Source organism: Apium graveolens, chromosome 6, assembly GCF_009905375.1.
Source record: "Apium graveolens cultivar Ventura chromosome 6, ASM990537v1, whole genome shotgun sequence".
Taxonomy (NCBI): Eukaryota; Viridiplantae; Streptophyta; class Magnoliopsida; order Apiales; family Apiaceae; genus Apium; species Apium graveolens.
In genome coordinates, this window is record NC_133652.1 from 216,844,172 (window position 1) to 216,916,260 (window position 72,089).

Consider the following 72,089-nt stretch of genomic DNA (forward strand, 5'->3'; position numbering starts at 1 on the left):
GGTTCGTTCCAGAACAAGTTGATACTGAAGAAAAACGAGTCCAAAGGTTTCAAGAAGGGTTACGACCATGGATCCGTGGGCAGGTCGCAGTTTTTGAGTTAACAACGTATACCGCAGTAGTCCAGAAAGCCTTGATCATTGAAGGGGAAAGCGAAAGATCTCAAAAGGATAGAGGACAGGGAAGTTTCCAAAACCGCTCCAGCAGGAAGCCGGGATTTCAAGCCCGGACAAATTTGAATTTCAAAAGGGTAGGACAAGGTATCCAGAAGATAGGTAATCGTTTCCAAGCCCCCAGCCAGCAGGGAATTGTCAGAGTCCCAGTGCTGTACTGCAGAATTTGTGGACAAAAACACACTGGAGTATGTATCAAAGCGGATGTGGCATGTTTCAAATCCAAGCAGAAGAGACACTATTCTAACGAATGTCCAAGAGAAAAAATAGCAGAAATTACTTGTTTCCAGTGTGGAAAGAAAGGGCATATCTCTAGGAATTGTAAAGGACCAACAATGGCAGCTAGTATTCCGAAAGTGTTGGCATTACCTCCTCCACCGCCGCCTAATCAACCCAGAGCAACAACTTTCAATATGACAATGAAAGAAACAGTGTAGAGTCCTAGTATAATTGCAGGTACGCTTTTGGTGAATTCCGTTAATTCAAAAGTATTAATTGATTCTGAAGCTACTCGTTCATTTATCTCTGAAGAATTCCTTGATAAGTTACATTGTGAAATTGAATGGTTGGGCGAGACGCTAATTATAAAATTAGCCAATGACGGCCAAGTTTCGGTAGATCGAGTGTGTCATGCATGCGATATCGAAATAGCCGGATATCATTTCTTCGTGGACTTGATTCCTTTTAAGTTAGGAGAGTTTGACGTCATTTTGGGAATTGATTGGTTAGCTTGCCATAATGCTCAATCGATTGTGCAAACAAGAAAGTAAAATTGCGAACTGTGGAAAATGCAACGATAATGTTCAAAGGGAAAAACAGCAAAAGAAATTTCTGACTGCAATGTAGACCAAATGATTGCTTCGACAGGGATGTGAGATGTACATAGCTTACGTGTTAGATACTGAGAAAGGAAGTCCTAAAATAGAAGATATTCCAGTTGTATGTGAATTTCTGGACGTCTTTCCAGACGAGCTTCTAGGGTTACCTCCAGATCGAGAAATTGAATTTATGATTGATTTAGCGTCAGGTACAGAACCAGTTTCGAAAGCTCCATATCGAATGGCTCCAGTCGAGATGAAGGAATTGTCAACGCAACTGCAAGATCTTCTAGAACGAGGCATTATAAGACCCAGTATACCTCCGTGGAGTGCACCGGTATTGTTTGTAAAGAAAAAAGATGGCAGCATGCGACTATGCATTTACTATTGGGAATTGAATAAGCTCACTATCAAGAATAAGTATCCTTTACCGAGAATGATTTGTTCGATCAGCTAAAAGGAGCCGCATGGTTTTCGAAGATAGAATTACGATCGGGCTATCATCAATTAAAGATTAAAGCTGAAGATATTCCCGAGACTGTGTTCCATACTAGATATGGACATTACGAATTTCTTGTAATGGCATTCGGTTTGACCAACGCGCCAGCAGCATTCATGGATCTGATGAATAGGGTATTCAAGAAATACTTGGATAAATTCGTGATTGTATCTATTGATGACATCTTAATTTACTCAAAGACGGAAGAAGAGCATGCTGAGCACTTGAGGATTGCTTTGAAAATTCTAAGGAAAGAGCAATTGTACGCAAAATTCTCAAAATGTCAATTCTGGTTGAAGGAAGTACAATTTCTAGGGCACATCATCAGTAGACACTACGCCATAAGTGGGCTATTGTAATGCCTAAATGGTGTTACAATATGCCCTAAAAGCGTTACAATAGGTCTATGGTAACACCAGGGGGCGTTACGTATACGAGCATTACAATAGACACCCTAATATAATACTTCACTGATCTATTGTAACAGAGAGAAAATTGTTACAATAGGCACCTAATGTAACACTAACAGACCCAAATGTAACACAAAATGAGTGATACAATAGCTTGATCAATATTGCATAAGTGGGACCACCTATGGGTCCCATATAACTTATTGTAACACTATGTTCAATTAATTGTAACACCAATCTTTTTAATTAAGCAACACTAGCATATCTAATATAACACTATATGTAAACATATATTACACTTGAATAGTCAAATGTAACAATTATTATTAAATTTTTTTTAATTATATACTCAATCCAAAGAACAATCTCATAACCAATAAAATATCAAATTTACATACATAAGCCTCAATTTTTCAAACCAAACTATTCAATAACAGTCTCAATTCTCCAAACTATACCACTACATAGGAGTCTAATTTCTAACGCTAACAACTACAACATAACATCCAAGCTATCCTTGGATAGGAAAAAACTGATCTTCGACTATCAGCAAATCCAGCACAATGAACCAAGTGTACCTGCATCAAGCAAAAAGTTTCGGTCAATCTATGTTAACTTGAAAAAATTTCACTTAGACTAGCAAGTAGCAACTAGAAAGGGTACAATAAATGTGCATTCTCTAACAAAAATGTCAAACCTGAGGTAAGTGAGGATAGGTGGTGATGTACCGAAGCAATTCAAAGCATAATTTGGGTACCTTATAACCTGTTATATGAATTAGTTACCAGATCAAGGTAATGTTGATACGTAACTGAAAAGAATTATCAGGATAAAAATGCCCCTAGTGGTATGTGGTTCCTCTAAAACAATGGGAATTGCAGTTGCACTTTCACAGAACAATAGAGATATTAACAGTGAACAAGCTTTTCGTCTTTTGAACCGAATATCAGATATATACTTGCTGAATATGCACTTTTGACAGTCTGATTTACTGATAATAACTGCCTTTACAGTGGCAAACCATGCATAACATTCTACGCATTCTATCTTGTTCAGTGTTGCATTTAGATTTTTCATATATTTCTTCATAGCATTTAGTGGAAATGAAATCTTGTTGCAGTAGTCTAGATTGGCATTAATCTTGATATGAACCAAAACAAATAGCAAAACTCTTCATCTAAAGGTACCACATAGCAAATAACGTCAACCAGATTTGCAAATTGATTATAATCAAATTAAACATAGATTTAGGTTATCAATTTTAAGATACAATCCCCTGTAGAGAGGGAGGGAGGGGGATGTTACCTCAGTGATGCACCATGCAACAAATATTATAAAAATGGATGTATTATCCTGCACCTACATACAGAAACATAGAAAGTAACACAGTAAATAACTAACAAACCAACCTAGTAAAAGCTGTTAGAAGTTCAAGCCACACTGCTATAAAACCAGATTTTAGTGAGCTACATGTTTCATCATTTTAATAATCCTCTAAAACAAATACACTTTGGTATATCATATATAGCCTATATTATCAATTAATGAAACTGTTATTATTTGAGGTGGTTACACTTACATGTATTTTATAACATATCATAGCTATATTTATCCTATACAGGACCAAGACCTATATTTCAAGTTTAAAGTATCTCTATAACAGAAGTCAGGAGGGCAAAAGCTGTTAGAAGGAAGCGGTGTCGGTGAACTATAATTCTTAAAATTCATGCAACTGGTTAAAATGTAATATAAGCTTATTGATTATCATAAATCCTACTGGGAAGTTCAATGAGGAGGGGGGGCTTCTGGAATTTTAAAGACAACAACTGCTCTTTCCTGCACCAAATTAATATTTAGAAATTAGTATCAGGCATAAAGACAATGACACTCGAATTTAATTAACCAGTATATAAACAAAAAAACACACTTTATACAGATAGAAAAGTTTGCAATGAAGTTATGGAAATTTGTACAGATATAGCAGGCTAATTATCTATTTTAGTTATTTTATTTGCATTTAGTCGACTATAGTTACAAAAATTACCCACCCTGTTTTAAGTAATTGGAAATGAAGTTAGGATTGATTATGTCTCGCGGGATCATATAAAATTCTGGTCTCGTATTCCAGGCTCCTAACAGCATTGAGATCCCCAAACCAGCAAGTGTGTTTAACATTGGCCCAACAAAGCATCCTGACATGGAAATCTGGAAGCCGTCACCACCATTCATAGCCAGTGCAACATTAGACATCAAATCGCCCATCGAGTTACCCCATGCCTGTACAGTTAGCCCAAGGAGAGATGGATTAACTCCGAATATAACACCTAAAGACTCTTATAAAACTATTTAAATTTCTCAAAAATGAGCTTGATTACAGCCTACAGGAATTGGAGAAAACATATATTAACTTACAAGTTTGTACGGAGGAGATTTCAAGCCATAATAGGAACAAATATTGGTTTCTCTGCCAAACTTGCTCAACCTTCCTTTTTGCCTTTTGGTCCTGCTATTAGAAAGAATTGTCAGGACAAATATAATACAATTATCTTATCAATATGATCCAGTTTTAAGTAAATATAAGAGCCGGAGAAAACAACTTGTTGCGCAACATGTAATCTAGTTCTAACTTTGTCAAGTTAATAATTTTATATCATTTTATGGAACTTGAATACTTGATCAGGGTGTCATAACATGCAAATTAGTCCATTGCGACAAAATCACCAACACCACAACTGGTATTCTTCAAGTCCTGAAGATGAACAATGTATTATTCGGTTAGTATTAAGCTCATTTATGGAATATTGTATAAGAAACTTGACTGCTAAAAAGCACTTAATTTTTTTCCGTGATGGAAAATATGTTGGCCTTATTAAATGTGCACATACATGGTAATCTGATGTGACATACAAGTATGGAAAAACATACCTTGAGACTATTTGAAAAGAGCAACTCCTGGTGCATGGAAAAGTCGTCAAAAGTATCAGGTTCACGAGAGTGGGAGGGGGAGCAGTAGATGAATTCATTATTTCCATTCTTGAAATATTTGTACTTGGTATCTCTTATCCTGAAACCACCACTTTCTACAATATAAGTACTAACCAGTAACATGCCTAATAATCTTAAAGGCTGACTTGTAATACTAGTTCTAATTTTCTGCAAGACCCGGTAATTTACTTGGTCTTCATATCAATATAACAACTTCAATTTAACAATTAGAGTTATGAACTCGACCTCCTATAGGAAACAAGTATTAGAATGCAACATCAGACTGAATTCCATTTGTTTGCCTAGGTCAGCTACACACTACTTACAAATCAGCCAAAAAATGAGTTTTATTACTTACTACTTGCTAGTCATAGTCTGTAATAAATAAGTCCACTGTTTATTTTGTACACACTATTTTACAAAATGATTTGTCAAAAAATTCAGTATCATAATAGCTTGAAAAGGTTTAGAAGAGGCCAACTTATAGAGAACATATTATGTAAGACAGCAAAGGAAGCAACATCCCTTAATCTTACCCTTCATGTACAACCTTGTTATAATGCAGTTGCAGAAACTTTCTAGACATAGTGCAACGCAGCAGACTATAGTTAGCTTCAACTTTTTTTGCCTCTTCATTACTGTAACAAATATCACAGCAAACCGCTGATTTCATACCTGCCTGATGTGAAGTGTCATACCAGATGTATTGACCAAAGACTGAAAAAAGTTCTTTACCAACTACATATAACAACAATGCTACATATCTGTTAGGCACAAATAGACAAGGAAATAAAATAAAAATATGCAACTTATACAGCACACTGATACTTACTAGTTATAAAACCAATGCTACTTTGTGGAAACATTTCCTAAAGTATACAGATAGAATTAATGCCTGCTGGTTCTCCATCGGGAGATTAGGCTGTTTATCAAAATTTGCTAATTCGGCACATAGATAAAGTATACAGATAGAATCATAGATATTGACATAAAAGCATACCTTAGCACATGAAAAACGAGCTGTAAGAGTGTATCTCCTCCCTGTATCAATTTTTAGCTTCTCAATGTACCAAAAACTCCTAGTATCTACAATAAAAGGTAAATTGGATTATGTGAGTAAAAACCAAAGACAGTCACCAACCCATCAGCTATTAGTAAAACAATACTTTACCAGGAATACTTTCAGTATGACAAAGAAACTTGCAAGGACCTCTCTGAGCAGAAAACTCCTTAATAATTAGTACACAACTTAAGCAACCAACTTAATTACCCAACTCGACTAAAAAGTAAACAAAACAAAGGTAAAATTTAATTACCCAACTGAATACAAATCCCTATCAAGTCAAATAAAAAAACAATTACTAATTGAAGCTTGATGGGAAGAAAGATGCTAAGAAGTTCAAAGCCCTAAATGTTACCTGCAAAATCAAATTAAAATTTAAAAATTAGAAAGTCTATTGGGAAGAAGAAGATGTTGAAAAGTTCAATTATCAGGGAGGGAAGATGTTCGTCAAAGGAGAGATATGATAAGGAGGAGAGAGGATAAGGGTGAGTGAGAGAGGCGAGGGTGAGTGAGAGAGAGGAGGGTAAGGAAGAGAGAGACTTGTGAGAAAAGGGTAAATATTGGGGCAAAATTTTTGCAGGGGAACTATTTTTATTAAAGCAGGAGAAATTCCGCCCAATATTTCACATACTAAAATATGTATAATTTTTTATATTTTTCTTATAACTTGTTTATTTTAATTAAAAAATTATTATTTATTAAATAAATAACTGAAAAAAGTCTTTTATATTTTTATATATAATACATTTTATATTTTATATAATATTTTATATTATATTCTACATTCATTAATTAACCAAAATATAATTTTAATACTAGTTTATGATAATAATTTTACTTTAATATTTTAAAAATTAAAAAAAAGTACATAATGTAACACCAGGTGCTTGTGTTACATGTTATGCAACACCGTCATTTCAATGCAACACTAGATTTATAGTTATTGTAACACTAATTAAGAGGTGTTACAATAGGACAAAAATTTCTTAGCTAATGTAACGCTGCTTATAACACTTGCATTACAGTAGCCCACTTATGGCGTAGTGAGAGAAGGCATTCAAGTCGATCCAGCGAAGATTGAAGCTGTGTTGAGTTGGGAAAGGCCAAAGACACCAACAAATGTTCGAAGTTTCTTGGGATTGGCAGGATACTATAGAAGATTTGTCAAAGATTTTGCGAAAATAGCAACGTCGTTGACCAAGTTAACTAGGAAAAGTGAAAAGTTCGTATGGGATGACAAATGTGAAGAAAGTTTCCAAGAGTTGAAGAATCGATTAGTAACCGCACCGGTACTCGTATTGCCAGACAAGCATAGAAATTTTGTCATTTACAGCGATGCTTCATACCGCGGATTAGGATGTGTAATGATGCAGCATGGTAATGTCATTGCATATGCTTCGAGACAACTAAAACTTCATGAACAGAAGTATCCTATGCATGACCTGGAATTAGCAGCGATCGTATTTGCATTGAAACTTTAGAGACACTATCTCTACGGTGAAAAATGTGAAATCTACACGGATCATAAAAGTCTGAAGTATATTTTTACGCAAAAGGAATTGAACATGAGACAACACCGATGGCTAAAATTGATTAAAGATTATGATGTTACGATCGGTTATCATCCAGGGAAAGTAACCCATTCTACTATCTCGCAATATTTCTTCTTTCAGTTCTACCACGTTAGGGATCCAGATTCTTGATACAAAGCATAAAATTCCTTCATTATCCTTCTGAGTTGTGATTTTTTCTCCCGTTAAGTCGTCATCTTGACTCATCACTACTTCTTGACAGCGGCGAATCTTCTCTAGTAATTCCGGTTGAAAAGTCATAGCGTAGATAGCTTCCGTAGATTCATTGGGAATATGAATTTCAATTTCCAACTTGTCAAATTCTTTAGCTAATTCTTCGCATGAAGTTAACAAATTTAATCTTTCTTTCCGGCTTATCGCATCTGCCACAATTCCAAAATCTTGAATTGAAACAAGGATCTCGATCAGACACGATAGATATTGGAACTCCATGTCGCATCACAATTTCCTTGAGATACAAGTGCACTAGCTTGTCGAGTAAAAATCTTTCGTTAATCGGTAGAAAATGTGCCGACTTTGTTAGTCTGTCAATGATTACCCATATCGCATCATGATTGGCTTTAGTTCTTGGTAGTACTACCATAAAATCCATCGCTAGATGTTCCCATTTCCATTCTGGAATATCTAATGGTTGCAGTAATCCACTCAGACGTTGATGTTCTGCTTTAACTCGCTGGCATGTGTGCCTTGGAACTAAATTAAACATGAGTACCTCTTATCATCCGCAAACCGATGGGCAAAGTGAAAGAACTATCCAAATATGAAGACATGCTACGAGTTTATGCGATTGATTTCGAAGGCAGTTGGGATGAGCATTTACCTTTGGTTGAATTTTCTTACAACAACAGATATCACACAAGTATTGGAATGCCACCGTACGCACCGTTATATGGAAGGAAATGCAGATCGCCAGTATATTGGGATGAAGATGGAGAACGCAAGGTTTTGGGTCCATAATTAATCCAACAGACCAAAGAAAAGATAGAACTTATTCGAAAAAGATTGGATGTAGCACAAAACAGGCAACACAAATATCAAGATCAAGCAAGGAAGGATATGGACTACCAGGAAGGAGAACATGTATTACTAAAAATATTGCCATGGAAAGGATTGACCAGATTTGGCAACAAGGGTAAATTGAAGCCACGATACGTCGGACCGTTTGAAATTTTGAAGACAGTGGGAAAAGTTGCGTACGAATTAGCTTTACCGCCTCATATGCAACATATTCACAATGTGTTTCACGTGTCGATGCTTAAGCGATATAATTCTGATTCTAGACATGTAATAGAGTATGAACCGATAGATATCCAACCTGATTTGTCTTTTGTAGAACGACCGATAAGAATTTTAGATCGGCGAGAGAAAGTGTTGAGAAATAAGTCTGTATCTTTAGTACGAGTATTGTGGAGAAACCCTATGGTTGAAAAAACAACCTGGAAACTTGAGAGTGAAATGTTAGAGAAATATCCTCATTTGTTTTCATAGCGAGATTCTAAGGACAGAATCCTATTAAGGGGGAAGGATGTAACGTCTGGGAAATTTACGTCTGTACTATGTTATATTTATAATACATTATATGTGTTAATGTGTCATTTATGTGGAATTGTCTGTCAAACCCTAATTGCTAGGTGTTACGTGCATTCTGTGTCATCCCGGTATTTTTAAGATATTTTTCAGGTATTTTATTTTTTCATTTATAGCTTTCATTTCAAACGTTTTACGACCCAAAGCATGATTTTAAAGCAGGTATTTCAAATAAAATTATGGGCCTCATTTTTCATCAAACGGCTTTTACCATTGCATTATTCTGAACATCTAGGTATTTTATAAATTTCCTTGTTTTGCGAAAAATGACTTTTCCGGGCATTGGGTGTTAAAAACCCCACAAAAATCACATTTTTATTTTTATAAAATTATAAGACTTTTATTTATACCATTTCTTTGTATTTTTGTATTATTCACAATTTTTCGGAAATTTTGACATATATATTGCATATATAAAATATTTATAAATTAAATTTTAATACTCAAAAATTATAAAATTAGGGGCTTATTAATTTTAAAAAGTGTAGAATTAGGGCCCTAATTTTATTTAGGAGTATTAATTTTACTATTATAAATAGCCTAATTTTTATTTAATTAATTATAATTATTAATTAAAAATCAGAAATTAATAAAAATTCTCTGCAAACCGGGTCGGGAAGAACCAGTTTGGGTCGAGAATTCAAGTCGTGATTTTGAGCAGATTACAACACCAAAACAAGTGATTAAGTACCCAAATCGAAGGTTTCGATCTGTTCATCTGTTTCTAGCATCAATTTCATGTTTTGATTCGTAATTTTTGATTTTCGATTTTTAGGGTTTATACTCGAATTAGGACTTTTTGATTCTAGGGTTATTATGATATTTTGATGATTGATATAGCTTCGTGATATTATTTGCAATCGATTCATGGTGTTTAATTGAACAAACAATTCCTGGATAGTGATTCACGATTATTAGGGTTTATGCCTAATTTTCAAAACATAGCTTTGTGATTTTGGTGAATATTTGGTTCCTGATATGTTAGGGCTTTGATTATACGTGTTCTTAGCTTCGATTTGCACTATAAATCATCGAGTTTCATATACAAATGAATGATTTCGTATTTTTTGCCAGAGTTGATGTCGGTTAAATCGGAGTTGGAGATTACGGGATGTTTTTGACATGTTTTTGTCGGAGATGAGTTGCTGCAGTCATGTGGAATTGAAACCCAGTAAAAACCACACCAAACGGTGTTGTTTTTGGCCTGAAATTGGCTCGCCGGAATCTGCTCCGGTGGCCGGTTTCTGGAAAAATCCGGTCATGTTCTTCCGTGGAAAGAATGCCCAAAATACACCACTTTCCAGCTTCAAGTGCCCAAAATACCAACCGGCAGGAAAAGTGCTCAAAATACCCACCGGCGGGAAAAGTGCCCAAAATACCCACCGAATACGCATGTTACAGATGCGTATTCTATTTTTTAAAAAAAAAATTCAAAGAATACGCATGTGAGACATGCGTATTCTGTAAATGAATACGCATGTCTCATATGCGTGTGTTATATGTGTGCGTGTGTGTGTTAGGCTGGTGTTGTGTGTGTGTGCGCGATGGAGGGGGAGGGCGGTGTTGCTGCCTGCGTTCCTGGTTGGTCCATTTTGGTTCGGCTGCAGCGCGTGTGCGCGTTGTGGCTGTGTTTGTGGGTTTTGTTTCAACTGTGTTGCTTTGCTGTGTATTTGCTCAATTCGAATTAATTTGAATTGAACTTTTTGTTTTGGAAAATTATATTAATTTAATTCCTTTAATTCTCTGCAGGAATTATTGACTAATATTTCGTGATATAAATAAATGGTGCGGAATTATATTACTAATCGGTGGAATTTACGTAGGATGCCCGATATAACGGGAACCCGTAAATTTTATCGCCGTCGGCAATGAGCCTCGGCGAGCCGACGGTAGGCGATGATGATTTTTATCTGAGTCCTATATTTATTAATTAAATAAAATTAGTTCGGTAAATATTAATTGCGAAACGGAAAATACATACAATCAAAAACATACGGATAATAATAATAGATAGTTGAAGTTGCTCTGGTGTTTGGGATTGTAAATTGGATTGGATGTGGTTGTTGATTGTGATTGACGTCGAATTGTTTCGACGGGTAGGCCAATAAATAAAGAAGACGCTGCCCGATTTTTGGGAAATTAATTCCGAAAATACGGGGACGTAATCTATAATTATCGAAGATGTCGAACAACAATATCTAATTATATTATACGAAACCTAATTACGTGGCATGACCAAATATTTTATGAATAATCAATTACCCTGCTTTTCAAAATGACGAGTATATGTACTTTCCGAAAATAAACATCGAACCGAGTTTTGAAAGTGCAAGCCATAATTGTTATGTGTATTTCAATAATACATATAAATATGAGTTGGGTTGTGAAACCGTGTAGGTAGAAGTGATAGGGATTTGATATTAAGCTTAAGCGATTATCTGAATTAGGGTATTTTAACCCTGTAGGTCCTAGTCGGAAGACCCGAGATTTGACGTTGGACTAGGAACGATCTAGTGATTAGACGTCGAGATTAACTAAGTTTCAATCGAAGGGCCTGAGTGCTGGGATCATATCCAAAATGGGATAGTAGTTTGAAGATAAAGCTGAACGTTCAAGTCAAACCAAAGTCAACCAGTAATAGTGATTAAAGCTTATCGAGGCAAGTATTCCTGATTTTTCTTTTAAAATACTGCAAATATTTCTTCGTTCCTATTCTAAGTTCAGAATAGTTAACTGTTTTATATTTCACTACAATTACTCTGATTATGCATGTTCCTTTCATTATTGTTCCTATAATTCGATTGCTCTCTTGAGCAAATACCCATTTTTCGGGTTATTTACGAATCCTGAATTGGGATGTTTTGAATTCAAAATGGTTTGACATCAAAATACTCCATGGGCTGGATAATGATGATGTGTGGGATTAAGTTTTACTCAATCCTAAGGACCGGGACATGACCGTTGCCTTGAGATGGGCCGTAGAGCCTGGGGATCCGACTGGATCTATACAGGTAGGTATAGATCTGCATTGTATCCTGACTGATCAGCAGGATATAGATGCGAACTAGTGTCCAATCTAATTTGTTGCTGATCGCCATTAACGGCATTCTCTCTTGAAAGGTTTTATGATTCCAAAACCGGACAAAACCCTGATTCAGGAGATGAATCGGGGAATCGTTTGTCATTTTTGGATTTATAATTAAAGGCTGGTGACATCCAACGTTTATTCGCTCCACTCACTCAAATAAATAGAATTGTTTAAAATTGTTAAAAGATTTTGTCCGGAAATGTTCCTTTGGTATTAATGCTTGAAACTCAAATTATATACTTGTTGGGCATTTTTGGCTCACTCTTGCTTTGTAATTCTTATTTCTTCCAGAAGAAGATAATAATAAAAGTGAATAGCTTTTGATAGACAGCAGAAGTTAGAAAGATCTCCGCTGCGAGAGGACGAAGATGTTAGAAAAATGAGACAAGAGCATTAGTAAAAAGGTATTTACACTTGTATTCTAGTTATTGTGAGTTGTAGAAGGTTAGATTCTTATTTCATACCATAACCTGTAAACGATCTGGGTTCAAGGGGTTAATTGAATATTCTTTTATTTTATGTAAAGATTGTTTCGTGACACCAAATCTTGACCCCGGATTTGGGTTGTTATATTAGCTATGTATAAGTTGGATGGGGATGCTCAGAGGTGGTGGAGAGGAGTGAAAGCTACAAGGGGAGCAGTATGTAGAGGCTTTGGAATGACATGGATTTAAAGAGGTATTTTATGAGCAGATGAGGCTTATTTAAGGAAGTTTTATTCTATTGGGAAGCACCATGATGAGAGCATTACTGATTATATGACGAGGTTTATAAGGTTGGTTGGATTTGCATGGACAGTTGCAGGGACTGCTGCACAGCAGGCTGATAAATTTAAATGGGGGTTGAAGTCTTATTTGAGGGGTTCCATAATTGTTTAAAAATTTGATAATGTGGCAGAGGTGGCTGATGCAGCAAAGGATTTTGAGAAGGAGCGCATAGATTTCAGGACTTTCAAGTTTAATAGTGGTAGTAAGAGGGCTAAGAATGATCATGGTTTTGTACGACAGTGGTTTGGAGGTCAGAGTGGTCAGCAGGGACAGTGGCGCGAACAAAATCAGAATATGGGTGGACAGTCATTCCACAGTCAGAATCAGTATGTTGGTCAGAATCAGAATCAGCAGTTTCAGCGACAGAAGCAGCCTAGGCAGTGGTAGGATCATCAATAGGGGCGGAGCCATTACTCAGTGTATGGGGGAAACCCCAATATGATTCCAGTGGCTTCTTGTGCTATATATGGTGAACATCATCCAGGTAGAGCTTGTTAAGACAGAATGAGGCTTGTTTCTTGGGTGGTAGCATATCCCATAGGGCAAAGAATTGTATAGTATCACGCAACACTGGTAGATGAGGAGCTGACGGTGGTAATGGCAGTGGCAGCCAGCATAATCCTACATCTAGAGTGTTTGTAGTGACTGCAAATCAAGTAGCAGCTAATTCAGGTACCGTTTCAGGAACACTTCTTATTGGTAGACGCGATGCTTATGTGTTATTTAATACTGGTTCGACCCATTCTGTTGTGTCTTTATCGTTTGTTCGTCATTTTGGTGTTGTGCCTTTTTTATTATATCCTCATTATTCTATTGCTACCCCGATGGGAAATTCTGTTATTATATCTGATGTATATCGGGAGTGTCTGATAGCTGTGGGAGATATAAATTATATGGGTTACTTGCTTCCAATGGAGATGCATGACTTTGACATTATCTTGGGCAAGGATTGGTTGATTGAACATCGTGCCACAATTGACTGTCAAGGAAAAATGGTGATCTTTGGGGATGCGGATAAACCATAATGTGTATACCAAGGGTCTCAGCCGAAAGGGGAGGTTAAAATAATTTATGCTCTAAAGGCGAGTATACTGTTATCTAAGGGTTGTGATGGCTACCTTGCTTTTGTGAAGGATATATCAAAGGATAAACCTCACATCGAGGATTATCCAGTTGTAAAAGAGTATACAGACGTGTTTCCTGATGAGCTACCAAGTTTTCCACCACATAGAGAGGTGGAGTTTACTATTGAACTTGTTCCAGGTGTTGAGCCTATTTCTAAGACGCTTTACTGCATGGCACCACTTGAGTTGCAAGAATTGAAGGAGCGGTTACAAGAGTTATTGGATAGGGGATTTATCAGGCCAAGTTTGTCTCTGTGGGGCGCTCCTCTATTGTTTGTGAAGAAGAAGGATGGTTCCATGAGATTGTGCATTGACTACAGGGAGTTGAATAAGATGACTATAAGAAACAGGTATCCTATTCCACGCATTGATGACTTGTTTGATCAGTTACATGGGGAGAAGTACTTCTCAAAGATGGATTTGAGATCTGGTTCCCATCAGTTATGAGTAAGAGAAGAGGATATTCCGAAGACTGCATTTTGCACTCGTTATGGTCATTATGAGTTTCTTGTGATGTCGTTTGGGGTGATGAATGCTCTAGCAGTATTTATGGATTTTATGAATCGGGTCTTTCATGATTATCTGGATAAATTTATGGTAGTCTTCATTGATATTATCTTGATATACTCTAGTAGCATAGAGGAGCATTTACGCATTATTTTTGACATCTTGAGGGAGAAGAAATTGTTTGCAAAATTTTCAATGTGTGACATCTGGTTAGAGGAAGTGGCATTCTTGGGGCATATTGTGTCTGGTAGGGGCATTGAGTTAGATCCTGTGAAAGTTGAGGCTATTACAAATTGGCCTAGACCTAGTAACGTGATAGAGGTTAGGATTTTCTTAGGTTTAGCAGGTTAATATAGGCGCTTTGTGGGGGGTTTCTCTTCCATAGCTTTGCCATTGACTCAACTCATGAGGAAGGGCGTTAAATTCGAGTGGAATAATGATCGTGAGAAGAGCTTTAAAGAGTTGAAAAATAGGTTGGTGTCTGCTCCAATACTTGTGTTACCATCAGGAAGTGGAGGTTTTCAGGTTTATAATGATGCTTCTAAGAGAGGATTGGGGTGTGTTCTTATGCAGCATGGGAAAGTGATTTCTTACACCTCAAGGCAACTTAAACCCTATAAGGTGAACTATCATACCCATTAGAGTTAGCAGCAGTGGTCTTTGCTTTGAAGATTTGGAGGCATTATTTGTATGAAGAGACTTGTGACATCTTTATCGATCACAAGAGTCTCAAATACATTTTTACTCAGAAAGAGCTTAATATGAGGCAACAAAGGTGGCTTGAACTTTTTAAGGATTATGATGCTAATATTCAGTACCATCCAGGAAAGGCGAATTTAGTGGCGGACGCTCTTAGTAGGAAGAACTTTGGGAGTGTTGTATCTCTCATTAGTCAGTCGAACCTTATTTCAGATTTAGAGCGATTGGGTGTTGAGTTGTATATTGGAGGGTCAGGAGGTAGCATTTTAAGTTTGAAAGTGGAGCCAAATCTTGTTTCCAGGGTTAAGGAATCCCAGAAGACAAATACAGTTTTGGATGTTATTAGATCGGAGGTGGCAAGTGGAAAGCGAAAACATTTTTGTGTTGATGATGAGGGCGTGATATGGTTGGGTGGTAAATCGTGTGTTCCTGCAGACCCGGCGATTCGTGAGGAAATTTTGAAGGAGGCTCGTAGTTCTTCATTCTCCATTCATCCAGGTTCCTCCAAGATGTATGGAGATTTGAAGAAGCACTTTTGGTGGAGTGGAATGAAGGGAGATATAGCAGAATTTGTGGGAAAATATCTTACATATCAACAAGTGAAGATAGACAATCAAAGGCCTAGTGGATTGTTGCAGCAGCTAGATATTCCAGTTTGGAAGTGGGAAAACATTACTATGGATTTTATGACTCATTTTTCGAGAACGTTCAGGAAGAATGATGTTATATGGGTGGTGGTTGATAGACTTACTAACTCCGCTCACTTCTTACCTATTAGAGAGACTACTCATGTGAAAGGAATATGTCCTAAGTCCAATCATGTATTAGGATTTAGGAATAACTTTTATGTAATCTGTTTTGATTTCATTGATATTAATAAAAGACTTATTTTTATTACGGGCTCTGTCTATTTAAGTGTTTAAATAAGATATATCATAGTTTAGAGTAAAGCTTTTATGGATTATGATGAGATCATAATAGTGAGACCTAAAAGATGATAACTCTAAACTTAAATAGTTCCTGGTCATAGGATTACTAACTGGTAATTAATAATCCGCAAAGATCGGTACATACTATGCTTGCTTCATTTTGAAGGATGTCTGTTCTCATAGATATTTGTGTGGTGACACTATAGTTAGTATGTAGGTGCTTATTATAGAATAAGTTCACTGAACATGACCCGCACAGCTAAACAACTGATGGAGTTCACTCACGTGTCAGCAGTTGTTCACATAGTGATAGTTGTACAAGTATCCTTAGACTTGAGGTCATCATAGTCATCTTGTGTACACTGAACTATGCTTTGGTTTAGTTCTTAGTCTCCAGGGACAATTATTAGGGCTCTACTGGGTATAGGAATTTGTACACGAAGATAGTGTATGATCAATAAAGGATCTACCCCTTCCAGTGAAGGAAGCGAATGTTCAAGGCTGATCCACTTATGCTAGTTCAGGAATCTCTGGCCAGAGTGAATGAAATTAGAAAGGAGTTTCTAATTTGCATAGAACTAAGCATAGTAAATGGTAAGCAAGTGATTAAATTAGATAGGCTTGACACAAGATCCATGCCTTGTATTTAATCAGGACATTATAGGGTAGAAGGAGTTTATTGTACGGTAACTATTCATTGAATAGGTTCTTGGTATTCTAAGCAGTGAATTCGTATTATCCGGATAGTCGCGATATGCTGAGAAGTATCCCTCACGATGTAGAATAAATATGATTAATTAATTAATCATATTTAATAAATTAGAGAATTTATATAAATAATGATAAAATAGTTTTATTATTATTTATTTATACTACCGGCTTAATATTGAACCTACAGGGTCACACCATAAAAAGAAAATGATTTAATGGTGGAGGAATTAATTAATAATGGCTAATAATTATTTATTTATGAAAAAAATAATTAATTGGCAAATTTAATAATTGATTAAATGAGATTTAATTGATTATAAATTAATTAGGAAAAGTTCTTAATATTATTAATAAAAATTTAATTTTTGGAAATTAAATCAAGTGAGAGAATTATTTCTAAAGTGTTTAGAAAAAGAATTAATAATTAAAAGGTGTTTTAATTATTAATGAGAATAATAAATGGGTTAATAATAATAATATTTTATGGGAAAATTTCAGCTGAAAATTTTGCCTATAAATATACTATTATAAACCCTATTTTTATTCTAACCCGAACCCAAAAAGATTTTAGAAAACCTAATTCTCTCCACCTCCTCCTCCTCCTTAACGTCGTTTTCTTGGTGGATACCGGTGGAGTGCTTCACGTTTGAGGAGCAGCTGCTAAGGATCTCCGATCGTTGCTTTTGGATCGCTATTAAAGGTTAGTAATCGATTCATATGTTTTAATCACGATTTATATGCTTTTATTTGGATTTTATATGTGTAAAAGTGTTTTACCATGCCTCCGCTGTGATAAAAATCCAACAATGGTATCAGAGCATAGGTTGTATTCATATAGATCTGTGGTAAAAATTTCAGAATTTTATGTGCTTGTATGAATTAATTATGATTTTTACAAGTTATATTATGGATTAATTATGTCTGATGAGAAATCGTTTCTCAGAATGATTTTGAATGTTGATCTGGGTTCTACAAGTGTTGTAGATCGTCTGGGTATTTTTTTCATAATTTTATGATGTATAGATTATTTATTATGAATTTTTGAAGTTGTTGTAATTAAATTCATAATTAAATAATCATATATTTATATATAAATTGTAAGTATGTATATATATATATCTGCTGTGGTTGCTGTACAGATGGCACGGAAGCAAAGAGAAGACAAAGATGTCAGGTACGGCTGCACGACGTTCGAGAATTGTCAGGCGGCAACAGTCGGCACAGGAAGAAGGACCGCGCGTCTGCCGTGCGCGCGTGTGGTACACGCGCCCGTGTACCACGCGCGGGGCATGGCGGACACGCGCTGGTCAACGTGCTGACGTCAGCGTAGGGTCGTAGGCGCGTGAAGCGTGTGGGGCGCGTGGCGCGCGTGGGCGGTGTTCTGACACGCGCCTCACAGCGCGTGTGCGCGTGACTGCGCGTGGGGGACCTTGTTTCGGCGCGTGAGGGCGCGTGCCAGCTCAGAATTGGGTGTTTTTGGTGCCGTTGCATTCGTCTTTTCGAGACGCTTCTAATGGTATATTATATGATATTTTATGAAATTGTTTCGAACTGTTTATAGCTAACAGAAGTATTTTAAAGCTGTTTTTGATTGTTTTAATAGCTTTTAAATGCTTCATGTGATACATAGAGATGTATAATGCTTAGACCAATATGTTAGATGATGTAACATGCCTACCTTGATGTTTATTCATGTTGATATATGTGATATATGCTTAGTTTATCATGCGATGATAGATTTAGGTGAACTTAAATGAACATAAGGCGCTTGTTAGACAATCTAGTATAGTGAAATTGTTTCATAACCTTAATAATAATATTATGAATACAATCATGAGATTCTTGTGTTTATGAAACACGTAATTGAATATGAATTTTCAATATGAGAGAAAGGATGATTCTGTCAACAACAGATTTCTATCTGTAAGAAAGGGTTATTAAGTGACGCCTCTTGACAATGCTCCACCCGATCTGGGAATCATCTGATTATTGATTATTGATTTGAAATATTTAATTTAAAAGGAAGAATCTCTTTATAATATGATTATGATTGTAACGTAATATAATCCCTCTAAAATTAAATAATATCAAGTGGTAATTGGCAAATGATACAACGGGCTTGTGTCGGTCAAAGCCTTCAAAATGGTAGAAAGTAGTTCTTATTTTTGAATCATTGTCGGTTCGTGCTACAGCCGAGGGCTTTGATTTCGAAATAAGAAATACTTGTCTATTACATAGAGATGTGTACATTGAATTAGAATCTAAAGGTCGGTACGTGCCACAGCCGTGGGCCGTTGGGGACTGATTCAATTGTACGGAATGTTGGGTTAGACTTGACTTAAAATATTGAGTTTATCGTGCCACAGCCGTGACTCAATTATTCAAGAGGCTAAAGTTTGATTAGGGAATAACATAAGATGTAATTGACAAGAGTTGTCTGCCTATTGAACATTACATGGCGGTTCGTGCTACAGCCGGGGTTGTGTAATGGAATGTAGGATCCCTATTCCCACTAGCATTATGAATGCTTAATTTTTCATGTAGGGGGTTGAATAAATTAGGTAAACTAGTGGGAGCCACTTATGGATAAAGACCCAATTCATATAGTGTTTTAAAATGAAATTGAATATTTGCTAAGTGTTGTTATGTGTTTATCATTTACAGATTTACAATATACATTATGTCTTCTGCACTATCACTCAGGAGCATACTGGATGCTCACAAGTTGACTGGTCCTAATTATGCTGACTGGCTTCGAAACTTGAGAATTGTTCTCAGGATTGAGAAGCTGGAATACGTGATTGACTCACCTAAGCCTAGTGAACCTGCTAGTGATGCACATAATGATGAACATATTGTGTATCGTAAGTGGGTAGATGATGCAAATGTTGCTCAATGCATCATGCTAGCTTCCATGAACATTGAGCTACAGAAGCAACATGAGCATATGGATGCTCACACTATCCTCATGCATCTACAAGAGTTGTATGATGTGGCAGGGAGGACAGCTCGATATGAGATATCGAAGAAGCTGTTCGGTTGTAGGATGTCTGAGGGATCATCTGTGAATGATCATGTACTTAAGATGATCAATTTGATTGAACATCTTGGACAACTTGGTTTTGCCATGGATGGGGAGCTGAGCCAAGACTTGGTCTTGCAATCGCTTCCGAGTTCATTTTCGCAGTTTGTTGTGAACTTTCACATGAATAAGTTGGATGTCAGCCTGCCTGAACTCCACAACATGTTGAAGACTGCGGAATCGAATTTTCCCCCTAAGAAGAGTTCTGTTCTTCTAATTGGTGAAGGTTCCAATCCTAAGAAAAGGAAGAGGAACCCTTCCAAGAAGAAGAAAGTAGGTGAGAAAACGCCGGTTCCACTAAAAGCTGAGGACCCCAAGAGCAAAGTTGTTTGCTTTCACTGTAACAAGGTGGGGCACTGGAAGAGGAACTGCAAGGTATACCTTGCAGAATTGAAGAAGAAGAAGGGTAGTGAGACTACCGCTTCTGATTCAGGTATGTTCATGATAGAAGTGAATATGTCATTAAATCAAATTTCTACTTGGGTATTAGATACCGCCTGTGGTTCTCATATCTGCAATTTGTTGCAGGGACTAAGCAGAAGTAGGACTCTTGAGGAAGAGGAGGTGATTCTACTGATGGGAAATGGAGCAAGAGTTGCTGCTGAATATGTAAAATCATTTCATTTACATATGCCTACGGGCAAGACTATTGTTTTTTAAATAATTGTTATTTTGTTCCCTCGATTGTGAGGAATATTATTCCCGTGTTAGACTTGGTTGTATTTTCATTTATTATTGAGAATAATGAATGTTCTATTCTTAGAGATAATATTCTTTATGGACGTGGTACTATAAATAATGGTCTGTATAAATGTGACATAATTTACTTCAGATTGAACAAACTAATAAAAGAAAAGGGATGATGAAAATCTCACTTCATTGTGGCACTGCAGTCTCCATTTAGTAGACATGGAGAGAGGGCTGCAAATTTGCTAGGAATGATACACACAGATGTATGTGGACCAATGTCTACGCAAGCCATGGATGGATTTTCATACTTCATTACTTTCATGGATAATAGATCTAGATTCGGATATGTGTTTGATGAAACACAAGTCTGAAGCCTTTGAAAAGTTCAAAGAGTATAAGTATGAAGTAGAGAAACAAACCAAACATAGTATTATAATTCTTCGATTAGATCGAGGTGGTGAATACTTGAATGGAGAGTTTCTGGATTATCTCAAAGTAAATGGTATAGTCTCCCAGTGGACGCCTCCAGATTGGTATCTGAAAGGAGAAATCGAACTTTGTTAGACATAGTTCGGTCCATGATGAGCTATGCAAATCTTCCAGTATTCCTATGGGGTTATGCATTGGAAACCTCAGCATATTTACTGAATAAGGTGCCTTCCAAATCTGTTCCTCAAACTCCGTATGAGATATGGAAAGAAAGGAAACCGAGTCTTAAACACGTTAAGATTTGGGGATGTCCAGCTTATGTCAAGTAAGTTGACCCAGATAAGCTGGAATATCGATCCGTAAAATGTATTTTTGTAGGATATCCTAAAGAGACTTTAGGGTATTACTTTTACACCGATCATCGGGTGTTTGTCTCCAGACATGCTACCTTCTTGGAAAAGGAGTTTATCCTTGAAGGAAACAGTGGGAGCAAAATTGAACTTGATGAAGTTCAAGAAGCACAAACTACTACGGATCAAGTGGAAACACCTATTCTGACTGAACAACCTTCTGTGGAACAGCCCATTCGTAGGTGAGGGAGAGCGTCTCGCCAACCTGAGAGGTAATATGGCCTTGTCATTGAGAATGACAATGAGTTGTCGATCATTGATGATGACGACCCTGTGACCTATAATGAGGCTATGAGTAGTGTTGACTCAGAGAAATGGCATAGTGCCATGAAATCCGGAATGAAATCTATGTATACGGGATACAAAAGAATGATTAGAGCAGATGGCCAGGTGGAGACCTTTAAGGCCAGGCTTGTGGCAAAAGAATTCAAATAAAGGCAATGGATTGACTTTGATGAAACCTTTTACCTGTAGCCCTATTATAATCAGTTCGGATTTTGCTTGCGAATGCTGCTTACTACGACTATGAGATCTGGCAAATAGCCAGATGGTTTTCTTTCCAAGAGAAATAAAAACCTAGTGTGTAAGCTGCTGCAAACCATATGTGGTTTAAAGCAAGCTTCTCGTAGATGGAACATCCATTTTGATGAGACAATCAAAGAGTTTGGTTTTATAAAAGACGTAGATGAACCATGTGTCTGCAAAAGGGTTAGTGGGAGCGCGATAACATTTCTTGTGTTGTATTGAAATAGAGTTGGCACACATAACAACATAACAGACCCACTCACAAAGCTACTTTATGAAAGTCAATTTGATCGTCATAAAGACTAGATGGGTATTAGGTACCAGAGTGATTGGCTTTAGTACAAGTGGGAGATTGAAAGGAATATGTCCTAAGTCCAATCATGTATTAGGATTTAGGAATAACTTTTATGTAATCTGTTTTGATTTCATTGATATTAATAAAAGACTTGTTTTTATTACGGGCTCTATCTATTTAAGTGTTTAAATAAGATATACCATAGTTTAGAGTAAGGCTTTTATGGATTATGATGAGTTCATAATAGTGAGACCTAAAAGATGATAACTCTAAACTTAAATAGTTCCTGGTCATAGGATGACTAACTGGTAATTAATAATCCGCAAAGATCGGTACATAATATGCTTGCTTCATTTTGAAGGATGTCTGTTCTCATAGATATTTGTGTGGTGACACTATAGCTAGTATATAGGTGCTTATTATAGAATAAGTTCACTGAACATGACTCGCACAGCTGAACAACTGATGAAGTTCACTCACGTGTCAGCAGTTGTGCACATAGTGATAGTTGCACAAGTATCCTTAGACTTGAGGTCATCATAGTCATCTTGTGTACACTGAACTATGCTTTGGTTTAGTTCTTAGTCTCCAGGGACAATTATTAGGGCTCTACGGGGTATAGGAATTTGTACACGAAGATAGTGTATGATCAATAAAGGATCTACCCCTTCCAGTGAAGGAAGCGAATGTTCAAAGCTGATCCACTTATGCTAGTTCAGGAATCTCTGGCCAGAGTGAATGAAATTAGAAAGGAGTTTCTAATTTGCATAGAACTAAGCATAGTAAATGGTAAGCAAGTGATTAAATTAGATAGGCTTGACACAAGATCCATGCCTTGTATTTAATAAGGACATTATAGGGTAGAAGGAGTTTATTGTACGGTAACTATTCACTGAATAGGTTCTTGGTATTCTAAGCAGTGAATTCATATTATCCGGATAGTCGCGATATGCTGAGAAGTATCCCTCACGATGTAGAATAAATATGATTAATTAATTAATCATATTTAATAAATTAGAGAATTTATATAAATAATGATAAAATAGTTTTATTATTATTTATTTCTACTACTGGCTTAATATTGAACCTACAGGGTCACGCCATAAAAAGAAAATGATTTAATGGTGGAGGAATTAATTAATAATGGCTAATAATTATTTATTTATGAAATAAATAAATAATTGGCAAATTTAATAATTGATTAAATGAGATTTAATTGATTATAAATTAATTAAGAAAAGTTCTTAATATTATTAATTAAGAATTTAATTTTTGGAAATTAAATCAAGAGAGAGAATTATTTCTAAAGTGTTTAGAAAAAGGATTAATAATTAAAAGGTGTTTTAATTATTAATGAGAATAATAAATGGGTTAATAATAATAATATTTTATGGGAAAATTTCAGCTGAAAATTTTGCCTATAAATATACTATTATAAACCCTATTTTTATTTTAACCCGAACCCAAAAAGTTTTTAGAAAACCTAATTCTCTCCACCTCCTCCTCCTCCTTAACTTTGTTTTCTTGGTGGATACCGGTGGAGTGCTTCACGTTTGAGGAGCAGCTGCTAAGGATCTCCGATCGTTGCTTTTGGATCGCTATTAAAGGTTAGTAATCGATTCATATGTTTTAATCACGATTTATATGCTTTTATTTGGATTTTATATGTGTAAAAGTGTTTTACCATGCCACCGCTGCGATAAAAATCCAACATCATATTCATGAGTTGGCAGATATTTTTCAGTAAGATATTTTTAGACTTCATAGTATACCTGTGTCGATATTTTCTAACAGGGATACGAGATTTACATCACGTTTTTGGAAGGGGCTCCATCAAGCTTGGAGTATGAGGCTTAATTTTAGTACAGCTTATCATCCGCGGAAGGATGGACAGTCAGAGCGGATGATTCAGACATTGGAGGATATGTTGAGGGCTTGTGCATTGGAGTGGACAGGTGATTGGGATAAATATTTATATCTGGTATAGTTTGCGTACAATAATAGTTGGCACACAATTATTGGTATGCCACCATTTGAGGCTTTATATAGTAGGAGGTGTAGAGCACCATCTTGTTGGGATGAGGTTGGAGAAAGAGTTATTAAAGGACCAGAGCTGGTTAGAATCACTAATGAGAAGGTGGATAAAGTTAAAAAAAGTTTGAAGGAAGCTCGATCTCGTCAAAAGAGCTATGCGGATCAACATAAAAAGTTTGGTGGATTTGAGCCAGGTGATCATGTGTTCTTGAAAGTGTCGCCTTGTATGGTGTGAAGTGTTTGGGTATGAAGGGGAAGCTTAGTCCGAGGTATGTTGGACCTTTTGATGTTATGGAGAAAGTGAGGGAAGTGTCTTATAGAGTTATGTTGCCTCCATAATTATCTCATGTGCATAATGTGTTTTATGTGTCAGTTTTGAGGGGCAACAAATATCATTCATTACACATAGTTTAGTATCCGTTATATAAGATTAGAGAGGATCTTTCTTGTGATGTAGAAGTCGAGGCTATCTTAGCTCGAGAGGAGCGAGTTCAGAGGAAGAATACAATTCCATTTGTGAAAGTTTTGTGAAAAAATCATTCTAGGAGAGAGGCTACTTGGGAAATAGAAAAAATTATTCGTGAGAAATATCCTCATTTATTCGATTGAGGTACGAGTATTTAGTTTCGTTAAATTCCGGGGACAATTTTTTTAAGGGGGTATATATGTAATATCAGTAATTTTAGATAATAATAATAATAATAATAAATAATAAGAATAAATAATAAGAATAAGAATAAGAATAAGAATAAGAATAAGAATAAGAATAAGAATAGTAATTAGTAATGAATTTAATTTAAATTAGAATGAGAATTAGAAAAGAATTTATTTTGATTTAGTAATTAGAATAGGAAAAAGAGTGATACATGATCTATATATAATAGGCACGCCGCTTAAACAAAAATTCCATGTTATTATTAAAAACCCTAACGACAGAGAAAATAGAGGAGAGGAGATCGGTGATCGAGAGAGACCAATAACATAACATGTAAGTTATAATTTTTCTATCTCTCTTTTACTTTGTTCAAGTCTTGATGGGAGTTTTTTTTATTTACTTTTGTACTAGGAATTTAAGTACTGACTTTGTAGTTGAGAGGCGTTAATACCTAAGAAAATCAACATATATTTTAAATTGGTATGTGTCCATGTTATGACTACTAATGATCAAAGGCCCCTATAATGTTACGATATTAAGTATTGAAAGGCATATGTCATAGCCTATTTATTTATTCGAGGATTTAACTCAACTCAAATAAGGATGTAACAAGTAAATAGTGGTTCTATCGTCAAAGATATCTCACTAAGTAACATATGTCAAAGGATTAAGTAACATTGTTCATCTACAGACTTGAGGACTTAATTCACTGGAAGAAGCTCAAGAAATTGATCAAGCCTCAGTGATATAAATCAAGATTGTGGATTTAATCAAGTGACAGAGATCTCGTCAGGGTATCAAATATTTACCGGGATTTAATCTGAAGAAAATCAAGTTATTAAAGTCAAGACATGAAGAAACGTCACGGAAGTTAGTCACTCATGAACCAGATAGTACATCGAGTGTCAACATTGAAGTGTGGAATTGATTCATAATTATCAGAAGATTTTCAGAAGAATGGTTGTTGTTCAAGAGTAGTATTAATTCTCTATTAATTAATTAAGTCGTATAATTTAATTAAGAAAATAAATTATATCTGCAAAGATTAATTTATTGATTAATTCGATTAATTGATTAATTAATTCTGAATTAATATTATGCATTTTCAGAATTGATTTTGAATTTAAATTCAATATTAATTCAGCAAGACAATCTGTTGTACTAGTATGACAATCGGTATGACAATCAATAGTCATACCGAAAGTCATGCCAGTTCATTTAATTATCTTACTGAAAGTCCTACCAGTTGTTGGATTGTCTTGAATATTCAGTGAATTTATGTTGAATGAATATAAAAGAAAAACTCAGACAGAAGCTCATAAATTATAGAACAAAAACCTGAAGAACAAACAGCAGAAGCATTTCATCTCTCTAAACTGCATTTCGAGCCTATTAATTTCTAGTCATTAATTTTAAATTCAAACCACTAGAAATCATTATCTTGTTGTTGTGTAACTATCTAGTGGATCAAAATCCCTAGAACTTAATCTCAAATTGCTTTTAGCATTTGATCTTTTTATTTCCAAAATAGAAAAAGTTCATGTCGAATTTATTCTAGATTTGGAATAATTTATTTGAGATTAATCCCTTGTAAACGATATCGTTGTTGTAACACCTTTCAAGTTTAATAATAGTTTTATTTAACTTGAATTTTGTTTCACTTTTTTATTCCGCATTTTATTTGATTAAACGGTATAGTTTGTTTTCAACCCCCCCCTTCTACAAACATATTGGGACCTAACAATTGGTATCAGAGCCTTCTGATTAACGAACAAATCAAGATCCTAGACTTTTGTGATTCTTCTACTCCTTGAATTTTATTTACTCATAAATTCATAATGACTACACAAAAAGTTGGAACCGTTAAAATTCCACTATTCGATAAAGAAAATTATATTATGTGGAAGAAGAAGATGCTCTTGTTTTTACAAGTTGCAAATCCCAAATATCTGGACGTGTTAAAGAAGGGTCCAAAAATTCCGATGGTTATTGAACCAGAGGTTATAGAAGATGATGTTGTAATTACCAAAGCTAGAACCTATGTAAAGGATCCTGAGGATTTTTCTCCTGCTGAAAAAGAAGAAGCCTCATTGGATGCCAGCCTTCAGTTAATTTTAGTTGATTCCCTTGATCCCTTGATGAACAGACATGTGATGAACTGTAAAACTTCCAAACACATCTGGGAAACTATTGAGGTGATTAATGAAGGCACAGAAGAAGTTCGGGAGAACAAGTTAGAGATCCTAACCTCTGAGTATGAACATTTTAAATCCAATCCAGGAGAAGGAATTACTGAAGTGTTTGAGAGGTACAATGCATTGATCAACAACCTGAACATAAATGGAAAATATTATTCAATCAGGGAGGTCAACAAAAAGTTCCTTTTAACACTGCCAACTCATCTTGAACATAGAATCACTGCCATAAGAGAAGCGAGAGATCTGAATTAGATTTCTTTGGAAAGGCTCTATGGTGTGCTAAAAACCTATGAGTTGGAGCAGATTCAGCAGAAGGAAGTCTACAGGAAAGGTAGAGTGGTCAGCACGTCTACTGCTCTAGTAGCTGAAGAACAATAACAACAATCTCAACAGTCAGAGAATATGGTGCAGTCTTCCAAGGCTGAAGAAAATATGATAGTAGCAGAATTTGATCCTCCTACTACAAATCAATCAGGAGATTATTTTTACTCCTTAGAAGAACTGGAGCAATTGCAAGATGAGTCAATGGCCCTGATTGTTAAGAGATTCTCCAATGTCAGATTCAAGAGGAATCCCAAGTTCAAGTACAAGTCCAACTACAACAGATTCCAGAAAGGTGGATCTTCATCCTCTAACACCAGCAGTGGTGGATACAAAACAGGGATGGTTGATCGAAGCACCATTCGATGCTTTAACTGCAATGAGTTGGGACACTTTGCCACAGAATACAGGAAGCCAAAACAAGTTACGAAGAACTCTTATGATTCTAATCAGAAGAGTAAATCTGAAAGGGCTTACCTGGAAAAGGGAAGATGCTGGGATGATACTGACAGTGAAGATGAAGAAGTTGGGAATCTTGCTCTTATGGCTAGTGATGCAAACACCTCATCGTCAAGAAAAGAGGTAAAATTTACTGATGCTGAATTAGTTTATCATCTAGGAGGCTCCTTAGATTGTGCTCGTCGTGATAATGAAATGTTAACTCAACAAATCAAAGACCTTGAGAAAGAGGTCAATGAATTAAGACTTGTGCACATTAATCAAGAAAAATTAACAGAACAAGTATCTTTTCTAGAGACTATAGTTGACTATTATAGATAACTCGAAACTATTCTCAAAGACAAGATCACCGGTCTTGAGACTAAGGTTAAAGCTTACTTTAATTCTTGCTCTAAGGCTAAAGAGTTCTACAATAAGTAAGCTATTAATCAAACATCTGGAGTAAGTTATGATTACAATGTTGCTATTGGAGAATTAGGCATAAACTCCCATCCTCATGTTTGTGCTAAAGGTAGGGATATACCACATGTACTTAAGAGTGTTGATAAACCCCTCTATAAAGAATCAATTGCTGAACCATTTGATGAGACCTCCTTTATTATTCAAGAAGAAATATGTGTTAAAGATCTTGCTAATGAGAAGGTTGTTTCCAAGTCAAGTGTGTCGAAAGTTCCAGTCAAAGTTGTGAAAGCAACTAAGACTAACTCAGACACACCTGAGTTGGATAACAAAAATGTCATGCCTACCATGCATAATTTGCATGTTGCTAATTCCTCTCATAAAGTATGTGGTGTTCCTAATTGCATGTCTTGTGCTTTTAATTTGATGGTTGCTTATTTTAATGGTAAGCACGTTTCTAGTGATAAGACTACTCCTCGTCAGCATGTGAATAATAAGAAGCATAATAAGTCTAAGACTGCTAGTCCTCCTAAATCTAGAAAGGAGACATTTGTGCCTAAGCCTAAACAGAAATTTGTCAAGGCTGTTTACAAGGTCAAATGTCCAGTCGTTGAGAACATAAAAGTTAAGAATGTTGTTTTTCCTGATACAGGCCAATTCTACAAGTATGCCGGACCCAACCAAGTTTGGGTTCCGAAGAAGGTCTAATCCATTTGTATTGCAGGGCATTAAACAGGTGGAACCGGTAGTGTGGATTCTTGACAGCGGATCGTCAAGACATATGACCGGAAATAGAGCCCTGCTATCAAATGTGGTTGAGAAAGCTGGCCCAGTGGTTACCTTTGGAGATAACAACAAAGGTTTAACTGAGGGATATGGCCATTTGCAAGCAGGTAATGTTATCATTGAAAATATGTATGTTGTGCAAGGACTTGAACACAATCTGCTTAGTATTAGTCAGTTCTGTGACAACGGCTACAATATTTTATTCGACAAGCTGAAGTGTCAGATTCTGCACAAGAAAAGTGAAAAACCCTCCTTGATGGGAATCCGGAAAGGAAATCTGTTCATAGCTGACATGAACTCTGGAAGCAATCCTGAAGTCAATTGTTTCAATGCTAAGGCATCTTCAGATGAGAGTTGGCTATGGCACAAGAGACTTTCCCATCTCAATTTCAAATCAATGAATTCTCTTGTCAAGAGAGAATTGGTCAGAGGTCTGCCTCAGCTGGAATTCTCCCTAGAAGGACTGTGTGAGGCTTGCCAGAAAGGAAAGTCAAAGAAAGCAAGTCACAAAGGCACTGACACATCCTCCATAACTGGTGTTCTTCAATTATTACACATGGATTTGTTTGGACCAGTTAATGTTCTTTCGATGTCAAAGAAGTGTTACTGTCTTGTGATAGTTGATGACTATTTCAAGTATACGTGGGTTTTATTCCTTCACTCTAAGGATGAAACACCACAAGTTGTGATTGATCATATCAAGTTGATCGAGGTAGATTCTAATGTCCCTGTTAGAGCAATAAGGTCAGATAATGGAATAGAATTCAAGAATTCACTTCTCAATGGATTCTGTACAGATAAAGGGATTACCAGACAATTTTTAGCTCCTAGAACCCCTCAGCAAAATGGAGTGGTAGAAAGGAAGAATTGTGCATTGATTGAAGCTGCAAGAACTATATTAAGTGAATCAGGTCTTCCAATGTACTTTTGGGCTGAAGCTGTCAATACTGCATGTTATACTCAGAATCGAACTCTAATCAACAAAGACTTCATGAAGACTCCTTATGAGATAATGAATGAACAGAAACCTTCTATCAAATACTTTCATGTATTTGGTGCCAGATGCTTCGTGCTCAAGGATGGAGATGATCGTCGTGGTAAATTCGAGGCAAAGGCATATGAGGGCATTTTTGTTGGATATGATAAAAGATCATACAGGGTGTATATCATTGATCAACACAAAGTAACTGAAAGTGTCAATGTTACATTTGATGACACTAAACTCCCTAGTATCCAAACTGAAGATCCTTCTGAGAAACTGAAGTTTGATGATATGTCAAATTCAGAATCAGAACATGATCAAGAACCTGAGGTTGTTGCTGGTGAAGAACCTGTTAATCATGATGATACTCAAGGTAATGGTGATGGAAACATTGACAACAATGGAGATACCACTGCTACTGACGAAGAATCATCAAGTCAACCTGGCAACAACTTAGGGGGAGATGCTGAAGGATCAACTAGTAGGACACAACATCCCAATGAAATTCAAGGCGAATCATCAAGATCAAATCTTCCAAGACAAACTGTCTGGAATAAAGCTCATCCTTTCGAGTTGATTATTGGTGATCCAGATGTTGGAGTCAGAACTAGATGTGCTACTCAAAATGAATATATATTCTCAGGATTTCTTTCTGAGATGGAACCTAAGAAGATTGAAGAAGCACTGACTGATCCAGATTGGGTGATTGTTATGCAAGATGAACTCAATCAGTTTGAACATCAACAAGTTTGGAAACTGGTACCTAGACCTACACACAAGAAAGCTGTTGGTACTCAGTGGGTATTCAGGAATAAACTAGATGAAGATGGTGTGGTTATAAAAAACAAAGCAAGACTGGTAGCTAAAGGGTATTCTCAAGCTGAAGGTATTGATTATGATGAAACATATGCTCCAGTAGCTAGACTAGAGGCCATCAGGATATTTCTAGCATTCACAGCATTCTCGAACTTTAAAGTTTATCAAATGGATGTCAAGAGTGCCTTTCTGATTGGAAAGCTGGATGAAGAGGTGTATGTAGAGCAACCTCCTGGTTTTGAAGATCCAGATCATTTGGATTTTGTCTACTTTCTTTTCAAGGCTATCTATGGTCTCAAACAGTCTCCGAGAAAATGGTATGACACTCTCTCTGAATTTCTTATTGAAAATAGGTTTATTAGAGGTGTCATAGATAAAACTTTCTTTTCTAAAAAGCATAAGAATGATACTATATTAGTCCAAGTCTATGTGGATGATATAATATTTGGGTCTACTAATGATAATCTCTGTAAGAGATTTGCTAAGTTAATGCACAGCAAATTTGAAATGAGCATGATGGGAGAGCTAAAGTTCTTTCTTGGATTACAAGTAAATCAAAGGTTAGATGGAACTTTTAGTTGTCAATCCAAGTATCTCAAGGAACTCCTCAAAAAGTACAATCTAGAGGATTCTGCATCAGCAAGGACTCCGTCAACTACAGCTGTCAAGCTTGGACCATGTGAAAACTCCATTAAGGTAGATGTCACAAGCTACAGAGGTATGATTGGATCGTTACTCTATCTTACTGCAAGTAGACCAGATATTATGTATGCTACATGCTTATGTGCAAGGTTCCAAGCGGATCCTAGAGATATTCATCTCGTTTCTGTTAAACGAATCTTGAGATATCTTAAGGGAACACCAAATCTAGGTATTTGGTACCCTAAAGAATCTGGTTTTAACCTTGTTGGATATACAGATTCAGATTACGCAGGAAGTGTTGTTGATAGGAAAAGCACCTCAGGGAGTTGTAAATTCCTAGGTAGCAGACTAGTCTCATGGTACAGCAAGAAACAGTAAACAATTTCCAATTCAACGGACGAGGCTGAATATATTACTGCTTGAAGCTGCTGTGCTCAGATCTTGTGGATTAGGAATCAGCTACGGGACTATGGCTCTGTATTGAACAAAATCCCTATTCTATATGACAATACAAGTGCAATAGCCATCACCAACAACCCTGTTCAGCACACAAGGACCAAGCACATTGACATCAGGTATCATTTTATTAGAGAGCACGTCATGAATGGTACTGTTGAACTATTTTTTGTTCCAACAGAAGAACAAATAGCAGATATTTTCACTAAACCTCTTGATGAATCCACATTTACCAGATTAGTTGGTAAATTGGGTATGTTGAATAGCTTTAGTGATTAAACTAGTAAATATCTGAAATCTGTTCTTGAATGAATTTACAAATGAATTTTTCATGAATGAAAAATTCATTTGCAAATTTATTTTATCATATTTACCATATTTCTTGCTTAATTCTATGTAATTGTTATTATCTTATCTTATTTATTTACTCAACTTGTTAATTTTAATATCTCAGAATATTTTATTTTCTCTAAAAATATTTTTCTATGAATTTTATTTGCTAAAATTCAACAGAAATCTGTTTTTGGAATAAAATATAATTATTTCTGAATATTTTAACTTTGTAAATATATTTTGTACGTGTAAATTCTGTTTATATTTGTTTTATAACTGCAATGACAATCGGCAAGACTTTTGAAATTATCTTGTTGAAAGTCATTCCAGTTTAAATGTGTTTAGTTTAAGTTTCAGTATATTTTTATACTTGCAAGACAATCGGTATGACAATCAATTGTCTTGCCAGTTATAAAACTTATATTCTATATATATTTCCAGTTTTATTTTCTACTAGAATGACAATCGGTATGACTATCGATTGTCTTTCCAGCTTTTCGGTTAAAATTCATGTTATTTTATATTGGTATGACAATCGGTATGACTATCAGATTGTGATACCAGTTATTTTTAGTTTTAGTTTCTTTTAAATTCATCTGTTTGCCTGGTATGACAATCGGTATGACAATCCCGGATTGTCATACCAGTTATTCTACTTAGTCAATTGTTTTTGTTTTTTTTCCCTTGTTAGTTTACATCTCTCTCTCTGTTATTTTAAAACCTCTGTCTGTCTCTCTTCACTGTATCTCTCTCTCTCTTCTGCTTTAACAAATCATATCAGCCGCCGTTGTTACCTTCATGCTCGAGTTTTTACTCAGCAATCCAAAGTTCACTTCTGATATATATACATACGTGTGTATACATACAGAAGTGCTGCCCGTTTTATTAAAAAAAGGGGGGGTTAATCAGTTCGGTTAATTGTTTGGGTGTCCTGTTGTTGCTTTGTTTTTTTATTCCTAAACCCAATTCAGTTCTTTTTCGGGTATTGTGTTAAGTGTTTGCTTCCTCTGTTATTTCAAGTGTGTTTGTGGGACTAAAAATCAACAAGACACAATTTTTTAAATTTTTTGGACTTAATTGAATTAATTCAAATTATTAATTAATTTTTAATTCGAATTTTCTTAATTTCATTCTTCAAATTCTGAAAGTACGTGTTTTATTGATCCTTTATAATGGCTCTCAATTTCCAAATTGTCTCGCATAATCATGTTGGTTATTTTAATCCAGAAAAGTGTGATGTGGAAAAATTTAAGCCGTGGATTAGATTTTTAAATGACCATTCGATTGTTAGCTCTACTATTAAATCAAATGTGCTATTAAATGTCGATCTGCTTAGACTGATTTGCACAACCTCTACTGTGGCCGATGATTCTAAATCTTTTTCATTCACCGTGGCAAACACACAGTATGTAGTTGATGAAACAGTCATCAATCGAGCGTTAAATTTTCCAATGGAAAATTTCTGTAATTTACCCTCTTAAAATGAGATTTCAAACTTTTTCCATGCCATTCACTATCAGGGGGTGATTAATTTAACCAAGTTGTCTAAATCCAATTTGGTTTCTGAATGGGATATTTTCTTCGATACACTTTCCAAAGTGTTTGCCAACTACACTAAATCCAACTTTCACAACATCACTTCCACTCTGCAGTATATTGGTCTTGCGGTTGTTTTCAATCAAAGGATCAATTTTGGCAAACTACTTTTACCCATTCTTCTAAGACGTCTCACTACAGCTTTGCATGATCATTCTACGAATTGTTGGGTTTCGTGCTACTATGCTCGTTTTCTTATGCTTATAGCAGAACATCTTCTCACACCTGAGCATAAGGCTCTTTTTGCTAACTCATCAGTAGCTCAACCCCCTCCGGTAAGCAAAAAGATCTACACACGCCAAGACACAACCTTCAAATTCATGCAAGTTCCAGTACTTGGATCTGCTTTCATGGCCACTTTCATTCCTTTACCAATTTTCAATCTTCCCAGTCATGAACAGCAAGCTCAACCTCCAGTGGTTCAAGCCACCCAGGCACAAACATCTGATGCTCTTCCACTGCAGGTAATAATTCTTCACTCTCAAACTATTCCTACTTCTGTTGAAAGACCCCCAGTGGTTGATAGGGCTGACCATGAAGTTGTAGAACCGTAGCTTCAATCCAAGGCCATAGAGCCAAATACAGAGTCACAACCTGTCTCAAACTCTCCCCCACTGTCAAAAATGTTATCGAGAAGGTTAGTAGGAAGTAGTGTATTGTTGGATGTGAATGAACCCTCAGCTCTGCCTCCTCCCAAGAAAAGAAGAACATTTACTGAGGCATCTGAAAGCCCATTCTTGTCCTCCCAACAGGACATGGACTTTGAAATGGCCAATGAACAGTTACTAGAGACATTCTCTCAACAGGATGAATCTATTGAAATTCGTCATAGGGCCCTGGCATCTTGTACTGAGTCAAGCACACTTCCATTACTCACAATGGAAGCATACATACCAATAGATGATGCTCAGGACACAGAGAGAGGAGTGCACATTGAGTCGGTTACAGTGCCTGCCATAGTTACGGCAGAAGAGTAGTCACATGCTTCAGAGGGAAAATCTGACTCTCAGCCACCTCTAATAGAGTCATTTTGTCCCCTCCCAGATCCAACACCTCTAGCTCCCTCACGGGATTCTCCACTCGCAGATTTATCTGGAGAAAGTGGAGGGCAACTCGGTCAATCTATCCCTGAAGTAATTCAGACATCTATTTCACATGAAAAGATAGGTTTGACTGAGGATCGGGACTCGCGAATTCCCATTGCACCACCACTGACCTCTCTTGAAGAGGCTAGGGTGATTTCAATTACAGGTACAGAAGACCAGCTACAGGATGGCTCCTCACGAGCACTTATATTGAGAGAAACACAAGCACGTGAGTTGAGTGAACCAAACAGAAGAGATATTCAGGTGAGCGCACACACAGACACAAACACTGAAAATCTGTTAGCTTAAATTGCTGCTCTGAAAGAACAACTTGCTAAAAGTCAGGCTGAGCCTCAAACATTTAAAGCACAAGTGATTGAACGGTTTTCTTCTTCCACCTCTGTCAACAATCAGCTGGCATTCTTTAGAAATGATATCTCAGATTTCAAGACCACTGTGATACCAAAGCTTAATTCCATTCAAGAATCTCCAACTTTATCAGCCGACGATATTGCAAACTTCTGCTCTCTCCATATTAGAATGAATTCTCTTGAAGACCTAGTTGAAATGAATCATTCACTGGACTCTTCCCGATTCGTGAAGATAGAAAAGGGCATGGAACATCTCAATGAAGGGATGAAGCACTTGTATTTCATGATAAAAAATTCTCACTGCCCTAATGAAGAACAAAGGACTTTCTTTGAAGGGCCTTCTGGTGGAGACTCAGGCTCTGGAGGTAATGGAGGTCAGGGAGGGTCTAAAGGAAATTCTGTAGAGGATTCCTCAACTAAGGGGGAGAAGCAAGGGAGAAGTGAAAAGGGTAAAGAAAAAGATTCTTCTGTTGGAGACACAAGGAAGGCTGATGATGTCTACTATAGTGGAGAACAAGATGACTTCGATATTTTTGATGTTCCCACTGAACCAGTATTGGAAGATAAAGCTGGTTTCTTTGAAGCTGAGGAGGAAAGTAATTTTGAAGAATGGGAGGAGGAAGCTCAAGTGGATCCTATTTTTGAGAAAGAGTTTCAGCAGCAGCATTCAGAGTTGAAGAGAAAAGAAGCTGAACTTAAAAAGATATCTCAGATCATTGACATGAGGAAAGACATCCAACGAACAGAAACTCTTGAAAAGCAACGTCTTCATGACATTAAAGCTAAAGAAAGAAGAAGAGATGTTAAACTGAATATTGGTGAAAAATGGGATGAAGCAAGAAGAGTTATTGATATACCTCAACTGAGTAAAAACAATGATAGGGAGTTTCTACATCTTCTAGACAGGCTGGAAATTTCTAATCCAAACAATGACGTGTACATGAGTGCTATCAAGACTGAAATCTCAAGGATCACAGCTGCTTTTGATAGATCTCTAAATGAAATGAGCATATTTGTATATTGTCAGAGTGTAGGATCTTTCAAGGTATCACTTCATCTGTTTGAGAATCGTTCTTTATCAGAGATTTGGGTTCTTCTCAGCAAAGTCAAAAGAAGCTCAGAATTGAATGAAGTCCTTCGTGAAAGGCTAAAAGAGTTTGCTAATAGGGCTAGTCCTCAAGTGGTCAACTTTCCCTTTCAAGTAAGATTCTTTAAGTCGGACTGTCTTCAAATCTGCCAGCTCGATTCACAATCTCTTAAAGACTACTCTGTTAAGCATCTTGTCTGGATGGAACATCACTTAAGAACTGTTGGATACTCACCTGAGTTGAAAACTAAAGTTGTTGATCTGATTCAAGCTTATTGTGAAAAGAACATTAAACGGTATAATCAGTTTAAGAATAAGCTGAAGTCAGTTGGAGTTCAACCAGTTAGACCAGCCAGCTTCACTTCAGAAAAGGATCGTGTCTTTGACAAGGAGCTGCTTCAAGATTTGGAAGAAGGTGAATTCGGAAGGGAAGATAACTGAATTTAATTAGCTCAACTTAATGTAATATGCTTAGAGCTTTATGAATCAAGATAGACAAATGTAGTCATATGTTCAGTCTAGAGGAACATCTATCTTGTATTCACTTGTAAATTTCTTTTGGAATCTGGAAAATGTTAAATATAATCCAGAACTCTTCTGCTATTTACTTTGCATTACTGTTTATATCTTTTTCTTATTTGTTAGTTGAGTTATCCTCTAGGTATTTCTTGTTATTATCTAACAAACAAATAGGGGGAGATTGAAAGTCATATGTCATAGCCTATTTATTTATTCGAGGATTTAACTCAACTCAAATAAGGATGTAACAAGTAAATAGTGGTTCTATCGTCAAAGAGATCTCACTAAGTAACATATGTCAAAGGATTAAGTAACATTGTTCATCTACAGACTTGAGGACTTAATTCACTGGAAGAAGCTCAAGAAATTGATCAAGCCTCAGTGATATAAATCAAGATTGTGGATTTAATCAAGTGACAGAGATCTCGTCAGGGTATCAAATATTTACAGGGATTTAATCTGAAGAAAATCAAGTTATTAAAGTCAAGACATGAAGAAACGTCACGGAAGTTAGTCACTCATGAACCAGACAGTACATCAAGTGTCAACATTGAAGTGTGGAATTGATTCATAATTATCAGAAGATTTTCAGAAGAATGGTTGTTGTTCAAGAGTGGTATTAATTCTCTATTAATTAATTAAGTCGTATATTTTAATTAAGAAAATAAATTATATCTGCAGAGATTAATTTATTGATTAATTGGATTAATTGATTAATTAATTCTGAATTAATATTATGCATTTTCAGAATTGATTTTGAATTTAAATTCAATATTAATTCAGCAAGACAATCTTTTGTACTAGTATGACAATCGGTATGACAATCAATAGTCATACCGAAAGTCATGCCAGTTCATTTAATTATCTTACTGAAAGTCCTACCAGCTGTTGGGATTGTCTTGCCAATTCAGTGAATTTCTGTTGAATGAATATAAAAGAAAAACTCAGACAGAAGCTCATAAATTACAGAACAACAACCTGAAGAACAAACAGCAGAAGCATTTCATCTCTCTAAACTGCATTTCGAGCCTATTAATTTCTAGTCATTAATGTTAAATTCAAACCACTAGAAATCATTATCTTGTTGTTGTGTAACTATCTAGCGGATCAAAATCCCTAGAACTTAATCTCAAATTGCTTTTAGCATTTGATCTTTTTATTTCAAAAATAGAAAAAGTTCATGTCGAATTTATTCTAGATTTGGAATAATTTATTTGAGATTAATCCCTTGTAAACGATACCGTTGTTGTAACACCTTTCAAGTTTAATAATAGTTTTATTTAACTTGAATTTTGTTTCACTTTTTTATTCCGCATTTTATTCTATTAAACAGTATAGTTTGTATTCAACCCCCCCCCCCTTCTACAAACATATTGGGACCTAACAAGTATTAGTATTTATATTGGTGAAACTTAGATTCTTTTACTACACATTCTGGGAGGATGAATTTAATTAATAACTGAATTGTGATAACATGTGCTGTGGCTAGTATTATTAAATTTTTATTAGCATAATAACTTTCCGGGCTTGCCAATATCTATCATATATGGATTTGGTCGATAGTTAGTGTGACATCCCGTATTTTTCAGAATTATTATTATTACTATGTTAATATGTTAATGTGATCATCTGATTTGGAAGGAGTAAAATGGTGGATATTTTATTCTTGTTTGATGAGTTCCTGTTATTAAATGGTAACGTGCTAATTGTTAAGTGTCGTATCGATCCTTATTAATTTCTTAAAATATTTACTTAAAAGTATTACTTTGAAAGTTATTTGAAAGCCGATCATTATATTGATATCGGTAAATTGAGTTCAGTTTGTAATATTAGGGATTGAGTGAATACTCGAACAATTATGTGTTGTATGTAATATTAATTTTGTGTAACTCAGTTGTGATTGAGGATTATTTGTATTATTAATTACTGAGTCGTATTATTTTGTTTTTTTGTCTTTAAAAGTGATTTTATTCAAAATTGAATTTCATAAATATTTAAATTATATTTAAAATTATTTTTACAGTTTTATAATTTCAATAATTATTTGTAGGAATTTATAAAATTTAGAAATCAACATTTCATTGATTATTTATCTCTAAATGATTTTTTAATTGTACTTTAGTGTAAATTCAGTATTAAATTCCAGAATGCTTCAAAAATCATGAAACGCATAATTTCTTAGGTTTGGAATATTTCGAGAATTATAAAATTATTTCGAAAATTTGTCAGATTTTATTCACCCGCGCGTTTGTCCTTTAAATTATAAAATGCGGATTTGATGTGCGTTCCAAAAATGATTTAAAAATTACGAAAACTTCATTTTATTAGTTCTAAATTATTCTGGGAATTTTAAAATTATTTTGATAAATTTTAGGGTTATTTTACCCGCAAGTTGCTAGATAAAATAGTCGGGTCGTCAGGATAATAACAAAATCAGAAACAGATCACCATTTTGTTTCTTATCTCTTCGATCTCTATTATATGTCATCTCTCTCTCACTCTTATCTCTCAATTCTCTCCTCACTCTCTCTTCATTTTCCTCTCAATCAATCTCTCGGTTTCTTTCTCTCACGCCTGTACTCTTCTCCTCATTCCTCGTCCTTGTTTCCCCTTTTTCTTTCCGGTAAGTCCGGCCTCTGTTCTTTTATTCCGGCCGCCGCCTTTCGCTGTTTTCCGTCAAGGTGGTGGCGCGTGGTAGGTTGTCCGTTAGTGTATTATGTATGCATGTATTGTGGCTGTTGTGTATTGTTGAGTTTGTGTTTGTGCCCTATGTGTGTGTTCTGTGTGTGTGCGTTTATGTGGTGTTGATTCCGGTCTAGTGGTTTTTCCAGTGGTTTCCCCGGGTATTGGAGATTGATGCTTCTGCTGTTGTATTGTTGTCTGTTGTGCTTTGATGTGTTGCCTTGCTGCGTGTTTGATTAATTCGAATAATTTGAATTGATCTTGTGATTGCCCCAAATTTGGTTATGAAAATATGACTAAATTATTCGATTATTATTATGATATTTATTCGAATTAATTAAAATCAATAAATTTTAATGATTAGTCCAATAATTATTGTTAGTATTCGAGAATTAATCGGTGAAAATCGTGATTAGCATCCGAATCGGGTACCTCCGAGATTCGCCGCCGTCAGTTCGATGAGCTGACGGTGGACGGTGATGATTTTAATTTGAGTCCTACAATTTATAATAATAATAATAATAATAATAATAATAAAATATAATAGTTAGTAATTAGTAATTAAAATTGTACCGATGATTGGATTGCAATTTGTGATTGGATGATTGTGTTGCGTCGATTATGTTTCGACGAGTAGTCCGATTAATAAAGGAGACGCTGCCCGATTTTTGAGAAATTAATTTCAAAAATACGGGAACGTATTCTGTATAATATCAGGAATACCGATCGAATATGTATAACTGTGTATTTATTTTTAATTATTTCACGAAACTAATTTGCGTTTTGTGGTAAAATCTTTTGCAAAATATTCAACTACCCTATTTTATGATAAGACGGGCATACGTATTTTCTAAAAATAGATACCAAATCGAGTTTCATGTACGTGGACCCTAGCTGTTATGTGTATTATAATAATTCATATAATTACGAGTTGGGTTATGAAATCGTAAGAGTAGAATTGATAGTAAGAATTATTTTGAGCTTTTAGAAATATAGTTGAGTATTTAAAAAATTAATTAATATTATTATTAATTGATTTATTCTTATTTTATTCTTAATAAATAGACCGTTCGTCCATTTAATATGAAACGAATGCGTCTAAACTCAGAAAAATATTTCGCTTTCAATAAAAGTACTATTGAGACCCAAATTATTTTTTTTCGAAAGGTCGCTTATTTTATGACTCATTCTGAGTCGATTATTGATCGATAAACCATATTTTTGACTCGATTTCAGTTTTAAACATACCGAGTCGAATGTTTTGACGAACTGGTCATATATGATATGAATTATGTGATACGTGAGTTATGTGTTTACATTCTATGTGAATTACATGTGTATGTAAGTCAAGAGTCTGGTGTTTGGTTATTTTCTTTATGTGTGGGCTATCGTATGGGTAGATGATTGGGTTTTGACGTACAGTTCCTCGAGTAATTATTGTTAGATGATTAAAGTTGTATCTTTTAATTATAGATACGGATCATTCGAGTTGACCAGGACAAGATGTTGGATAAAGAGTGAAATGGAATGGTTTGGTTATCAAGCTTCTAGCAATCGCAGGAGCAGCATATCAATGAGTTGTCAAAATAGAAGGACTGTGATGTCTTAAGATGTCAGACTGAGATAATTGCGTTGCTACGAGTGTGACTAACTGTTAAAAACTAAAGGCAAGTTTTCTATGCTATTCTAATTCCAGAATAGTTCAATATTTTCATATCCAATAGCTTATGATTATGCAAGTATTGCTTTCCTATTCTCAGTTCAGAAAAGATAAATGTTTTACATATCGCTGAGTTGAATGTTTATCATGCAAGTACTCTATGTTATTCTATGTTCAGAATAGTTAAGTATTTTTACGTATAAAATTACTGGATTTATAAATGTTTTAGATTTTAAGAGAGATGATTTTAATGCAAGTATTCCTACCAAGTGAAAGGGGAAATAAAATTTATAAGGGTGTCGATTATTATGCCCTTCCCATAAAAGGTTTTAAGATTGGATGAATGCGTAAGTGACCGGGGCAGACGGTCCAGCGGAGGGCCATTTATTATATAAAATATTTATAATACAAACTATGCCACAGGCAGATAAATTGCCTTGTATTTGAGTACTCGTGTTTTGGGACAAGTTTGTACGAATCATAATCCAGTGCTATCATACGGGCTGATCAGCATATGATATTACGTCCTTCGGAGAAAGATTTCAATCTAAATTATTATATTGTTTTTGATACTCATATAATAAATGATTTATCAAGTATTTTGGTTTTGGATAAAAGGTGAAATGCAGTTTTGATTCAGTTTCTGATCTATGCTGATACTTACTTTCTTGTTAAATATCAAAGGTGGTATTAATAGAGATGATTGAGGTGACTTCAGTATGGGATGTTGTGAGCATCAAAGTTTGTATTGATATCTGATTTGATATGACATCAAAATGAGTATTGATATCAAGAGTTGACTTTTGAATAAAGTTTATGATTCGGTCCATAATCACTATTTCATGTTATTGTTATTTACGATATTTCCGTAAACACTATTTTACGAGTTTTATTCTCGTCAAGATTCAAAGTATTGCTGAAGCATTTCGCTCAAAAATATCAAAAGAATTTCTAATACATTTAAGGAACCAATTCTGGATTCCTTAATTAAAATTTACTGATTCGGCAATTATGATTTTAAATGTTCTGCTCTAGTGCAGCTGTCGGTTTTATATCAAAAATACCAGATATATGTTATAATGAACTTGATGAGCATTTATTTCCCTCATATTTGCATGTTTTTAAATTTAACTTCCAGTGCAGATCAGCTTGGGCTATTTAACTGCGTAATTCGAGAAGGCAAAGAAGAAGCTTTTGGAAGGTGGTTGGTCCAGGGTTTGCGGAATAGTGTAAATTTTATTATGTGAAGTTGTTTATATTATATTATATTATAGTTGTGTACTTGGGCCTAGTATAACTTCGAAGTTATACTAGCGGGTTTAGTATTGAGTTGGAATTTGTAGAAAATAGTTTTGTAAAGAAAGAGAAAATCTATTTATGGAATTTGGGATTCTTGTTTTTAGAATTGTAACCTGAAAAGATCTTGGTGTAGTTTGGGGTCACAAATGCTATATTTCAACTACTAGCATTTATTTATTGATTTAACAATTTATTTTGGATTAAGATTTCATCGTGACGACCAAATCTTCTGACCCCAGATTCGGGGGCGTGACAGGTTGGTATCAGAGCTGAGGTTATTGTAAACTAGAAACGAGAGTGTGTTGGAGTGTGTATATCTATTTATGGAATTTGGGATTCTTGTTTCTAGAAGTGTAACCTGAAAAGATCTTGGTGTAGTTTGGGGTCACAAATGCTATATTTCAACTGCTTGCATTTATTTATTCATTTAACAATTTATTTTTGATTAATCATGACGACCAAATCCTCCGACCCCGGATTTGAGGGCGTGACAATTAACTTTAGCTTTATATATGGAAATAATGATGTATTAAACAAAAAGGAGGACATGTAATCTCTTAATATAAATATTAGTAGTACAGGCTATATGTCATGCATGATAGGTTAATATCTAATTAAATGAAACTGTGACATCTGTGTGCATTGAAGCAGGGTCCAAAAGAATATGACTTGATATATTAAATGGAATACTTCTACTTTTGTTAATTGTTAAGATGTAACTGATAATATTAGTTTAATATTAAAATGGCTATAAAATAAAAGTCAGGAACCCAATTACATTCATAAAGTTGGTTGTAGTGGTTAGCTAATTCATGTATGTGTACACTAAAGTCGCATATAATTAATATATATAGCAGCAAAAATGGATTTAAATATTTTCACGTAAAAATAATGTTATATATATTAATTATAAATTATAATTTTGTATTAGATCGGGGTCGGGGAATTTAGCGGAGCGTTTGCGGATCTCTTTAGTATTAGAGTTTACGATATTTGAGTTACAGATTGGGTCCCCTTTTTATTCGGAGCTACTCCTCTTAGAAATTAAATATATCTGATTTGTTCAATTCCATCTTTTATTCACTCCTTTAATATTGTTTGATCATTTTGACTTTTAAAAATTATTTTAAAATTTGATTTGGAAAATTTTAAATATCTATTTATACGGTTTTCAAAAATTATTTATTACAACCTCTATTTTAAAAATCTGAATTATTTGTCTCAGGTGATTTTAAAATTTTGCGAGAATATTTTTATTTGACCCTTAGAGTGATATAGGGTATACCGAGTTAACTAACTGTAGGGGTACTACAGCCGTGTCATTGCGGCACCAGTGACACGACACTTCCGTGACAGTGTGACTGGTCATGGCGTATCCTTATGTGTTAGGAGGAAAAACGCACACATATTCGAGATTCAATTCAACCAATACAGAGTACACACACAAACACACAATAATATATTTGACGTGGAGAACCCACGTCCCAACTTGTATTATTAATCAAAACAATTATCAATAATACATCAGTACATAACACCTCAATGGTGTCCCAAACTGATACTTGAGCCAATCAATGCTCAAGCATCTCCCGCACGATACCTAAGATGACTACATCTCTTAAGCATACATCAAAACAATAACATGACTATGTATATATAGCCATAACAAACTTAGCCAACATGACATAGCTAATCTCATTACAATAATAATTGTCTGCCCATACAATTATTACTCATTCCCATTATGATAATAATTGTCAACACATACAATTATTACTCAATCCCATTATGATAATAATTGTCAACAAATACAATTATTATTCAATTCAATTATGTCTTGTATCACCAAACCCATATCACATATTGGGTATAACCCCAACATTATGTTAGCTCTTGGAAGGAGATTTTGGCCATTTGATATTTGTTTGTTAGGATATGTGGGTGCCCCCAGAGTTTGATTTGTGATTTGTACGAATTAGGTACCTCATGATGTGTGTATTTGTATCTGTTTTGATCGGTATAAAATATTTTAACACCTCGTTGCTTCAGCCTTACTTATTTTTTTTAACTTGTTGTTTTATTATAAATTACATATTATTTATTTCTGATCTTTTGTTTTAGAAACTGTATTCCAAATCCGTACTGGGCGTTTGGCTCATGCCGTATTCTTTTTCTGGCAGATGCTTAGGAGGATCTGGGACTGTGTGATGGTGAGTTACCTCATTTATTGATTATGATTTCGAAGTTTATCATTATCTTGACTTAATTATTTAATTAGAGATTTCTACATTCATATTATTGGTTTAGACAGGTTGGAGATCAAATATTATTTTGGAAATTTTAGACTGTTTAATTATTGTTTAGAAATATATTAGTGCTTTGTTTACCGGTTTATGAGTTATAGGTAATATTTTTAAGAAGGGGGTGTTACATTATTGTTTTAGGAAAATGAAATTTTTAGTGAGTTTTATTGGTAGTTAATTTGTGAAAGTTTTTTTTGTGTGTGTTAAGCTTGGACTTTCTTAGCCCATTTTTTAATTGGTCTAGTTCATGTAATGATGGTTGGTTGGAATTGGTCCCTTAATATGCTTTGCTTTCCAAAAAAAAAATATAATATAGAATCATGCTCTAGGCTTGTTTCTTAGTCTTTATTATTTTATTTTTTAAGTTGAATTGTAAAATTTTATCCAGTTTTATTTTAAATTATTAAAACATTCATAACTTTAGAAATTGTACATTACTTTTTAATTTGTCAATGTCGAGATTTTATTATATTTTGATATTTTACTTAAATTTGATTTTTTATAAATAACAAGTTATTTAATTATATTTATGAAAATGGAAAAATTGAAGACGAATGGGTCATGGTAACAATATTTAATAGTTTACTTACAAAAAAACTAAGTGTCCAGTTGAGAAATATAAGAATTTCTAAAAATTATTAAATTATCAGTAAATGAAGAGAAAAATGTACTAAAAATATATATATAAGTGATTAATAATAATTATAATTTGTAATAAATTTAAAATTTTATCTTAGTTGAGTTCGAGCCGAATCCGAGCTAATTTCGAGCTAAATAAACTGAATCTGAGCCGAAGAGACAAAAAACTCGATTCAACTCGTTTATTCATTCGAGCACATTTTCATATTTAAAATCGACTTATTTAAAATACCAATCGAACTAAGTTTACCTAAACAAGGCAATCTCTAATTTTATTCGGAAACTGCTCTTTTATTTCAGCCCTGCTCCTCGAGAGAGACAATATATAATTGACATATAGTGTCCGTTTGGGAAATTTTAAAATAAGTAACTTATTACTTAAATTGAATAATTGACTGATAAGTGATAAGTTAATAAATGCTTATAAGTTATATAAGTGTTTGGATAATTTAACTTATAAGTCAGAATTTTTTTTATTTAAATGAACTAAAATAAATAATTTTTAAATATAATTATCTTAATTTATATAATTTAAGTTTGATTAACATTTTAAAAGTATATTTTTAAACTAAAATTGATAAAAAAATGAAAAATAAAAAATAAGTTGAGAAAAAGTACGTCGTTACTAACATTCAACTTATCAGCTTATAAGTTGTAAATTCAACTTATAAGTTGGGTCTGACAAACACTTGGGTCTGACAAACACTCGTCAATAAGCTGTTACGAGTTTATTTCCAATCCATGGCCCTTAACCTCCTCATTTCCAATCCATGGCCTAAAGGAAAAAAGGTGTAAAGTAAAAAATGACACAACATATATTCCGATGTTTACAATGTGGATATAAGTCTATCCATAAAATAAATATATCCTCGAAATCACATCCATATGTAAATTGTAAATAAATTGATGGTAGTTTTTCAGTTACAAACAACAAAGAAAACATAGGGAACATCGTTATGGATTGTTCGAAGGACTTCTAAGCCAGCTACCGTTTTTTGACTTGTGTGTCGAGTCCTCGATTAGATTTTTGTAAATTAAAAATTAGGATCAAGAACGACTATTTTACCTCGATTAGATTTTTGTAAATTAAAAATTAGGATCAAGAACGACTATTTTATATGCATAATCTTTTTCTAATTTTTAGTTAGAAATTACAACAAACTATTAGTTCGTAGATAAACAAATAATTTACTTATCATACCACAGATATGTATTTTTTTTCTCCATCTCTTCACCGTGACTCTTTAGGGGACAAGGGACTTAAAAATAGCTTTATACTCGTAAGATTAAAAAAGAAAATAGCTCAGTTATATTATCATATGAGTAATTAGGTGTCGAATCTTGGATTCTCCAAGATAGTATGACACGTGCGTATACTTAGAATTATTATTTATTAACAGAGGTATTGTGCATAATATTGAAATTATATTCATGACAAGCACACACTGAGTAAAATAGCCAAGGGCTGGTTTGGACTAATCATAACATCAGTAACACTCGGTACTAATTCAATCATCTATCAGATAAATACGTCCTAGTACTTTATGTAAAATAATGCAAATTGTTCTTACTTGCACATTAGAAAAGATTTTGAATCCGTTGAAAGACCCAATCAGAGATTGTTACATCTTTTTTAACATTTTTTTTAATTCGGTATTCGGATCAATTTTCACGTAACTCAATTACTTTAAAGAATTATTAGCATACTTGTACCGACCAAACATGTCAATCCACTTACTTCCATGTTTTCGAGGTGAGCGAGAACCGAACCCAGAACTGGAACAACAAGAGATAAATCTTTAACCACTTGAACTATCTCACCGCACTCCGGTAAGAATTTTTTAATTGTTTTGAAACTGGATCACATACAAATCAACTTAGTAAAGTGATATTTAAGTAAGCTTAGCTAATTGAAGTTAACTTAGCTATCTAGTAGAGTTACACATCTCCAATATCAGAGGAAAAAAAAAGTTCTAGGAGCAGTAAAATTAAGAACCCGACTAAAGGAAGCTAGTCATAATTGAAATCTACTTTTTTTTCCTTGATCTTTAATATAAATATTGTAACATTTTACAAAACCTAATCCCACACTTAGAAATTTGTCGGATTGTAATCTCTATTTATCATAACTATGAATTGAGCATAAAAGCTGAAATATACATTATATAGAAGAAGCAGGTGTTTTTGATTTGTGTTACAAGTCACCCTCATTCTGAATACCAGACCCTATATTTATACTAAAACTTTTAACTAACTCCCACTACTCTATCCAGCTGTCATTCTATTTTGTTATTTTTTGATTTATTATTTTCTGACGTCATATTGTTTACATCCCCCCTCAAGATAGGAGGCTGAAACAGATTACAGACACCTAGCTTGGATAGCAAATACTTGAGTTGATAAGAAGGTAGAGCCTTGGTGAAGAGATCTCCAGGTTGATGTTGACTTGGCAAATAATGAGGAACAATGACACCTTTTTGAATCTTCTCACTCACCAAGTGACAATCCATTTCAATGTGCTTGGTGCGTTCATGAAAAACAGGATTTGTTGCAATGTAGATAGCTGATTGATTATCACAGAACAACTCAGCATGACGAGCAATTGAAATCTCTAACTCAGCTAACAGAGAACGAAGCCAGGTAACCTCACAGCAGCAATCGGCCATTGACCTGTACTCAGCCTCTGCTGAAGAACGAGAAATGGTATGCTGCTTTTTACTCTTCCAACTCACCAAAGCAGAACCAAGCTTAATGCAATACCCAGTGATAGATTGGCGAGTCAAACGACAGGAACCCCAGTCAGCATCACAGAAGGCCTGAATATGAGAGGAGGTTTGAGCCGGAAAGAAAAGACCTTGACCACAATTACCTTTTAAATATTTAACCAGCTTCATAGCAGCCTGCATATGATTAATGCGAGGAGCTTGAAGGAACTGAGATAAAAAATGAACAGAGTACGAGATATCAGGCCTCGTAATTGTGAGGTAAATAAGTCTGCCAATCAGACGTCGATATACAGTGGGATCAGCCATGAACATGGAGTCATCAAGAGCCAGGGTAGAATTTTGTTCAAGAGGAATGACAGCAGGTTTCGAATTGTCACAGTGAACATCTTTGAGAATATCCAATGTGTACTTTCGTTGATTGATATAGATCCCAGAGGTAGAACGAGCAACTTCTAAGCCAAGGAAATACTTCAGGGCACCCAAGTCCTTTATTCTGAATTTTGTGGCCAGAAAATCTTTAACCAGCTGCACCAAATTTACATCATTGCCAGAGAGGATCATGTCATCTACATACACGAGTAGAGTCACAATAGACTTGCCAGAAATTAAAAAGAAGAGACTGTGATCACATCGAGCCTGTTGAAACCCAAATTTAAGTAAGGCATCTGAAAGCTTCACAAACCAACATCGAGGGGCCTGTTTGAGTCCATAGAGACTCTTAAGTAACTTGCACACTAATTGCTGAGTAGTATATTTTTCACGAATATGCACAGGAGGGACATATCATAGAGGAAGATCCATGTAAACATCTTCCTGTAAGTCACCATGCAAAAATGCATTGGTGACATCAAGTTGAGTCAATGACCAATTATACTGAGCAGCTAGAGCAAGGAGAACTCGAAGAGTTGTCATTTTGGCAACCGGAGCAAATGTATCAAAGTAGTCCAAACCCTCGGTTTGAGTAAACCCTTAGCCACCAAGCGGGCTTTGTAACGATCAACCTCGCCATTGGGTAAATACTTAACCTTATACAGCCATTTACACCCCACTACACGTTTATCAGGAGTGTACGGAACTACATCCCAAGTGTGATTTGCCTCAAGAGCAGCTAGCTCAATGCTCATAGCTGTACACCACTCAGCTTGAGTAACAGCATGTTTAAAACTAGCAGGTTCAGGGATTTTGGTAATGTTGGCAATAAAGGTTTGATATGAGGGAGTAAATCGATCATATGTGAGATATTGAGTAAGAGGATAAAGGTCAGTACGAACTGTGTTTATCAGATGAGATGGTAACCCTGTATAATCTGCAAACTTGTGTGGCAATTGTTTAGTGCGAACTGGACGAGGTGCAGGAGGGAGAGTAACAGGCAAAGGAGAAGATTCCACAGTCTGAAGCTCAGGACTATCAGATGAAGTAACAGTAGGAGTAGTGTCAGCAACCTCATCTAGGAGAGGTTCATACAAAATAGAATCTGACTCGGAGAATAATGATGTGGACACATCAGTGACGATATTCCGAAATGGGAACTCATGTTCCATAAATTTCACATGACGTGTGACAAATATTTTTCGTGTATGTAAGTCAAGAACACGATAGCCTTTTTGAGCATAGGGATACCCAATAAAAACACATTTAGCAGCCCTGGCCTCAAACTTGTCATAAGTAGTGGGAAGAGTAGATGCATAACATAGAGACCCAAATACTCGTAAACTATCATAGTCAGGAGGCTTCTTAAACAAGATCTCATATGGAGTTTTTCCATTCAAGACAGGAGTTGGAGTTCTATTGAGAAGATAGACAGCTGTTAGGATGCAATCACCCCAAAATTTAATGGGTAAACCAGCATGGAACCGAAGAGCTCTAGCTATATTCAGAATATGTCTGTGTTTGCGTTCCACTAGACCATTCTACTGTGGTGTATAAACACAGCTGGTTTGATGTATAATACCAAGAGCATTAAAGATACTTGCAAGAGATTTATTTAAGAATTCAGTTCCGTTGTCTGTGCGAACAACCTTAACCGAAGTATTAAATTGATTTTGCACAACATGAATAAAATTTGAAAACAAAGATGGAACAAGGGATTTATCATTTAATAAGTATACCCAAGTAGCACGAGACATGTCATCAACAATTGTTAAGAAATATTGACAATTATCATGAGTTTTAACATGATAGGGACCCCATAAATCAGCATGAACTAACTGAAATAAAGAAGAAGATACACTTGTGCTAATAGGAAACTGCAATTTTGTTTGTTTAGCCAAATGGCAACTGTCACAAGTACTCAACAAAGGTTTATTACAAGTAACAGGAAGTAAGGACAAGACAGTAGCTGGGACATGCCCCAGTCTAGCATGCCAAAGATCAGAAGAAACACTACAACTAATAGTAGCAGAAATTGCAGATGAACAAGGAAAAGAAGATGCATGTGTAGGAGTGCTAAACTTGAAAGTATCCAGAATATAAAGACCAGCAGACAGACTACCAATCTCGAGATCCTTCTTCAAGATAAGGTCCTGAAGAAAGCAAGTGTTAGTAGAGAAGGAAACAAGTTTATGAGTAGTATGAGTAAGTTGTGGGATAGAAAGGAGATTATAAAAGAAAGTAGGAACACATAACACATTATGGAGTGTAATAGACTCAGTCAACACAACATTACCAACATGTTTAATGTTAGCAGTTTGCCCATTGGGTAAAGACAAAGTAGCAGAACAAGGTTGAGGACAGGATAACAAATTAAGATAAGGAGTAATATGATCAGTAGCCCCAGAATCCAATATCCACTTGGAGTGATGAAGGGAGAAAGAAGTATGAACCTGACTAACAAAAGGATTAGAAGTACCTGAGAACTTAGTAGCATTTGCAGAGCTCATATAAGGCCAGGTAGGGGCTGAAGGACTAGAGGTGGATGTAGGTGTATCTCTAAGAGTTGCTTGAAGTATTTGCAAGAGATTAGTATATTGAGTAGGGGACAACCCACAATCAGAGGAATCAGCAACATTAGAAGTATCAGGCACATGCTCAGTACTAGTGACAGCAACATTGTTGGCATTTTTCTGCTGCATAAACTTAGGTTTAGGTTTAGGTTTCCCAAAAGATTTGTGCCACTGAGGGAAGCCATGAAGGCAGAAGCACTTGTCTCTAGAGTGACCAGACTGATGACAATAGTCACATTGCGTATCCTTAGACTCCAACTCAGTCTTCTTGTTTACAGAAATATTGCCCTTAGGATTCTGAAATCTGTTGTATGGAGAAGTCTTGACATTCATAGCAAGCTTATCCACAGAGATCTGAGAAGAACTATTGCGTTGATTTTCTTCCTGTAACAGCATACTATAACACTGGCTCAAAGTAGGTAACAGAGTCATAATCAGAATTTGACCCCTGACAGCAGTATAATGCTCATTTAACCCCATGAGAAACTGAGTAAGTTGCAGAGATTCTTCATATTTCACAAGATTGGCATTAACATTACAGGTGCATTTAGCACAACTGCAGGTAGGTTTAGTAGACAAACACTCCAATTCATCACTAAGAGTTCGATACTTGGTGAAATAGGTAGCAATTGACATAGTGCCTTGAGTAAGTTGAGCCAGTTCCTTTCTGAGATTAAACAGCTGAGGTACATTGCTCTGGGCATAGCGAGCAGCTAGATCTTGCCAAATTAGGCGAGCAGTTTTCATATACACCACACTGTTTCTAATGTCCACAGACACAGAATTTAAGATCCAGGAGGTAACCATATTGTTACATCTGTTCCAGTGAGCTAGTAAAGCAGAATTGGCAGCAGGCATAGTATATGAGCCATCAACAAAACCAAGTTTCAACTTAGACGACAAGGCAATTTCCATGAAACGGCTCCACTGATTAAAATTTTGTTCAGTTAATACAATCGTGGTCAAATTCATGCCTGGATTATCAGACGGATGAAGATAATATGGATGATTGGAATTAATGGAGATAAGAGAGCTCGAAACAGTGGAAGAATAAGATGATGGAGATGCCATAAAGGAAATTGTGCGGAAGTTTGAATCTATGAGTTTTATGAATTTAACAACGATACCAGCACATCAAACACAGACAATTACTAGTTCCAAATAGTTCAATTAGTGATGAACAAATTGAGATGAGAGCAGAAATTGACAAGTGATAAACAACAAAAGTCGTAAATCACAGCAAATAGATTGAGAATAGACAGCTATCGACTACGAAATGAAGTCACAAAGAGGAGTTGATACCATAGAGATGTACTGAGACCAAGTATACACCAGAGTAAACATCATTTCATCCAGATTTTTGCTCTGATACCATGTCAGATTGTAATCTCTATTTATCATAACTATGAATTGAGCATAAAAGCTGAAATATACATTATATAGAAGAAGCAGGTGTTTTTGAATTGTGTTACAAGCCACCCTCATTCTGAATACCAGACCCTATATTTATACTAGAACTTTTAACTAACTCTCACTACTCTATCCAGCTGTCATTCTATTTTGTTATTTTTTGATTTATTATTTTCTGACGTCATATTGTTTACAAAATTGTTATTAATTAACTTTAATCTCGACACGGTCACAATTCCCCGATGGTATGTCTTTTGTACTCTACCTCATGAATAGAGTTCAGTAGCGCCATATCTCCTCAACTTCTCATGCTAAGGAAGTTGTTTGGATCATATGATTTTAACCTATTTAATAAAATAAAAATATATTAGAGCATCTTTAATAATTGATATTCTTAAAAGGGCTGATAATTTTGACACATATTCACTAATACTAATTTTAATGTTATCTTTCTTTTACATCAATTTTGACACCATTTTTTAATAAAGTAATCTGATGATTAACATCCATAAATATCAATTTCACACGCTTAACAAAAAAAATATAAAGATAAATATATTAGAAATATAATTATTTATTAATCATTTGAATCACAACTGAAGTCCGCATCCTAAACATTATACTTTATGATAATTCCTGGTGGCGGGGCTGCTCCTTCGACGCCGTGCCTGTATCCTTCGCCGCTGTGGAGAAGTAGTTATCGTGAGGTCCCTACAAAATAACACTGGAAGGGGGATTTGGGTCCCGCGGCGCCTCCGGTGTGAGAGTAAGAACTCGCTTTTGGGGAATATAAAAATAGATAGGAATGCAATGTGGTTGTGTGTGTATATGAGTGTAAGAGAGTGATTAACCCCAAAACCTTTTCTCCTTGGTCTATGGTACCTTTGAATCGAAGTCGTTGGTTCTAGGAGCAGAGGACACCTGGATGGGGTGGATGCCTTACACGTGCCAGGATGAAAGTGGTTGAGGAATGTTCTAAGGATCTCCTGGCACGTTCATTGATTGTGCTCATGATTGATGAATGGAAATTGTCCCTATCACGCGCTTGGGCATGTGCCTCACGTGCTGGGACTTTCAGAGGTTATGTGTCTCACGTGCTGGGACTTCCCAAGGTTTTTAGAACAATCAAAATTTTTGGGGAAGATGAAGATAGATAGAAATGCGAAGTGGATGAGTGTGTATATGAGTGTAAGAGAGTGATTAACCCCAAAATATTTATCATTCATCACGTGAGACACATAACCTCGGGAAGTCCCAGCACGTGAGGCACATGCCCAAGTGCGTGATAGGGACAACTGTCATTCATCAATCATGAGTACAATCAAGGCACGTGCTAGGAGATCCTTAAAACATTCATCAACCACTCCCATCCTGGCACGTGTAAGCATCCACCCCATCCAGATGTCCTCCGCTCCTAGAACCAATGACTACGATTCAAAGATACCAACCCCAAAACCCTATCCTTGGGCTATAAATAGCCCAAGGAGGAAAGGTTTTGGGTTAAATCACTCTCTTACACTCATATACAAACATAGCCACCTTGCATTCCTATCTATCTTCATCTTCCCCAAAAGCGAGTTCTTACTCTCATACCGGAGGAGCTGCGGGCGCCAAAACCCCCTTCTGGTGTTGTTTTGTAAGGACCACACGACAGCTACACCTCCACCGCAGCGAAAGATCCAGGCACGGCGTCGAAGTAGCAGCCCCCGCCACCAGGAATTATCACTTTATAGTATGACAACTTTTGAAATTTCAAGTTAGAATTCTATGTCAACTTACTTAATATCTTAGATGTCGTTTGGTTGACAATAAAACACCCAGGAACTTAAAATACTCAGGAAGTGTCATTTGATAGATTTGTTTGGTTAACAAAAATAAGTAAAGTTAAACTTACTTGGAATATTGAATGCCCATCAAAGATGGGAAGTTGCTCACCCACCTCCCACTTGATAACTTACACTTTCTATGATACTCCCTCTGTTTTTTTTATATGTTGTTTGACTTTTGTGCACACATTTCTAAGTGCTTTGACCATATAGTTAAAATAATAATTTTTAAAGTTTTCTTTTTGTGAATAAAAAATTTAACTAATACTTTAATTCAGAAAAATAAATTTTTAAAAATTATTATTTTAACTATGTGGTCAATGGACTTAGAAATGTGTGTACAAAAGTCAAATGACATATAAAAAAATAGATGGAGTAATTCAGTACCCATATATCAAACAAATCATACTTTCTAATTCCTAAATATTCTAATTTCCTTAGAAAATTTAACTTTTATGATAAATAACTTCCTATTACAAACCAAACAAGCACTCACTAAAATCCCACTACTGCAGTGCAGTGCTAACAAATCATATCACTCCTGATAAATGACGTTGACACATTTTTAACGCTCAATATTGAAGTTGATCTTAAAATCTTCTTCCCGTGATTTTTGATAGTGTAATTTGAACAGTTTAACATATATTAACATATGTTTTACGACATGGGTTGATTTGAATGGATGTTTAAAGGTAAGTTTTAAAATAAATTAACATATGTTGTAAAGTAATTAGCTCAACAATAAAAGTGTATCTCTGTGTGATAAATCCTGGTGGCGGGGCTGCTCCTTCGACGCCGTGCCTGGATCCTTCGTCGTTGTGGTGGTGTAGCTGTGGTGGGACCGGAAGGGGGATGGGTCCCGCGGCACCTCCGGTGTGAGAGTAAGAACTCGCTTTTGGGGAAGATGAAGATAAATATGAATGCGAGGTGGTTGTGTGTGTATACGAGTGTAAGAGAGTGATTAACCCCAAAACTTACCTTTTTGGGCTATTTATAGCCCAAGGGTAGGATTTTGGGGTTGGTACCTTTGAATCGTAGCCATTGGCTCCATGAGCGGAGGACACCTGGCTGGAGTGGATGCTTTACACATGTCAGCGCGAGACTGGTTGAGGAATGTTCTGAGGATCCTCTGACACGTGCCCTGATTATTCCCATGATTGATGGGTGATAGTTGTCTCTATCATGTGCTTAGGCAAGTGCCTCACATGATGGGATTTCCCAATATCGGGCTTGCAGAATTGGGCCAGTTAGGACTAGTAGTGTGCGGGACTGGATTGAGTTAAGAGCCCGGATGTGGTCCTTCTAGGAGCCATATTGGTCTGGACTAGCTGTGTGCGAGACTGTGTTGAGCAAGGAGCCCAGATATGATCCTTCTGGGAGCAATATGTACTATCATGTGCCCCCACTGCCTTATGCAGATTTTCTGGATGGGGGAGTAAGGTTGGATGCCTTCAGAAGAATTTAATCTTTGTTTGTTCCCAATCCGGATTATGTTGAGTTCAGCCAATCAGGACTAAGGTTTGATATCTTAGGAGAATTTGAGCTTTGATTGCCCCATATTCGGGATTGTGTTGAGTTCAGCCAATCAGGACTAAGGTTTGTTGTCTTAGAAGAATTTTTGCTTTGCTTGCCCCTCAGTCCGGATTGTGCTGAGTTAAGCCAATCAGGACTAAGGTTTGTTGTCTTTAGAGAATTTGAGCTTTTCTTCCCCCTAGTCCGGATTGTGTTGAGTTCAGCCAATCAGGACTAGAGTTTGATATTTTTAGAAGAATTTGAGCTTTGCTTGCCCCCCAAGTCCGGATTGTGATGAGTTCAGCCAATCAGGACTAAGGTTTGATATCTATAGAAGAATTTGAGCTTTGTTTGCCCCCCAGTCCGGATTGTGTTGAGTTCATCCAATCAGGACTAAGGTTTGATATCTTTAGAAGAATTTGAGCTTTGCTTGCCCCCCAGTCCGGATTGGGTCGAGTTCACCCAATCAGGACTAAGGTTTGTTATCTTTGGAGAATTTGAGCTTTGCTTGCCCCTAGTCTGGATTGTGTTGAGTTCAGTCAATCAGGACTAAGGTTTGATGTCTTTAGAAGAATTTGAGCTTTGCTTGCCCCACAGTCCGGATTGTGTTGAGTTCAGGCATTCGGGACTAAGGTGCCAATCAGGACTAAGGTTTGTTGTCTTTGGAGAATTTGAGCTTTGCTTGCCCCTAATCTGGATTGTGTTGAGTTCAGCCAATCAGGACTAAGGTTTGATGTCTTTAGAAGAATTTTAGTGTTGCTTGCCCCTAGTCCGGATTGTGTTGAGTTGAGGCAATCAGGACTAAGGTTTGATGTCTTTAGAAGAATTTGAGCTTTGCTTGCCCCCAGTTCGGATTGTGTTGAGTTCAGCCAATTAGGACTAAGGTTGGTTGTCCTTGGAAGAATTTGAACTTTGCTTATCCCTTAGTCCGGATTGTGTTGAGTTCAGCTAATCGGGACTAAGGTTGGGGTCTTGGGAGGGATTTGAGCTTTCCTTGCCCCCCAGTCCGGATCGTATTGAGTTCATTCAACCAGGACTAAGGTTGTGTGTCCTTAGAAGAATTTGAGCTTTGCTTTCCCCTAATCCGTATTGTGTTGAGTTCATCCAATCAGGACTAAGCTTTGATTTCTTGAAAGGAATTTGAGCTTTCCTTGCCCCCCGGTCCGGGTTGTGTTGAGTTCAGTCAATCAGGACTAAGGTTGTGTGTCCTTAGAAGAATTTGAGCTTTGATTGGCCCCCAGTCTAGATTTTGTTGAGTTCAGCCAATCAGGACTAAGGTTGGTTATCCTTTGAAGAATTTGAGCTTTGCTTTCCCCCAGTCTGGATTGTGTTGAGTCCAGCCAATCAGGACTAATGTTGGTTGTCCTTGGAAGAATTTGAACTTTGTTTGCCCCTAGTCCGGATTGTGTTAAGTTCAACCAATCGGGACTAAGGTTGGTGTCTTGGGAGGTATTTGATCTTTTCTTTCCCCACAGTCCAGATTGTGTTGAGGTAGTCCAAGCCAGACTAAGGTAGATTGTCTTTTAGGAGAATGTGAGCTTTTCATGCCCTTTAATACGGGTTGTGTTACAGTAGACCACTCGGACTTGTGTTGGAGAATTGGAGCTGTTGTCGGGTCCAAGTGTTACTGGACTCGGGCGTTGCAGGATTCGGGGTATTGCCGGACCCAGGGGTTGCTGGACCCGGGGTGTTGCGGGACCCGGGGTATTGCTGGACCCGGGTGTTGCAGGACCTAGGTGTTGCGGGACCTAGATGTTATTGTTGGACCCGGGTGTTGCTGGACCCGGGTGTTTCTGGACCAAGGTGTTGTTTTTGGACCTATGTGTTGTTGCTGGACACGGGCGTTCCTCGACCTCGGTGTCCTTGGACCTGGGTGTTGCTGGACCCGAATGTTGCTTCACTAGGGTGTTGCGGGACCCGGGGTATTGTCGGACCCAGGTGTTATTGTTGGACCTAGGTATTGTTGTTGGACCCGGGCGTTCCTCGACCTCGGTGTCCTTGGACCCGGGTGTTGTTGGACCCGGATGTTGCTAGACGAGGGTGTTGCGGGACTCGAGGTATTGCTGGAATCGGGTGTTGCTGGACCCGGGGTGTTGCGGGACCTTGGTGTTGTTGCTGGACCTGAGTGGCCTTGGGCTGGATCCAGTTTCATCCCTGGGCTAGGCTGTTTATAGCCCATCATTTTGTTGCTTTTTTGCCCCAATCCGGGTTGGGTATGTAAGACCGATCGGATTCAAAGATTGAGAGTTGTGCTGGCTTGAGAGGAAAACTTGTTATTTTATTGCCCCCAATTCGGGCTGGGTATGTAAGACCAATCTAGATTCAAAGATAAAGAGTTGTGCTGGCTTGAGAGGAAAACTTATTATTTTATTGCCCCCAATACGGGTTGGGTATATAGAGACCAACCCAAGTCTGAGTAGAGAAAATTTGGCTGCTTTGAGAAAAATATGCTGGTTTATTGCCCCGAATTCGGGTTAAGGAAGAAAAATGTTTTGCTTTTTGCCTTGGAATTTATTTTCTAAGTATAAGATCATTGTGGCAGTCCGGGTTCAAGCATGGCCCCAGACTAGGATTGTTTTTTGCCTTAGAAAAAATATTTCTAAGTATAAGATCATTATGCTAGTCCAGGTTCAAGCATGGCCCCGGACTAGGATTACTTTTTGCCTTAGAAAATTTTTTTAAGTATAAAATCATTGTGCTAGTCCGGGTTCAAGCATGGCCCCAGACTAGGTGCTTTTTTCCTTAGGAAAATATTTCTAAGTAAATATGTTTGCTCTAGTCCAGGTTCAATATTGGTCTGGACTAGTGGATGCTTTTGCCTTAAAAAAATTTTTTTATGTAAATATGTTTGCTCTACTCCAGGTTTAACATTGGTCCGGACTAGTGGATGCTTTTGCCTTAGAAAAATAATTCTATGTATATATGTTTGCTCTAGTCCAGGGCCATCATTGGTCCGAACTAGTGGATGCTTTTTCCATAGAAAAATAATTCTAAGTAAATATATTTTCTCTAGTCCAGACCCATCATTGGTCCGGACTAGTGGATGCTTTTGCCTTAGAAAAATAATTCTAAGTAAATATGTTTGCTCTAGTCCAGGTTCAATATTGGTCCGGCCTAGTGGATGTTTTTGCCTTAAAAAAATAATTCTAAGTAAATATGTTTGCTCTAGTCCAGATCCATCATTGGTCCGAACTAGTGGATGCTTTTGACTTAAAAAATAATTTTAAGTAAATATGTTTGCTCTGGTCCAGACTAATATCTTGTCCGGACTAGTGGTGGCTCCTTAGAAAATTATTTCTAAGTAAATATGGTTGCTCTAGTCCTGAATAATATCTTGTCCAGACTAGTGGTGGCTCCTTTACTTAGAAAATTTATTCTAAGTAAATATGGTTGCTCTAGTCCTGACTAATATCTTGTTCGGACTAGTGGTGGCTCCTTAAAAAATTAATTCTAACTAAATATGGATGCTCTAGTCCTGACTAGTATGTTTGTTCGGACTAGTGGTGGCTCATTTACTTAGAAAATTTATTCTAAGTAAATATGGTTGCTCTAGTCCTGACTAATATCTTGTCCGGACTAGTGGTGACTCCTTAGAAAATTAATTCTAAGTAAATATGGATGCTCTAGTCCTGACTAGCATGTTGTCCGGACTAGTGGTGGCTCATTTACTTAGAAAATTTATTCTAAGTAAATATGGTTGCTCTAGTCCTGACTAATATCTTGTCCGGACTAGTGGCAGCTCCTTAGAAAATTAATCCTAAGTAAATATGGATGCTCTAGTCCTGAGTAGTATGTTATCCAGACTAGTGGATAGTTTTAATAAATGTAAAGAGAAAATGTTTTTCATTAACCATTCATACAAATCATAAGGAAAAACAAATCGGTTGCTTGCCATATTGGCTAAAAGATGTTGGTTGCTTTGTTTGTTTTTTTCTATTGGTAGAATTTCCTTAATCTTAGTCCATGCCAAGTATTTGGGACTTCTGAGCCATCCATGTTCAGGAGTTTGTAGGTTCCTGGCCTCAGGACTTCCTTGACCTTGTATGGTCCTTCCCATTTGGGCATTAGCTTTCCAGTGTTGGTGGGATCTGATGCTTCTGTGTCTCGAAGAACTAAGTCTCCCACTTGGAAGTTTCTGACTCTGGACTTCTTACTAAAGTGCTCTCTGGTCTTCTCCTTGTATTTTTCCATCCTTTCTACAGCTTGGTCCCGGACCTCATCAATCAGCTCAATGTTTGTTCTGAGTCCTTCTTTGTTGGCTTCTTCATCAAAGTTTATTGCTCTGTGAGAAGGAGATCCCACCTCAATAGGAAGCATTGCTTCTGTGCCATAATCTATTTTGAATGGGGTTTCTCCGGTGCTTGTCCTGGGGCTTGTCCTGTAGGACCATAGTACGCTTGGAAGTTCTTCTGGCCATTTGCTCTTGCTCTCTTTGAGTCTTTTTCAATACCTCGGAGCAGGATTCCCGTTGGTGACTTCTACTTTCCCGTTTCCTTGAGAATATGCTACTGATGATTTCTTGTGCTTGATCCCGCACTCTTGAAGGTAGGACTCGAATTATGATCCGATGAACTGTGGTCCGTTATCTGTACTAGGACTCGTGGAATCCGAACCTCGTCAAATGTTGTCCATAAACTTTATGCAGTCTTGCTGATTAATTGTCCTCATTGCTTTCGCTTCAACCCATTTGGTCATGTAATCAATTGAGACTAACAAGTACCTGAGATCTCCTTTGGCCCGGAGAAATGGTCCCACAATGTCAATGCCTCAGACGGCAAAGGGGATTGGTGATAGGAATGAGGAAGGTAGGACTGGGCTGATCCAGGACACATTGCTAGAAGAGCTGGCATTCCTTGCATTTTTTCACGAACTCTATTACGTCCTGGTGGATAGTTGGCCAGTAGTAGCCTTGTCTTATGATTTTATGAGCAAGGGCCTTTACGAACATGTGATCTCCGCATATCCCTTCGTGTACTTCCATCAAACAGTACTTTGCTTCTTCTGGGCCTACGCACTAAAGGGTAGGAGATGAGAAAGTCCTACGGCAAATAAGTCCTTCTTCAAGGAAGAACTTGGCTGCTTTTGCTTTCAGTCTTTGGGCCTTCCTTTGTCTTCTGGTAGCTCTCCTTTTTCTAAGTAGTTGATGAAGGGAGTCATCCAGTTCTGGTTGCTTTCGATCTCCAAGACCTCTCCGAAATCAATAGATGGTTTGTGGAGTTCTTCAAAGTAAACTGAGCAGTCCAAGTCTGATGAGTTCCGGACTAACTTGGATAGGATATCTCCTTCTTCATTTTCTTCTGTACATATCTGCAGGACTTAATGCTTTGGGATTGAGGCTAGGTAACTTTGAACTAGTGCTTGATACTATGCCAGAATGGGGTCTTTTGCTATGTATTCTCCGTTTATTTGCTTGACCACTATCGGGGAGTCGCTGTAGATTTTTAAATTCTGTACCCTTAGAGTTCTGGAGAGCTTTAGTCCTGTAATCAATGCCTCATATTCCGCCTGATTGTTTGTTGCCGGGAACCCGAAGGATATAGCTGTTTGAATAATGAATCCCTCGGGACTTTTTAGTATGAGTCCGGCTCCCGACCTCTTACTTGTTGAAGATCCATCTACTTTTAAGGTCCAGGCTCCCGGATTTGCTTCTTGGTTTATCTCCGGATCTATGTTCATTGGTTCCGGTTCTTCTTCCGGGAAGTTGCATTGGATTATGAAATCTGCAAGTGCTTGAGCTTTAATGGCAGTCCTGGAAATGAAACTTAAATTGAACTGGCTCAACTCCATATCCCAATTGACTAGTCTTCCCGAGACATCTGGCTTGTGAATTATCTTCCTTAGCGGCTGATTTATTACTACTCTTATTTCTCTTCCTTGGAAGTAGTGCCTGAGTTTTCTTGAAGTTGTGTCTAATGCGAAGGCAAATTTTTCTAGTCTTGGGTATCTAGTTTCCGCATCTTTAAGAACTTGGCTTACATAGTATAATGGTTGTTGTTTTCCATTCTCTTCCCTGATTAGGGAAGCTCCTACTTCTTGTGCTCCTGTTGATAAGTATAAGTAGAGAGGCTCTCCTGGTTGAGCTTTAGTTAGGACTGGTGGATGAGAGAGGTTGGACTTAATTTCCTCAAATGCCTTTTGGCACTCCGGACACTAGTTTACCTCTTTCTTATTATTTGTTCCCTTGAGTAGATCGAAGAATGGTAAGCACCTCTCTGCTAGTTTTGAGACAAATCTCATGAGTGCTGCTAGGGAACCTGCTAGCTTTTGCACATCTTTTTGGGTCCTGGGAGCCCTCATCTCCTGGATTGCTTTTATCTTCTTCGGATTATCTTCTATACCTCTGTTGCTGATCATGAATCCTAAGAACTTTCCTGCTCCTACTCCGAAGGTACATTTCTCCGGATTCAGTTTAAGTTGGTTCTTTCTTAGGTTGTCAAAGCACTCCTTCAGATCTTCTACGTGTCCTGGTATATTTGTTGATTTGGAGATTATATCGTCGATATAGCACTCCAAGTTTCTTCCGATTTGAGACTTGAATATCTTGTTCATGGCTCTTTGGTAAGTGGATCCTGCGCTTGTCAGCCCGAATTGTAACATCACATAAGCATAGACCGCTCTGTGAGTTATGAATGCTGTTTTAGGTATGTCCTTTGGGTTCATCTTTATCTGGTTGTTTCCGGATAAGGAGTCCATAAAACTTAGCATGATGTGCCCTGAGGTGGCATCTATCAATTGATCAATATTGGGGAAAGGGTATGGGTCCTTCGGGCATGCATCATTCATATCAGTGTAGTCCACACACATTCTCCATTTGTCCTTGGACTTCTTCACCATAACAATATTAGCTAGCCACTCCGGATATTTGATTTCTCTGATGATTCCTGCTTTGATTAACTTCTCTACTTCTTCGTCTATGGCTTTTTGCCTCTTCGGGGCGAAATTCCTTCTCTTCTGTTTGACTGGTTTTCTGTTGGGGTTGACGTCCAAGTTGTGCATTGCTATAGACTCATGTAGTCCGGGCATGTATCTTGGACTCCGGGCAAAAATATCTTTGTACTCCCGGAGCAAGGACACTAGTCTTTCTTTGAAGGACTCTTCGAGTCCTGATCCAACTTTCACCTTTCTGTTAGGACTACTTCCATCAATCTGGACTTCTTCTGTTTCAACAGCAGCTTCGATTTTTGCTTGCTCTTTGTTTGAGACCAGTTGATGAATTCTGGCCTCTGAGTTCTTCTTTAGGTAGAAGTTTACCTGTTCTGATTCTTTTTCTTTTGTTGCTTGCATGGTAGGACTAGCTTGGTCTAGGACCTGATTTGCCTTGTCGACTACCATGACTTGGTTGTTTGCCGGTCCTTGCGGACTTGGCATGTTTGCTTCTTGGTTCGGACTTGATTCAATGAGTTGCACCTCTTTTGTTGTATCTTCCCTTGGTCGGGGTCAGTGCTTCTTGATGTTTTTTTGTTTGTGAAGGACTGTGTCCTTCCTTTTGCTGTCCTGGTGGGTTTCTTCCATTATTAACCCCTGACTATAGCATGTTTCGGCAACTCCATAATCTCCTTTTATCTCCCCAACTCTTGTCGGGGTTGGGAACTTGATTTTGAGATGGGAGATTGAAGTTATTGCTTGCATCATAGTTCGAGCTGACCTGCCGATAATTCCATTGTATGATGAAGGAGTGTTGATGACATAGAACTTTATGACATGAGTTACTTGGTTAGGAGCAGTTCCAAAAATGACTGGTAGATATAAAGTCCCTTGAATCGGGACTAAGTTGTGTCTGAACCCATAGAATGAATCCTCACGGTAATCATTTGAGCGGACGCTCCCTAACTGCATTCGATCCACTGTGTGCTTGAAGAGAATATTTACTGAGGAACCATTGTCTATGAGCATTCTTCTTACTTCATTATCAAAGATGTCCAAGGTGACAACTAAAGATGCATTGTGATGAGGGTTGAAGCCTTCATAGTCTTTACTGCTAAAGGATATCACCAGATCTGGGAGTGATTGGATTGAGAGCACTTCTTCGCCGAAGTCCGGGCTCCGTGGTGGGGAGTGGGAGCCTCCTAGGACTACATTGACTACATTATTTCCTCTCTTCTGCTCCTCTCCTCTGTTGTTGTCCCGAGCTAAGTACTTGTTCATATTTCCTTTCTTGACTTGGTCCTTAATGAAGTACTTGAGTGATAAGCAGTTTTTAGTCTTGTGGTCATTGGTCTCATGGTAATTGCACTACCTGTTATAAGGCCTGCTCTCCGGAGGATTTACATTGGCTTCAGAGGATAATAGAAAGGTTTTTCTTTTACCTCCTTCAAGATTTCCACCCGGGTCATGTTGAGAGGAGTCCAGTCCGACTCCTGCTTCGGCTCCCCGGGGCTGCTTCGCGGGTCCTGGATCGCTTTGGGACTCCGTCTTAGGACCCAATCTCCGAAAAACTGGAGTAGTTGGCCTTTCTTGGTTCTATTGGTTTTGCTTGAACTTATTGTCCTGATGGTAACCCCCTTTCGGTCGGTCATCAGAGTTCTTACTCCTGGATCCCCCATTCCGGGTCATCCTCATTGCCTGAAGTACATCAGTTTCCTTTATGAATCTGGAATCCATGAAGTAAGCTGCTGCCAGACTTTGTGGCTCCTTATTGATCAACTCTATAATGTACCTTTCATTGTGCTCCGGATCTAAGTGTCTCCTGAAGATGCTTAGGGCTTCACGCTCGTCCAAGTTCGAGACTTTGTTGATTGCTTCCTGGAACCAGCGCATATAGGCTGAGAGGGACTCGTTGTCGTGTTTCCGGATTGTTTCCAGGTGACACATATGCATTTCGTGTGTCTTGTTTTCTCGAAATCTTCGGAGAAAAGATGCGCGGAACTCCTTTCAACTATGGATGCTGCGGGAGGGGATCCTGCTGAACCATCTCTGGGCCCCTCCCTTAAGAGTTGATGCGAAGAACCTCGATTTCGTCAATTAATATATTTGCGCGATCTGCTCAAAGTAGTTCAAGTGCTCCTCTGGATCTCCCAGACCATCAAAAGAATCAAAATTGTAGTGCTTCAAGTCCCGCTGCCGGGGGATGGCCTCCAAGGATTGGCTGAAAGGAGTTAATGTTTCCCCAATTTCTACTCCTGAGTCTTTGTCCATCTTCCTTTGTAATTCATAGATCATATCTTTTAAGTCTTTCTGCTTCTCCTCTTCTTCATCGTCAGAAATCAGCTCCGGAGTGGGATCCCTCCAGGTTCTCTTGGTCCTAGACTTGGTTAGTAGCTTTTCATCTTCTAACTGCATTCTTTTTTGGATCTTCAGCTCGAGCTTTGCTTCTTCCTCTTTTCTGATTTGCTCCTGCATCTCTTCCAACCATTTCTGCTTAGCAGCTTTTGCTTCTTTCTCATTTCCCTGGTCCTTTTTCCTTTCTTTCCCTTAGCTCCAATCCGGTCAAAGACAGATCTCTTAGATTGTTGGGAGTCCCCGGACTCCTCCGGTTCCTCCTCAAGTTCGGCTTTTTCTTGGAGCCGGGTTCGCTCATGCCTGTATAGCTGGATTGCTTCTACCAGTTCATCACTTGTAAGGTTGGCCATGTGCTCTTCGGCCACTGGGAAATTAGTGTATTTGTATTGGTTCAGCTCAATAAGGCTTCTGGCGTCCCGAGTGTTGACAATTCTCTCCACAACGGGAGTGTGTTGCAATGGTTGCTCCTGGAACGCTTCTCTGTCGGCTCCTGGATCAAGGGCCTGGGAGTGGTCCGGCTCCTGGACCTTAGTACTAGCAGATGGTCTCCCAGAAGTATGTTTTCCTGGTCTTGCCATTTCTCAAAAATACCAACAACTAACAAAAATTTCCAACTAACAATATGGAACTAAGGTTGCTTTACGAAAATCGTAAAAACTATCCCAAGAAAATAACAAGCAGTAACAAACAGCTTTCTGGGACTAGTCTAAACAATTTTCTGGGACTACTCAACAATGTGGTAGAATAAGCGTAGTGGGGTTTTAGAACACAAAGGCAATATTCAAACTAGAGCAAAATCGTTGTTCTAAAATGATCAAAACTAACAATAGCACACCCAAACGTGGCTTAAATCAACGAAACTGGGCTCACACAAACGTGGCCTAAAATAACGAGCACACACAAAGGTGGCTTAAATAAAAAACATTCATGTTTATGTAAGAGTTCGGTTGCTTGGGTTCTTACAAGTTAAATAAATGGACTCTTTCAAGAGCTTGTTGATGAAGACGAATCCAGGGGCACCGAGACCCAAGGATGGAGAGCCCCTCCTTCTAGCGCCAAATGATAACTCCTGGTGGCGGGGCCGCTCCTTCGACGCTGTGCCTGGATCCTTCGCCGTTGTGGTGGTGTAGCTGTGGTGGGACCGGAAGGGTGGTTTGGGTCCCGCGGCGCCTCCGGTGTGAGAGTAAGAACTCGCTTTTGGGGAAGATGAAGATAAATATGAATGCGAGGTGGTTGTGTGTGTATACAGGTGGGGTTGGTACCTTTGAATCGTAGCCATTGGCTTCATGAGCGGAGCACACCTGGCTGGAGTGGATACTTTACACGTGTCAGCGCGGGACTGGTTGAGGAATGTTCTGAGGGTCCTCTGACACGTGCCCTGATTATTTCCATGATTGGTGGGTGACAGTTGTCCCTGTCATATGCTTAGGCAAGTGCCTCACGTGCTAGGATTTCCCAATATTGGGCTTGCGGGATTGGGTCAGTTAGGACTAGTAGTGTGCGGGACTGGATTGAGTTAAGAGCCCGGATGTGAACCTTCTAGGAGCCATATTGGTCTGGATTAGCTATGTGCGGGACTGTATTGAGCAAGGAGCCCGTATATAGTCCTTCTGGGAGCTATATGTACTATCACTGCGTACTAAATGTAATTCTTCATCACTTGTGTTGAGAATTCTGAAAAAAAATATTCTATTTTTACCGGTACACTCACACACCTAACATATTATTTGTAAGGTATATAATTGTAATAATTCAAAAATAATATCATACTTTCTTATATATATAAGCGTGTAGATTTTATTAATTTATATAAACAAATGCTAGGTTCCTTTATAATATATCAAATAGTACATGGTATTATGAATCACGTATTCATATGGTATCAAAGAGCTTTGGAATAGTAAAGTAACATTCAGATTGCCCAGTGGCATGGACTGGACTGTGGGTTCGAATATTGTTAGGCGGTTCAAACTCGATAAAATAGTTCTTGTTCGACCTCGAACTCGACCCAATTTTTAATTTTAAGTGCGAAACTCGATCGCTAAAAAGTTGGGTAGATTCGAGTTTGACTCGAAAATTCGAATTAATTTTACTAAATATTAATAAAAACTCGAATATGATCGGTTTGACTCGAATTCGATTAGATAATAAATAAATAATATATTAAATATTAAATATTTATATAAAATATATTTATAATAAAAAAATTATATATAATGGAGTCTTTTGATAAAGGCTCGCGAATCATACGAGTCGAGTAATTTGAAACTCGAGCTTGGCTCGGTTAAAAATTTTCAAAGCTTGAGCTTTAACTCTGCTCGACTATTTTCGAGCCAAATTCGAAATTTTTACGAGCCGAGCTCGAATAGCTCACTCCCAATCCGCTAGTTTATACCCCTAGTACGGACCGGAATCAAGATTGTTTATACATTAATGATCTGAATGATGTGACCACTTTTTGCTGATCAAACTGAGATTAAAAAAAAAATCAAAGTCTAACCGTGAATTGTACTCCATATGTCCCATTGACCCATTAAATTCTATATATTACTTTTAGCATGTATTTTAATATTTTTTTAAAGAATAATTCTATAATATTTTTTTTAATTTTTTTTCTCTTTAAACTTTAATTAAAAAAAAAATTTAAAAAATATTATAAAACTATATATTATAAAAAATTGAAATACGTGCAAATAATAAACGTATAGTACCCGGCGGAATGGAGGGAGTAATAGAATATTGGGTTCCTTTGGGATTCCTTAAAAAATGTAACTCATGACTTAAAGTTAAAAAGTGTCGTATAAGTAATATGAAAATCGTAAATTATAAGTTATTTTAGGTGTTTGGATAATTTTACTTATAAGTAACTTATAAGTTGATAACGTGTTAGGTAAATTAAAATTTATAAGTTATATTTTTTCAAAATAAAATTAAAATGTAAATTACATAAATTAATAATAAAAATTATCGTAGGGAACCTGCAGTCGCTACCCTTCGGGTGCGCACTGGGTAAACCCACGGAATCATCCAATAGCATGCAAATCACGTGAACCAAGATAAACCGCACTTAAGCGACAGACTCTGGTTCAAGAGCCATACTCGTAAATTCTCCTCCCCGAATATTCGAACATGTGGTCAAGGCATACTAATAATTTTGATATATCAATATAAAATAGAAAGAGAAAATTTAAAAATAATTAAGGATAATTTACTTGGGAGAAAATTAGGTATCAAAATTTTATTTAAAAAAAAGTTTTTGATACTGATTATTTAATTTGTACTACTGAAATTAGTTTTGTTTATTAATAAATTACATAGATAAATAAACTATTGTAAAAAAACTAAATTTAAAAATGATAGATTTTTATAAACGATAAACAGTAAAATATAATTTTTGACAAGGTGTCTCTGTTGGAATTTGATTCATTTTTAAAAAAAGTAGTGAAATGAAATGAATTATAATTTTATTTTTAAAACCAAACTATAAATAAGCTAATCTAATTTAATAATACTGCCCGAAAATTGTTTGTTTTGTTGGCATTACACAGAATGAGAAATGAGAAAGCAAATGTACCGTTTCACCAACTTTTGCTTTTACACCATATATGTGATTAATATGATCATTCTTGATAGTTGCCCAACAATTAAACAAAAATCGAAACGTAAATTTTATTATTTAAGTTGGCTTATATCTGCACCCAAACAGCCACATTGTACTATGATTATATGACCATTTCGAGGCTTTATCGAAAAAAGTGTTAGGTCACACTTTCACTGTAGAGGGGGTGAATACAGTGTTTATTACAATCAAATCAAACTTCAAGAACTTATGTAACAGAAAACAAACTTTATTTAAACAATAAACTCTGTTACAATCTGAAACTGTTATCTCTCAGTGATGAACAAAATATCACGAGAGCTGCTAGAGTTATATTAAATAATATTCTCGATAATGATAACACTTCTAGTGTAAACCCTATGTCTGTGTTTATATACTACACAGTTATAAGATATTCGCTAATTGATATGGAATATAATTCTGCTTCCTAAAATATATCAATCAGATATCTTCTATTCCAAGTATTCCATTCTTCACGGAATTCCTTCTTCATGCATATCTCTTCTTATGTTTATCTTGATCTTCTTAACTTTAATCAGCTACTGTCCTTATCTGATCGTCCTTCAGCACTTAAGTTCTGATATCTATCTCCTGATAACATAAGTACTGATATCCCTTAAGTTCTGACTTCCAGTATAAGTACTGATCAGTTAAGTACTGATTTGTTCTGTTCAAATAAGATCTGAAATCTAAACATAAAACATATTAGCCATGACATTATCAAATATATCTAACAATCTCCCCCAACTTGTAAATTAACAAAATATACAAGTTTAACAGATATTTGATGATGTCAAAAACATTAAGTACAAATGCATGAGAAATAGACAAGATAACTACAACTTACAGTCCTTAAAGTTTTTACCAATTCAACTTCTGATAACAACTTCAATCTGTATAAATATCAGAATTTAAGCAGTTGTAGATCTTCGACTTGGCTTCATCATTTTCTGATCTCTCTGATGTCAGGAGTTGTTCTGAGATAATTCTTCAACAAACATTTCTCAGCATATCTGAGTTCATCAATCATTCTCCGTTTGACATCTTTAAGCTCTGCAGTATCTTCACCAGTTTGAAATATTGCAGCTCTGAGATCATTAATCTTTGCTTTTCTCAACTCCCGATCTAGTCTTATGACATAAGCTTTATTAGACTCTAGATTGAATTCAAGCCCCTTAATACCAAGATATGTTCTGATCTGTGCAGTATTAGGCTTCATATCAACAATATCACCATTGTGATTTCTGTACTTTGGAACATATCTGCTGTCAGACTTAACAGAATAAAGTCTTTTCTGTCTCTGAATCTGTTCCTTTAAGTAGTTTGCAGCAGTCTCTGTTATTCTGTCATCCACTTGAAGTAAGAACAATACATGCTCCAATTCTTCAAAATACTTCAACGGAATGGCATTTTGTCTTATATGATAAACCCTACCATCTGTCATGAAATACAACATGATGTATTCTTTCAAGTAGGTATGGTAAACCATCTGTACAGATTCTAGTTGATTCAATCTCTCAGGAGTTGCTCCAATACCTGGTTCACTCAAGGAAGTTGGATCATCGGTAGTGTTGTGTACTCTTCTTTCATCAGCACTTCCCAATCCAGTTTTATCTCTAGCTTCCTTTCCAGTAACTACTCTTGCTTCAAAACCACTTGAAGTAGTCTTCAAAGATTGAGTCTGTTTTGCTTTAGTGAATCCTGGTAGGAGTGTTTTAGATTTATTTTCTGATATCAAGTTAACTTGAGCACTGTCAGAGGTTACTTGCTTCTTCTGAATATCAGAACTTACAATTTCTTGACTCTGAACAACTTGAGCCATGTCAGAGGTTGTTTTAAGAACTTTTCTTGAAGTCAGAGCAAGATTATCTTTTCCATCAGTAATTTCTTCTTCCTCAGGAGGTACATAAGGCTTGATAGGTTCACCAACCTTTTCTTTACCCTTGGATCTTGGATCTATCTGTGGTTGTGATCTAGCCAAAGTTTCTTCAGTATGTATCCTTTCTTTGATCACAATGCCTTTAGGTTTTGGAAGTAACTTTTTACCAGAAGCTTCAGATTTAGATGTGACTTTCTCTGATTTAAGTCTGGCTTCTTCTTCCTTTAAACTTTCCAAGTCCATCCCTGGATTTTCTTGAAGAAATAACTGTCTTGACATTTCCTCATCAAGATCTAGAAGTTCATCAGAACTTATCCTTTTACCAGCAGCAGAACTTATTCTTTTCCCAGTATCAGAACTTGTTCTGTGACTAGCTTGTCTTGATGTAAACCTTCTACCTTGACTATGACCACTACCCATTCCAGAGTTTCCTTGGTCATCTTTTCCATCATCCTTTCCTTGTAGTGACTTGTTGGTTTTGCATTTGGACTTAATTACCTTCTCCCCCTTTTTGGCATCAGCAGGTAATAAAAGAGAGATAAGTAGTTCCACTGAGGTCTGGATTTCAGTAAGTTGCGATTGCTGAGAAGCTTGATTTGTCAGAATTTGATCAATCTGAGCTTGTTGCTTCTCTTGAGTTTTCTCAATATAAGCAACCCTGTCAATGGTAGGTTGGAAGAACTTTTTCTTATCAAGTTTCCAAACTTGTTCCTGTTTAATAAAGTTCTCCTGAATCTTGTGTAGCTCTGCATGAGTGTTGGAATGAAGACCTTGTAGATGTTTAGTACTCAATGCAGTGACTCTAAGCTGGATTTTAAAATCATCAGAATGTAACATTTCATTAGCTTTAGTCAAGTGCTCAGCAAGATGTAAAGCATTTGGAACACATGAAACTGAGTTCCATTCCTTAGTCCACTCCTGACCTGCAGGAGTTTCACTCCAAGGTACTGGTGTATCCCTGATAACAAACTCATTTAGCAGTTCAGACTTAGGAAGAGTCAGTGGAGGAGTATGTCCTGAAGGACCTGCTGCATCAGCATCTACAGTTGTAGCAGCTTCACCAGTATCTCCAACATTTGCAGCATCAGAACTTAAAGAATCAGTATCTTCTGATAAGACAACTGTATGAGTAGCAATGGAGGCTTCAACATCCTCTAATTGCTGATCTGATACTAAGTTCTGATCAACAGCCATATCCTGATGCTCACCTAAAATCTGATCATCATCTTGATGCAGAGAAGGTGTTAGTGATA

At 36.6% G+C, this 72,089-nt stretch overlaps 3 protein-coding genes across 18 annotated transcripts; 1 reads left to right on the top strand and 2 right to left on the bottom strand.

Annotated features, from left to right (window-relative positions):
• Positions 1 to 2,224: 2,224 nt before the first annotated feature.
• LOC141668632 (putative very-long-chain (3R)-3-hydroxyacyl-CoA dehydratase) lies at positions 2,225 to 6,499 on the bottom strand. Of its 16 annotated transcripts, none has more exons than XR_012553132.1 (10): positions 6,302 to 6,499; positions 6,055 to 6,112; positions 5,716 to 5,969; positions 5,420 to 5,621; positions 4,824 to 4,962; positions 4,311 to 4,647; positions 3,947 to 4,175; positions 3,204 to 3,257; positions 2,596 to 2,663; positions 2,225 to 2,476 (listed from the first exon to the last, which is right to left on the bottom strand). XR_012553132.1 is itself a non-coding variant. In XM_074475588.1 (7 exons), the coding sequence occupies exons 3-7, from the start codon at positions 4,507 to 4,509 to the stop codon at positions 2,410 to 2,412; spliced, it is 294 nt and encodes a 97-aa protein (XP_074331689.1). In that variant the 5' UTR covers positions 4,510 to 4,647; positions 4,824 to 5,969; positions 6,055 to 6,499; the 3' UTR covers positions 2,225 to 2,409. The 16 variants fall into 16 exon arrangements, 1 of the variants encoding a protein (XP_074331689.1); XR_012553130.1 differs by having other exon boundaries at positions 6,055 to 6,162; XR_012553141.1 differs by having other exon boundaries at positions 5,434 to 5,461; positions 5,559 to 5,621; positions 6,055 to 6,499.
• Positions 6,500 to 10,262: 3,763 nt separating this feature from the next.
• Positions 10,263 to 24,650, top strand: LOC141665738 (uncharacterized). Its single transcript, XM_074471720.1, has 9 exons — positions 10,263 to 10,463; positions 10,646 to 10,706; positions 13,111 to 13,363; positions 13,585 to 13,975; positions 14,114 to 14,348; positions 14,826 to 14,932; positions 15,026 to 15,232; positions 15,361 to 15,909; positions 24,369 to 24,650. The coding sequence occupies exons 1-9, from the start codon at positions 10,263 to 10,265 to the stop codon at positions 24,648 to 24,650; spliced, it is 2,286 nt and encodes a 761-aa protein (XP_074327821.1).
• A 35,402-nt stretch (positions 24,651 to 60,052) lies between these two features.
• Positions 60,053 to 60,978, bottom strand: LOC141665739 (uncharacterized). The gene is made up of 3 exons (XM_074471721.1): positions 60,840 to 60,978; positions 60,570 to 60,657; positions 60,053 to 60,497 (listed from the first exon to the last, which is right to left on the bottom strand). Exons 1-3 carry the CDS (start codon positions 60,976 to 60,978, stop codon positions 60,053 to 60,055), a joined length of 672 nt encoding a protein of 223 aa, XP_074327822.1.
• Between the last annotated feature and the right edge of the window lie 11,111 nt (positions 60,979 to 72,089).

Bases quoted from the DNA above. Each gene is read 5' to 3' on its own strand.
- LOC141668632 (XM_074475588.1), bottom strand. The intron at 2,664-3,203 runs GTAACATCCCCC...TTCATATAACAG, and splicing joins TTGCATGGTGCATCACTGAG to GTTATAAGGTACCCAAATTA. The intron at 2,477-2,595 runs GTTTGACATTTT...TGCTTGATGCAG, and splicing joins CCTATCCTCACTTACCTCAG to GTACACTTGGTTCATTGTGC.
- LOC141665738 (XM_074471720.1), top strand. From the start codon at position 10,263: ATGAGTTGCTGCAGTCATGTGGAATTGAAACCCAGTAAAAACCACACC. The intron at 13,976-14,113 runs GTGATCTTTGGG...GCTTTTGTGAAG, and splicing joins TTGACTGTCAAGGAAAAATG to GATATATCAAAGGATAAACC. The intron at 14,933-15,025 runs GTTAGGATTTTC...CTCATGAGGAAG, and splicing joins GACCTAGTAACGTGATAGAG to GGCGTTAAATTCGAGTGGAA.
- LOC141665739 (XM_074471721.1), bottom strand. From the start codon at position 60,978: ATGCAAGGAATGCCAGCTCTTCTAGCAATGTGTCCTGGATCAGCCCAG. The intron at 60,658-60,839 runs GTACTTGTTAGT...CCTACCTTCAAG, and splicing joins CGGGCCAAAGGAGATCTCAG to AGTGCGGGATCAAGCACAAG. The intron at 60,498-60,569 runs GTATTGAAAAAG...ATGGTCCTACAG, and splicing joins AACGGGAATCCTGCTCCGAG to GACAAGCCCCAGGACAAGCA.